This window comes from Camellia sinensis, chromosome 4 (assembly GCF_055761805.1).
Source record: "Camellia sinensis isolate YWXY chromosome 4, ASM5576180v1, whole genome shotgun sequence".
Classification (NCBI taxonomy): domain Eukaryota; kingdom Viridiplantae; phylum Streptophyta; class Magnoliopsida; order Ericales; family Theaceae; genus Camellia; species Camellia sinensis.
The window spans coordinates 163,473,115-163,545,203 of record NC_138964.1 but is presented as its reverse complement, the minus strand read 5'-3'; the positions used below and the strand labels follow the sequence as shown (position 1 = coordinate 163,545,203).

Below are 72,089 nucleotides of genomic sequence, written 5' to 3'. Positions count from 1 at the left end.
GAGCCTTTTGAGATCGGCACTTGGGAAGAATGATTGGCGAAAATCCTCTGAGGGTTAAGGAAAAACTACAAAAGATAAGAAGAAAACATTAGCACAAGCAAGGTAAATGAATTTACAAATCTTGAATGGAATTACAGGGCGACTAGGTCCTTACCCTCATCTTCCCTAAAGACTCCTCAGCGCAGTGGGAAGAGATGAAGATCGTCATCTGGTGCAAACTCCCTGTTGCCCGAGACAATCAGATAGTCATCTCCTGTAACCTTGTTTGAATCTGGGAGATCGGCTATAAGTTTGAAGGCGGTGGATCTGGGTTTGAGGTAATATATGTAGCCTTTGTCAAACTAAAGGCAACACATAGCGTAACAATACTGGATGTCAGCTAATGTGATCTTAGCCTTTTCTCAGCGTGCTAGTTCGATTATGCCATTGATAACCCTATATGAGTTAATGGGAAGCTGCATAGGGTTAAGCTTGTAATAGTGAAGGATTTCTCGAAAGAGAGTGTCTAGTGGAAGCCGAAGTCCATATTTTATGATTGCGACTACAGGAAAAGGCATGGAATCTCCATTAGGCATGATAGAGTCCTCCTCCCTAGCCAACCTGATTTAAATGTCGGCTGGGATGGAGAACTCTTGTTGAAAATACTCTAGTTTGGCTGGGAAGTCTACCATCTACCTAAACATGCCCATTATATCGGCTTGAGAAAATTGGTATTGGATTCAGGCGAAGGAAATTGGTGTAAGCCTGAAGACCTCGGCTAAACCCTAGGGAGCACTAGGGTAAGGATTTTGGAAGATCTAAAGGGAATTTGCTTCAGTTTCTCTAAAAGATATGAGTTCTAAGGCAAATCCCAAACCTAAACCTACAAAGATGAACAAGAAGCAGAGGCAAAAATCTGGAAACAAGCAAGAAAAGCAAAAAAAAAAAAAAAAGAAGAAGAAGAAGCATGATTTAGAATCAAGAAAGCAACAGAGATTCAAGAATATGAAAAATTACACAAAACACTGAGTGAATGTGTGCAAGGCAGTATGCAAGAACCATAAGCAATAAGGTGCATATAATAGATTCAAGAACAAGAAATGATGACCAAAACATGAAGCTAGACACAAAATACAACAATAAAACAAATTCAATGGCCACAGATGCAGAACAAACATATGGCAAATTCATGAAAATAGAACAATGGATGACTGGAATTGAAAGAAATTATGAACTCACATATTGGGGCCGAGATTACGGGCACCGATGTGAGGTTCGCCGGACTCAAATGACTTAAATGATTGAAAATGAACAAATGAGGAGCTCGCCGAAAGAGGTGAACGGAACAGTTATAGAGCTTGAAGAAACAACAATGACGGATTATGAAGCTTTAGAGAGAGAAAGTCTGAGAGTCGAGAGAAAATGTGGACGGCAAAAGTGAAAAGACGGAAAGAGAAGAAAGAGTTTTGTCAAATATACGAAAAGGCAGCAAAACATAATGAGGTGTGTTGGACGATGTGCCTGTCAGGCGACATGAGTAGATGCGACATAACCTGATAGCGCGTGTCAAGTACGAACTAGTAAGTAGGGGACGCGTGGAGGAAATTGTTGAAAAAACCATGCGTGACAGCTCATGCGCAATTAGAACTCTTAAAATTCTTGAAGTAAAGAGGCCATAACCTCGACTAGAGAAGCGACGGTTGAAGATGCTTAAAGAACTTGATTCTTGGTTCTTGACCCTTGGTAAAGTAGACATTTGAGTCCTGGGTACTTGAAGCCGACAAAATGATTTCGGTCGTGAAAAAGAAATGAAATGTTAGCCGACATGCTATATGGGCAAACGATGTAGGTTCCATTACCTCAGGTTGCCAAGATAATAAAACCTAGGAGGCAGTTATGGGGACGTATTTTGTGAATGACAACATGTGGCTAAGGTGACACCGAAGTATTAGCCGAGGTGCCACGTGGCTTGGTCATGCGCCGAGGTGATCTCGACTAGGCCGAGTTATCTGTGGAGATACCGGAATCCAAGATTAGTGGATAAGGGACAAGAGTCCTAGAACAAGGAAGGATCTCAATCTGGATAAAGATAAGACTCAAGAGGAGTTTATCTCTATCTAGATAAAAGTCCAAGATGAGCATTAAGCTTGAGTCCATTAAAGTGAGGCTTCCAATAGAATCAGATCACTGTTGGTTATAAAAGCAAGGCACCCTCGTGGGTTTGAGGTAAGCTCTTTTCTTGTGAGTTTAAGCACAATTTGCTATCTTTGAGAGATATTGATTACTGACTTGATCATTGGAATGCCCCCTGGTGAACGAACCACCGCCGGATTCTCATCTTCTTGTGCAGGTTGTTAGGCTTAATCTATTCTGCCGGTGCTCTCCAGCTGAGTTTCCCTTTTGGTTATGTGGTCGAAAATCAACACCCACAGGCAATATGACTTGCAACATTAGAAACCAACCAACCAACACAAGTATTTTGTTTTCTTTCCAAATAAAAGTCATTAACAGATAAACCCTTAAAAAAAAGCTTTTAAAAAAAACAAATATACCTTAGAAGCTCCAATTTATAAATTTCTGTCATCTGTATTTTAAACACCATCTAACAAACCTTAAAATTCAAACCAAATTTCTATTTCTACAGTTAAAAAGCAACAAATGCAACACCATGTTCTGAAGCTCCAATCTATAACCCCTTTATTGCTTTAGTAGAAACCCATTAGCACCAAGTTCCAACACCAACTTAGCCTTAAAACCAGCCATTATATTTCACAAATTTCTTTGATGATAAATGAACAACATTTGAAGATTGTAATCCTCTCTATTGCAAATTTGTAATGGAGAGATTCCATTAAATCAATGATTTGCAATTAAATATACATGAACTTACCTTACACCAAGAGTTCTTTTGCCTTCTCAACCAAGTAATATCTACATGAACCACAAAAAATAAAAATAGAAATGCTAAGAATCATGGTTATCACAAAATTAATCCATAAACCACAAAAAAATAGGGTGGAAAAAAAAAAGAAGAAGAAGAAGAAGAAGAAGAAGAAGAAGAAGAAGGAAGACTTTCAATTACAAGGTACACATTGCATATAAGAAACCAATGCCAGATTATTAACATCATCGATTTAAAATTCGAATCTTACCAAATATAACATTGAACAATTCGAGCCTTACCAAAACTACCATTGAAACCTTCAAATATTGTTAGATATACCATTGAATACTACAAATCTATCAGATCTATCGATTAAAAAAAAAAAGTTCATGCTAAAGTTCCCCATCAATTCAACACCGACACATGGCATTTAATACTAATCCAGTTGAATAAAGTTCATGTTAAATTCTAATACACAATCATCATTTCCTCATATTTGGTCTTAGTTTTTTATTGTCAATAAACTACTTCCTTTGATTTTCAAATCAAATAAGCATCGAAGTCCCAATACAAATTTTAAATAACAAATAAATCTAAAATTCCATCATTAAATAACTGACCTTCTATTTTTTGGCATCGATGTAATTCCTCACGCCAGGTACCAACCTGTTGTTCGAAATCAAAATCATCAAAAATGCACAAGATGAATTTTACTTTTTAATAAATACCAAAAACACACAACAAATAGGTGTAAAACCAAGTACTAAGAAGAAATCAATTCCTTGCCCTATCAAACAATACTTAGTTGACTTCTTTGCCATCTAGAATGACTCCTAAGCAATCTATACAGGGTCTAAACCAGATGCAATTTAATTAAATCCTTTGCATCCCAAACATGCAATTTAATTTATTATTCATGAGAAATGTAAAAACAAGAGAACCCAGGAGCTTCATGGATTCACATTATCTCCCCTACAATGAAACTTCAATAGCTTGCTTGCTCTCTACTGTAATTGGAAGCTAAAATAATAGCATATAATGAACAATCAAAATTCTGAAACTAACACAAATTATATTAATATTTGATAACTAACACTAATTTAACTAATGAATTATTTTTTTAAATTCAATAATTATCTTTTAAAACAATGATTACATTACAAACATGCAATTTAATTTATTAATCATGAGAAATGTAACAAGAAGAGAGCCCAGGAGCTTCATGGATTCACATTATCTCCCCTACAATGAAACTTCAATAGCTCGCTCGCACTCTACTGTAATTGGAAGCTAAAATAATAGCATATAATGAACAACCAAAATTCTCAAACTAACACAAATTATATTAATATTTGATAACTAACACTAATTTAACCATTGAATTATTTCCTAATAGTTTATATTTAACAATTAATGCTTATTACATTTAAGACAAATCAATAATTAAACAACATTAACACTTGGGTAATTAGTAAATTGTGATTAACAATTTTCATAAAAATCTGCTTGAAAGGCATAATATATACCTTAGTTAAGTAATGATACATGAATTGGAGATGATGCATAGGTTCTAATCAATCGATTGGATGGATTGGACAACACTAATTAATTGTTCAATAAACATTATAAACATTCATGCTATCATGCCTTCCAATGTTCTAAAACCAGGAAAAAATCAACTCACTATTTTCCTTTATCCATTATCTTAGAGAGAAAAATATTCATTAAACAAACAATAGCTACTAATGAAAAATAAATAAATAAAGAGACTCAATTTTCTAAAGTATAATCAGTTATATTCTGTTACCAACATTCCACGACTAGTCTTCATGTGGTTTCAAACCAGAAAACACTTCCCTTAAATAAAATAAATGAATATAAATCCCATATTTAGGTAGACTATGACAAATAAAGCTAAAAGTAACAGCAAGGCCTAGAAGACATTCACCATATTGCAGAAACAAATTGTGAACAACAAAAATAAATAAATAATAGAATCAAAATCATAGTATTGACAATTTACCAAAATACATATACCATCATAGTTTTGTAGCAAACACATAATCTATCCCCAACTTAAACTCAATACCCGATCCAATCACTGAACCCCCGAAGTTTAAGCAATGTGAAAACTTCAATATGGTAATCTAGTGTCAATACTCATTTTCAAATGTCAACAAAATATACAAAAATGAAGGTTTAAACAATAAAATTAGGTAAAAAAAAAATACTACTTCAAGAACTTTAAAAAATCAAAGGGATATGAAGAATGCCCAAGATCCTTTGCACGAAAAATCTAAAAAATAAAAAATAAAACAAAGTACATGGAAACTGTCAAGGTTGTTGATCTTTGTTTTTGAGAACTACCTTGATTTTTGTTACTATCAATAAAACATCAACATTTCAGACCATTAGTTTCTGTAAACCGATTCATTCATGTTAATGTCGACAAATTGATTCATCAACATTCAGCTATTTGAATTGGGTTTGCTATGTTTTAACTTCAATTCTATCAATTATGCATCAACTTCAGCACTCAAAGAAATCATTTGTTTCTAAACATAAGTTCAAACATTTTAAAGACATTGATTACTATAGCTTTTAAAACAAAATTTAAGCTTTCAAACTTCAATTCAAGCACCAGAAAGCAAGAACAATTAGTACTGTTAAGATTTATGCTTCAATTAGTATGTGATGCTCCTAATGAACGACATAACAAAATATTTTACATGTGGGATAATGTTGGCCCACATTTGTTGGTTAAAAAAAAAAAGACAGCACACCCGCAAGTATTCTACTATCAATTAAAATAAACAAATAAATAAAAAAGTAAGCTCACCAGTGCCCTGCTATCAATTAAAATAAACAAATAAAAAAAAAACACACCCGCCAATGCCCTGCTATTAATTGCAAAAAAAAAAAAAAAGACAGCACACCCACAAATATCTTACTATCAATTAAAATAAACAAATAAATAAAATGGCACACCCACCAGTGCCCTGCTATTAATTCAAAAACAAAAAAAAAAAGATAGTACACTTGCAAGTATCCTACTATAAATTAAAATAAAAAAATAAAAAAAAATTACACACCCGCCAGTGCCCTGCTATTAATTAAAAGCAAATAAATTAAAAAAACACACCTCCTAATGCAACCACTAAGGAGGAGACAATACTTAAGGAAATTAATGATTATGAGGGAGAAAAGAAAGAATCTATCTACGAAAAATATTATTTTGCACATCTTTTGACATTAACAAACTGCATAAGCAATAACAGAGATGAAAGTCTACTACCTTTGTTCAAAGTCTCAATAATCATTACATAAATAAACACTTAAACAAATATACCACAGCCAACCATTTGACCACTTCAACAAAAAATTAAATAAAAATATATACAAAAAAAAAAGGTTATTTGATTGGATGAACTATTGGATTATTTGATAGATCACAACTTGGTTAATTTCCTAGTAGTTTCCTATGTCAAAGGGGAAGCTGAGTAGCTTCTAAATGGATGGATTATTGCATTATTTTTTCTGAAAACTTCGTATCCAGCCTATTGAACTATTGGACTATTGGATTTGGATCATTTTTATTGGATTATCTGATCTTGATAGAACCTTTATGTTGTGTTTGGATCATGGATATGAGTAGAGATTTGAAAAGGAAATGGAAAAATGTAGGTGAAATGTCAATGAACTATAATTACATTTGACACACCTTTTCCCTTTTCTTTTCCAAATCCCTAGCTAAATCCATGATCCAAACATAACATTAAGGAAATATGATGGTTTCAGAATCATAGAAAGCGAAGCACATTCACATAATTTTCTTCTTCTTTTGTGCTAGTTTATTATTTTCCAAAAAAAATTAAAATAAAATAAAAATGTGGGAGTGTATTTTCCAAATGATTTGAGCCAACATCAGTCCATATGTCATAGTTACATGAAGTTATATATCATAAAGTGAGTAATTATAAATGACAGCAACTATGGCTTTGGTTATAATTCTTGCTTAACATAAATTACTTGTATATAGAAAATTTCCTAGAATTTGAATGCTTGGTATAGATTTAACTTGATGTGATGTGGACCACACCCTATATCAATCTGATCCACCCATTTAAAATTCTATACATTTTTCTAAGTATTTTTTCTGGTTATGTAGAATTGTTGTTTACTTAAAAAGCATGACTTAGTTTCATTCTTAGTAATTTTCTATGTCAAAGAGGAAGATGAGTTGCTTTTAATTAGGTTGACTATGTGATTGTTGTTATTGGATTTTTTGATCTTCATAAAGACTTTTTGGAAATCGGATATTTTGATTTGAGCATCATAGAAATCATATTCTTATAAAATTCCAGAATCTTATTATGAAGATCATTGATGATGCTAATAATGATAACTACTAAAATTGTTAAATTCTAATATTTTGCAAAATATATTTTGAAACTATTTTTTGTTGTTATGTATTCAATTTTCTCTTCTTCGGTAATGTGATTTACATTTTATCACTATTCTATAATTTTTTCATCTCTTACTCTTCATTTGGGACAATAGAAAGCCATTGGATTTTTTTATATTATACATTGGGTGTGTTGCGCAGGTTGGTATAATAAATAATTTTTTTTTTCTAAATTTATATAGAAAGTCATTGGTTTTCCCATTCATTATGTATTACATTGAGTTGAATGTTAAGCAGACCCCTACTCAATCTGATGGAATTCCAAACAAATATAAAATTAGTATTAAAATAATATGTGCATAGATAATGCACCAACAACATCCAATCATGAGAAGAATTGTATATCAATCAAATAAAAATCTTCAAATGCAGAGGTAAAATATGCGACTATTAATCCAGAGGGGGAATATTACATTCAACCATAACCCAAAAGCACCAATATTAGAAGCATAACATAACAAGAAATGAAAAATTATAAACATAAACAGATTTCAACAAATAAATAAGAAATTGCAATCTCATATCAGTTACATGAGTACAAAATTCAATTAACCACACATCAGATTTCACAAACCCAAGCCAAATTTCAAGTATATGTATCTATATATATATGGAATCAAAACAACTATCAAATGAAACAAACATGAAAAACAAAAGCTATTCATATCATATTTTCCTAAATCTAGAAACCAACCACTCCAAGTGAGGCAGTTTTGAAGAAGGGGAAACAAGAATCGGGAAAGGAAATAGGGTTAACAAAAGGGGATTTTGGACTAGGGTTTCATAGAATACGGTTGAAGAAAGGCAAGAGAAACCAGTTGCAAAGAGAGACATAGTGAGAGATTCATATCTTTAGGCAAAGTTTTTACATACAGAAAATAGATATGGAACAATTAGTAAAAAAAAGATGCACTTCGGAGGATGGTCTTCTAGGGCGGACAAGATTGCCGAAGTTGTGTTAGAAAACGGAAGGGTTTCAGACCAAATAACATGAGGGTTTTGGCAAAACAACATGAGCCTTTGTGGGGAGAGGGGAAGCACAATCAGTAAAAAGGAAAGAAAAAAAGAAGTATCCAGTTGAGAAGCTATTCAATTTTTTTTAATTAAATTATGGTTCAGATTAATTTATAGATATCTAATGGTTTGAAAGTAAGGTGTACATGATATGTACATTTAATGAGGTGCACATTAGCTAATGAGAAAAGAATTGTACTTCTCAATTTACAATTACATTCTTCTGAGAAAATCAAGTGAGAAAAGAATGGCCTATCAGATTGGATTGGTCTAAAGTTATTGCACATTAACAAGTCGGAATTCACTTCACAACTTCTGTTTCTTTAATCTTTAAAAATATATATATTTTTTATTTTTTACTTTATGGAATTATTATGGCCAGAGGTAGAGCCAATCATCTTCAAGAATAGACACAAGAATTGAAGGAAATAATTTAAATTTATTTGGACCATCAATTTTATTTTATTTTTAATCTTTTTTAAGGTATTGATAGAAAATTTTTGATCTTTTTAGGAGTTTCAATTATTGAAGGCGATGCTAAGGGAATCACGATGGAATAAAAAAATGCAATGGGATGGAAACCCTAGTATCATACTTGATGTTAAAACTAGAGTCGGCATTGGATTACCTATACAAGTGATCTTCAACTTATTTCTCATATCAACAGAGCTTTTTCCTAGTAGCAAAACTATTACAAAACTACTCTGAATTTTATTTTATTTTCACTTTTTATTTTTTCTATTATTTATTTATTTATTTATTTATTTATTTTATGTATAGTACTTTTAATACTTATTTTATAGATAATCAATGTGTTCTTTTTCACTTTCTCTAAAGAATAATAGGTGACTGAAAATTTGGACATCATGATATAAAGTAAAAAATGTTCGGTTATTGGAATTTTACCATAAGATGCCACTTTAATATTTTTTCTTATATATTTTCATCTAGGTCAAAAATATTTTATTCACGGGAGTTTTCAGATTAATTTTCAAACCACTAGTTGACGAGTTTCCATGTTTTGGGGCTGTTTGTTATTCTTTGATGGAAAAGGTGAGTACTTTGTATCTTTGTCACTCTTTTAACTTATTAGTCTAGTTTCCAACATTTTGGAAGTCATCTTCATGATAAATGACGCAAATTTGTGCAAATATTCATATATTTATCATGTCATCATAAAAAGAATTATATAAAATTTTGAAAAATTACTATTCACTTGATTTTTGAAACTACAATTCCCCCTATGATTCTGCCACAGAAAAACATGGACTTTACACTCAAAGCTGTAGGTGTGGAATTATCAGCAATTCCCAGAAGTTCTGATACTATTAAGGTTTGAGAAATTTTATATTTTTGTTTATTTATTATTTCTTTCACACTCATGTGTAACTGAATAACTTATCTTTAGACGGGTTATGTATTCTTTACAATTATGGATGTAGGGTTTTTGGATTCTTCGGTGTGTCGTAACATGAAGCTGTCGTTTTTATTTATGTAGGACACGATACGAAATGCTATTGAAGATTCTATTACTTGGCCAGTTCAGAAAATTATACCCATCTTACTAGGGGATTACAGGTATACTACTATTGCCAATATCTGTTGTTTGATCGACTAAGGTTGTGTTTGGATCTAGTATTTTAGGAGGGATTTAGGAAAGGAAATGTGACAAAGAATTATCAATGCATCTTCATGAACTTACAATATCCAATTGTTTGTCTATACGCTTGTGAACTATAAAACCTTAATGGGCTTATACAGTAACATCAAAATATCCATTTGTTTATCAGTTTATACAATTCCCAGAAAATTGCTAAAGGTAATACATCCCAAATCACTTTAATTTTCTTTCTCATACGAAATCAAGCCACCACAAGAGTAATTGTTAGAAACATAAACAGATTTCAATCAGCTAATAAAAAATTACAGTCTCATATCAGTTACATGAGTACAAAATTCAATTACCCACACATCATATTTCACACACATACCAAATTTCAAGTGTATATATATATGGAATCAACACAACTAACAAACATAAAAAACCTAAACCTATTCAAATCATATTTTCCTAATTTTATAAACCAACCCAATGAGTTCACAAAGGTGAAAGGGGCAGCTTCGAAGAAGGGGATTTCGGTCTAGGGTTTCATAGAATGGAGATGGAGAAAGGAAGAGAAACAAGTTGCAGAGAGAGAGAGAGAGAGAGACATACATTAAGGCATGTAGCTTGCCAAAACGAGGAGGAAAAGAAAAGGGCAGAGGAATAAACTCACTCTTCGGTGCTTGGCGCGGAGGAGCTCCGGCGAGATCCTGCAAAGATCCTCATCAACAACTTTGGAAACTTTTCTCCGTGGCGGAGGATACGGCAGCGAAAGCAGAATAGGTCTCAGCAGTGGCAAGGGCGGCGGTGATGACCGACAGAGAGAGAGAGAGAGAGAGAGTAGCGTTTGGGATGAAGAAAGGGTCTAGGGATTTGCCAAAAACAATTAAGGAAGGAATTTTGATTTTGACAAAATTTGGGTGTTTGTTCCAAAATTTTGGAGAAAATTGTTTGGGGGGAATTATGTAATAATCATTATAAAAAAATTAAAACATTTAGAGTCTTATAATAAAATAAATTATTAATATATTATTTTCTCAATTTATACTCAATTTTTTTTTTAATTTAAATCCTTCATCTATTTTTATTAAGTAAAATTAATAAAAAATAGTATTTTACTCATCAACTACAAAATGTATAATCACACCATTAATTGGCGTAATAAAAATATTTAAAATTTTAGAAACTACAAATATCGTAATTAAGTCACAAAGTTTTATAATATAAAATACAAAATACATAACTGCATCACTAATTGGTGTAACAAAATTGTTTAAAATTATAGAAAATCACAAATGTCGTAAATAATTCCCAAAATTTCGTAACATTAACCAAAAATTATGTAACTATCCACTAATTGGTGTAACAAAAACATCTAAAATTTTTAAAAACCACAAATGTCATAACTCACAAAATTTAATAACATCAACTACAAAATACGTAATTGCACCACTAATTGGCATAATAAAAATAATCAAAATTTTTACAAATCACCAATGTCATAACCAACCAATAAAATTTCATAACATCAATTACAAAATGCATAACAACACAACTAATTGATGTAGCAAAAATATCCAAATTTTTTATAAACCACAAATATCGTAATCAAGCAACAAAGTTTCATAAAATTATCATAAAATGAGTAACAAATCACTAAAAATCGTAGAATCACCTATCAGAATCTCTAATGATACAGAGAAAACAAAATGTAATGACAATCATTAAATAATTTAATCAACAACTTAAAGCCATGGAACAGAAAATGAGAGTTAGTGAAGATTAACCAGTAGAGCGAGAGGAAAAGGAATATGAGAAAGAGAGACTGAACGAACTTATCGCCTGTGAAAATGACGTCAAGGGTGGTGTCATTTTCGATAAGGAACATCGGAGATATTGTGGGCTCGCCTTTTTTCGCACCCCTGCCTTTCGAAAAAGGGTTTGAAAAGAAAGCCTCACAGTTCGGACTCTACCTGTGGTTCTGAATCTAGTCGCACAAGTGTAATGTGAAACTGATAAACACTAAAGAGTCCAATCCGGCAAATCATTTTGGAAAATTGATTATAGATCAAATAATGCCAAAACTGGACTGCTTTGCCAGATTACAGAGTCGCCACCTAAATATTTTATTTTGGAAAAATTTAGGAAACCCTGACTCGTGCCAAAGGCCACATGTCCGTCATCACCAAAGTTGCCTCGGCTCGGAAACTTGGGTACGAGAAGGGAAAGTCCTGAAATGAGCACCCCCGCTCGCCCGATCAAAGATCGGCCTCTACTAATCATGATACGTTGTTTTATAAACCTCATGTGTTCTTATTCCGGTTATTAGCTAACTTTACTATGCGGGGCACACAAGCAAGTATAGACTAAAATCGCAAGAATTGGAACATTTCAAGTCATGCCTGTTTTAAAAATGGTTTGAATTTGCCACCCTCAAATGGGCTTAAAAATGCAGATTTGCCACCTCAAGTGGGCTTAAAACACGATTTGCCACTTCGCAAAGTGGGCTTAAAACTCACACTCGTTGAATTGTTCCAATTCGAGCAACAAGCCTTTATCCACAGGCATTCATACAGCTTAGCATTTAAGCAAACAGCCTCATGGCAAGCATGTTAAACATGGTAATATGACAATCGCACTGATGCAAGTATGCTAAAGCATAAAACTCACCAAGTACTCCAAGCCAAAATAAAAACTAGTTAGAAAAATGCATGATCCTAACTATACAAGATGCCTAATGCAACATATGCAATATGAAATTAATAGGCTCAGCTACTAATATGGCATTTGCAACACTTTGATAGCATGCTTTGAAACACGTATTCAAAAAGGTATTTGAAATAACAATGCCGTTTGAATGATGCGCCGAGCCTCGGTGCATGTAAGACAAATGAATGGATACAAGCATAAGGTATGCTAATCGAAACATGATCCTAATCTAACCATCAAAAGCAGATAAATAAAAAGGAGAAAGACGTGGGGTTGGAAGACATGCACGCACGCACGCAAGCACACTTATTACAACATTATGCCCTCGCGATGGAGGATCTGAATGAATAAAGCTAACTAACTAGCTACACTAATTAAGCTAACTATTATAACACAATTGAAACTAATTAACTAACTTATTCTAAGCTAATTAATTACAACAAATCAGAATTGAATAACTAGTTACACTAACTAATTAAGTACAACACTTGAATTGAATAATTAGCTACGCTAACTAATTAAAGCAATTAAATGGCCTCGAGGGCGAAAGACGCATGCATGCTTGGTTGATTTCCTTCCGAAAATGCACCGCCTTGCCTTTGTAGCCTCTGTTTGCACTTGCTTGAACACCAACAGTGCTGCCAACTTCCAGAACATCTCTGCTCCAACTCAGGAACACACTTGTGCAAAATTTCATTTCTGGCCGGTCAGCTACCAATGGTGGTTGTCTGCTACCATTGGTGGTCGGTCGGCTGCTACTAGTGGCCGGTCAGCCACTACTGGTGGCCGGTCAGCCACCCCTTCCCTGAACTTCCCTTTTTTGCTGCAACAGAGAGCAAACAGAGGCAGAGCATGTACTGCTACCCTCCTTATCATCACACAAGCTCAAAGGAGTGTGGCTCTTGGCTCTCAAGCCATTAACCAAGCATTTTCATGCATGATGGCCAAAGAACCAAGCTTGTACAAGCTTAATGAGTGCAAAACAAGACTCAATCAAAACCACAACCCTATCATGTATGATCAAGGGTGATGGTGACTAAGAAAAGTAGCACGTTTCATCACTTTGAGTATGAAACGTCCCATTCTTATCGCGTTCGAATTAACGTTCGATCCGAACACATGCAATACAACATGAAAAATGTTTATCTTGTCTCTTTTACTTGTTATGTTTTATTTACTCATTTTAGATTACCAATCCATTCTTTAATTGATTAGTCCAAAAGGTGAGTGTCCTCTAATGGAAAGAGGGCTTAAACCACAAGTGTCTTGAGCATGAAAGAGACCTCATGTCGTTGGTTAGTAGAAACCCTCAAAAGAGGACAAAAACCATTAAGCACAAGTGTCTCAATTTCACACTTAAGCCAACATGGGGTTCAAAGCCCTTTTCAAAATAAATGAAAGAGTGAAGCATAGAGGGAAATTGTAGAGACTTTAGTGCTGAAATGGAGTGCAAAATGACACTAAAACATGCAAGCAACTCATGCAATTCATGTTTAAAGGCCTAAAACACCAAACTAGTGAAGCCATTTGCACTACAACTATGCAAAACAAGACTCATATGACCAAAACAGCCCAAAAAAGAGCTAAAACAGTCCAAATTAGAGGCAAAAATATGCTGGAAATAAGCTAAGTTAAGCTACAAAAACATGCTACCATGTAAAGCTAACTAGGCATGCAAGTAAGACACAAGAAGGGGAGGCTAACCCCTCTAATTTTGAACTTCAAAACATGTTTTCCACTACTGAAATAACTCTGAATTTTGGTGGTTTAAAGGCCCAAAAGTTTGATTTGAGTATGCTAAAAGATGGAACAAAAGCTTACATAATTAAACAACAAGAATGGTGGACTATCCCTTAACACAAAATAGCCTTAAACCACCATTTTTAAACCATAAAAACAAAGTTTTTGGTAGTTGAAAACCAACTCAAAAATAGTGTAAAAAGATGGCAAAACAAGTAGTCAAAACAAAGCTTACAAGGTGAGTCTTATACCTCTTGAAACACAGCACTAAACAGCCACAATTTCAGGCTTAAACCTCCTTCCAAAGGTCAAATTAGACCCCAAAGAACCTCATCTCAAAGGTGAGAGTGTTTGATTAAGGTTTGATGTACAAAGGTGTAGAGAAACAAGGCTTTAAAGCACAAAACAAGAAGAGAGAGAGAGAATTCTAAAGAGAGAGAGAAAAATTTGATCCAAATTTTCTAACCCTCCAAAATGGGGGAGGACACCCCCTATATATAAAAAATCAAGATTAAAGCTTGAATTCATCCCTCCATACACGTGTATGGAGATGCACTTCAGTGAACAACAGTTGGCACAATTGGCAAACAAATATCTAAAAAAGGAAAAAAATGGCCGTCGGCCACCACTAGTGGCCGACCGGCCACCACTGATGGCCGGCAGGCACAAGCCATGGCTGATGGACTATGGGATGGCCGATAGGCCACCCTCTCCTCCAGACTTGAGACAAAAAGCTCTTGGTCCACAACCAAGCACAAAACAGACAAGTTTGAAGGTTCAAAGGCAAGGCGCTTGGCCGAGAACTTCAGGCACCCAAAATGAACACGAGCATACAAAACCATTGAGTGTTCAAATGATGACGTCCAAGTCTTGAGGATGGCCAAAAATAGGGTGTCTACAGATATCTACAGTGACAGTAAGGAATAAAAGAGATGCTTGATGGAGGAAGAGGATTGAGATGGCAAAACAGTACAACAAAATATGTAATATTCATTTTTCAACAGTTCTATAACACATGTAAAAATTGATAATAACAGAACCTTTCAAATCATAACTACGGCCAAAGGTTTGTATATGTATGACATATTAATGTGAAAGAGCTAGAGTTTCGAGATAAATGCATTTACTAGATAGAGAAATATCACCAGAATGAATAGTGTTGAAATATACAGAGAGAGCAGTGACGAGTCCAAGGATCTATTGCAAAGACACAGAAGTAGAGATAAAAAGAATCCAGTGAGGAAGAACTATCAACAATGGTCGTTCGATGATTTGAGCGAAATAGAAAAGTCTGATTAAGAAATAGAGAGTGCTCAGGCACAACAAGGACAAATCAAGGGAAAGAAAATTGAGTGGAGAAAAAAATGAAGAAAAGTTAGGAAAAGAATTTAGGAGAAAAATTATTTAGTAGAACAAAATAAATCACGTCATAGATAATTTTTTTCAACATATTTTTTATTAAAATTTAGTTAAATTATATATATGTGTGTGTGTGTGCGTGTGTGTGTGTGTGTGTGTGTCTATAAGTGTATATAGATATTTTAAAAAGTATATCGTTTGTATATTATTTCTATTATATTTAATGAAGATACTATGACTAAAAATAAATTTAAAATATAGATAGGTGATCAATTGTAATTGTCACTTAGGGATGACACTTCAAAATTAATTGAGAGAGTTAAGAGTTCAGAGTGAATGAGAGTTTGAGAGACAGATTTGTTTGTGAGAAATAAAATGTGAGAGGGGTGGTATTTATAGGACTTAGGAGGGAGAGGTTAATTTATATATATATATATATATAATTGGTTGTTGGTGGAATTAATGGTTATATGGCTGTTTTAAATTTTTTTTTGTTTTAAATTTTTGACCATTGCACTGACAGGGAGAACAGGGAGCCGTTGGGGTCAGGTCGAACCAAATGGGGAAGAAAATTTTGTGCCGAGCTCACAGGATGAGTCACACTCCATAGCACACCAAGACCGGGCTGGGCTCTAGAACACATGGTCCAGGGTCTTAGGTTGGGCTTAGGCTCGGGCCTGGTTAGGCCTACGCAGGGCGTGAGCAGACTTGGGTATGTCGCAAGCTTGTGGGCCAAATTTACACCCCTATATATGGGTAGTGGTTATGAGATATGTGATTAGTGGTTATGATATATGTGATGTTGGTTATGAAACAAAGGGTGTTGGTTATGAGATGTGATTATGACATATGTAGGTAAAGGTAATGAGATATATGATTAGTGATTATGAAATATGTGATTTTGGTTATGAGTAGAGTGGTGTAGTTATAAGTCAAAGGGTGTTTGGTTATGAGATATATGATTAGTAGTTAGGAGATATGTAATGTTGGTTATGATCAAAGTGGTGTGGTTATGAGATATGTGATTAGTGGTTATGATCTATGTAACGGCCCAAAACACATGTCAGAATTATCCGTAATTAATTATGCGCTAATATGAATTAATTGGGGACTATCTGTTTGAATTGAAAAAATATCTGTTGAGGCTACAACTTCGGGGCTGAAATTGACGACCATAATGGGTTCGGAAAACGAAATTGAACACGCCTATATGTTACCGGGAATTTTTAGAGCCATTTGGGAAATTTAATTGAGAACTAATTTTCGTCTGTTTCGCTAAGCCATGTTTGGCTCAAGTTTTTGGCACAATTATATATATGATGTATAGATAAAGATAAGGACCCTTGTTTGACTTAACAAAAGTGGAAAATATCTGAGAAAGAGAGAGAGAGGTCGTGAGAAAGGGGGAACCAAAGGGAAGAAGAGGAAAGAAAGGGGAATCAAGCCTAAACTTCTCCAATTAATTAATTAAGGTAAGAATCTCTTTCTAATTTATTGAAATAAGGTTGATTCACCCATGATCTTATGGTAAGTAAATGGAATGAATGGGAAATTATGTATAATTTATAGTATTGTGTTGCATTTAACCTAGGATGCATTTTTTAGCATACATGGCATATTATTATGATTCATGTTTATACTTGTCATATTTGGGGAGGAAACTCCATGGACTTAAGAAATGATGCATTTGGGTTTTGTTTAGAAGTTTTGATGTTTAAGTTGAGTTGTTTTCAAGTGCTTGGGCCTTGTTTTCATAAATTTGATGTTGTTTTTGCAAAGGAGGGAGACCCACGGATTAGCAAAAAATGGGACTGGTTTTTCACCCAGACCGCTCGAGCGGCCTGGGCTATCGCTCGAGCGGCCAAACAGTGTTTTGGCTACTGTAGTTCCACCGCTCGTGCGGCCTGGGCCACCGCACGTGCGGCCAAACAGTGTTTTTTCCAATTTTGCTCTTTTGACGTTTTCTGATTTCCGAGCCTTCATTTACCTGATTTTCACAGGTCATTTGCATCATTTAGCATCTCAAGCATGAAATAAAGTAAAGAAAGAATAGAATGGCATTAACTAATTGATTCGATGGCAATATGTGTTAAGGAAGTGTTATAATGTCGGTATTTGTAGGTCAAACCTCGAAGACCGCGCAACCGGTTTTGGAAACCCACGGTAAGTAACATTTCTGTAAAGATATGTTAATATGAACTATGTTCCAAATGTGATACGTTAAGTTATGTTTTTGAAATGTGATTTTGATTCTATGAACGAATGTCCTATTTGTGAATCTAGTATGGCATCCACAGATAGTCCCAAGTCATGGGGGACGGCATAAAAATGCGGGCCCATGACAAATATGTGATATGAGATCTCGTTAGCCACTTCATTGTGGTGATATGTGTTAATCGGTATCCGGAACCGATGCTCTAGTCGGAAGACGACATGTGTTATATTCTGTGAGATGTACCATTATGTTATGTTCTGATATGAATGATTTGTTTTATGAATACGTTATATGTGGAATTCCACTACCCCTTTACTTTAATGTTATTCACTAGGCTTTAGCTCACTGTTTTTATATATGTATTTATAGGTGAGCGTTCTGGGAGTCAAGCCTAGGCGGAGTCTTGAACCGAGCCGCCGTTTTGGAAGCCTACCAAATGTTTTGGGTGCCTCCGAGTTAGGGTTAGGCTTGGAAGGCCGTTAGCAAGCTTTGTTTTGTGTTTGATATTTCGTTATGTGTTATGTAATGTAAGTGGGTAAATTAACATTTTTGGCATGTAAATATTTGTTCATATATATGCACAGCTCTTTGGACTTATCGTATTTTGTCTTTGCTTCCGCTAGCCCCGATTATTTACGTTTTGTACAGGAAGGCCTGTGGTAATCTTGGATTACTGGCCGGTTACAATGCCAAACTTTTAAGGGCGGGTTTGGATCGTGACAATCTATGTGATGTTGGTTACGAGATATGTGGGTAATGGTTATGAGCAAAGTGGTGTCAAAGGGTGTTTGGTTATGCTATATGTGTTAGTGGTTATTAGATATGTGGGTAATGGTTATGAGATATGAGATATTGGTTATATGACTAGTGATTATGAGATATGTGATGTTGGTTATGACTTAAAGGAGTTGGTTATGAGATGTGGTTATGATTCATGTGGGTAGTAGTTATGAAATATGTGATCACTAGTTATGAGATATGTGATATTGGTTATGATCAAAGTGGTGTAGTTATGAGTAGAAAGGTGTTAGTTATGAGATATGTGACTAGTGGTTATGAGATATGTGATGTTGGTTATGACAAAAAGGTGTTGGTTATAAAATATGTGACTCGTGGTTATGAGATATCTGATGTTGGTTATGACTCAAAGGAGTTGGTTATGCGATGTGGTTATGATTCATGTGGGTAGTAGTTATGAGATATGTGATCAATGGTTATGAGATATGTGATATTTGTTATGATCAAAGTGGTGTTGGTTATGAAATATGTGATATTAATTATGAACAAAATAGTGTTGGTTATGAGATGTGGTTATGACTAAGTTATGATCAATTTGATTATAGTTATGAAGATATATGATTTTGGCTCATAACAATAAAAAGGGACCTGTTTAACAGGTCACTTTTTATGACATGGCTCAATCTTAGCCATTGATTTTCTATATACCGTACATTTTTTGAACAAAATGTACTATAGACTTTCCCTTGCGGATTTTTTAAGTGCAACTAATAATATAATAAAAAATAATGATCTTAATAATAATGGTATGTTTTGGTGGAGTGGATTGAAATTTTGGAGTGAAAAAGAAGAAGAGAAAAAAATAAAATAATTAAAACTTGGAGGAGAAGATTAAGAGATTTGAATAAAAAGACATATAATTGACTAGGGTGTACCATGAGAAAAAAAATATATTTTATATTAATATTTAATATGCAATATCTTTATTAGTAAATTCATATTAAGTATAATAGGAATTAAAAATTAAAAATTTAAATTGGCGTAATGAGATGATTTTTGGATTCAAATAATATAATGGACCACGCTGGTAAGAGCTTGGGCTAGCTGGATCGTAGGGCCTTGGATTAGGAATACCGTTTGTCGATCGGTCGTAGTCTGGATTTCACGCCCACCGCCAACTAACCCGTAATCGTAATCTATGTTTCTGTATCAAACCAAGAAAATTTTATTAAACACCCCCACATATTACATGCATCTTTAATTATATTAATAATTTTTTTTTAATTATGATATTGTTGACACCGTAAATAGTAATATTATTATTATTACTACTATTATTATTATTACAGGACACGTGGCACTTTCTTCATTAATCATGAGTTAAGAGAAGTTACAAATAGGAATGGCAACGGAGCAGGGTGGGGCCGGGGACAATACTCCCCGTCCCCGATCCCCGATAGTGAGAAATTCCCCGTCCCCGTCGCCGATCCCCGACGGGGACCCCATATCCCCCCCGTCCCCGCTCCCGATCGGGGATCGGGTATCCCCGACCCCGCAAATTCCCCGATTATTTTTTTTTTTTTCGAAAAACAATTTTAAACATCCTATTAAGAATCTGTACATGTTTTAAAATTAAAAGAACTTTCATCCTATCACAAAGAACTTAAAAAATTCAACATAATCTGTACATGTTTAAAAAAATCCTATCACACACAACTTTCATCCTATCACAAAGAACTTAAAAAATTCAACATAATCTGTCAAAATACACAATCTGTCCAGCAGCATCTGCCAATATATACAATCTACCAATATATACAATCTGCCAAAAATTCAACATAATCTACCAATATATAATCTACCAATATATGTCAACAAATTCAATAAATCTGCCCAGTTAAAAAAATCCTATCACACACAACTTTCATGCTATCACAAAGAACTTAAAAAATTCAATATAATCTGCCAATATATACAATCTGCCAAAAATTCAACATAATCTGCCAATATATGTCAACAAATTCAATAAATCTATCTAGCAGCATCTGTCAAATATAACATCTGTCAAATACACAACCCAAACACAAAACATCCTGTAGCAACAAAATAACAAACAAAACATCTGTCCAGCAGCCCACACACACAAGAAAATTCAACAAGTAGCAAAGATAATAATTAATCCCAAGCACAACCCGTAAGGGATAGGTTACCCAAAAATTGAAATTAAAAATAAAAAAAAAATATCCATTACAACATAAAAAATCAAATCCATTGTTTGTCCAATACCCATACAAACCACACAACTTCCATCATCTCCTTTAACTTGAATTCCTGTTAAATAACAAAAGGAAAAAAACAAATAATTAATACTAATAATAAAATGTAAAAAATGTTAACAATTAAAACAAAAAAGATGACAACTAACACAAAAGTGGCACATGACTGATCCAACTCGATCTCATCATCATTATATATAGTTGCATAGCCCACCGATTCCAATGTTGAATTTCCTAAAAAGTAAAGAATATAAATTCAGTATTGAAATTATTCCATGGTAATATAAATAATAAAATTTGAAATAATAATATGTAGACTAGATGAAATAATACGTTTCATCTCTGCACCCCACAACCAACTTTGTGCACACATTAATGCTTCTAATGTGTTTGGATGAAGTCTACTACGATGTGGACTCACCAACCTTCCACTAGTACTAAATGCTGACTCAGAAGCAACAGTGGATACAGGAATAGCTAAAATGTCCCTAGCTATTGCCTGTAAGATCGGATACTTTGGTCCACTAGCTTTCCACCAATTCAAAACATCAAAACCTGAAGTTTTTGGCAAAACATCATCTTCTAGATAATGGTCCAACTCTGATCTTACATTCTTCATTTTTTTACTTCTCTTTCTACTAATAAACAAATCAAATTCTGAAAGGGTCTTTGTAACAATTTCTGGATGACTAGAAGAGTCACCAACAACATCGGTCTCCATATTAACTCGGTGCTGATAATCTTGCAACAAATCATAACAAATATGACGAACCCTATCAACTTCATCTTCAGCTTTGTCTCCATAAAGTTTTTCAAAATAAAACTCCAATACACTCATCTTATACCTAGGATCAAGTACAACTACAACTCCAATAACACCATGTATCACTAACCAATATTTATCAAATTTTTCCACCATTTTTGATGCCATTGTTCTGATCACTTCAATTTCACAAGAGAGCCATTGAGACAATGTCATCTTAATCTCACATAAAACTAGGAAACAAACATTGGCTATGGGATACTTTGTACCAGAAAACAACTCAGTGATAGCAAAAAAAATCTTAAACCTCCCACTAATCTCTCTAGCAAACTCCCATTCTTGCTCAGTTGGCACAGTCTTATATTAGGGCTCTCTAATTTTCAACCTAGAAAAGACATCCTTATACAATAAGGCTGTCTGAAGCATCAAGTAGGTTGAACTCCACCTAGTTGCACAATCAAGTCCTAATTTCTTAGTATGTGGAATACGCAATTGGTTGACTGTTTCTTCAAATTTTTCTAGTCTTTTTGGTGTTGCTGTCTAATAAACTACACTCTCTCGAATTTTCTCCAAACCAACTCGTATGACATCCAATCCATCTTTCATTATCAAATTCAAAATATGCACACAGCAATGCATATGAAACAACGTACCACCCAACAAAAGCGATGAATTACTTAACTTGTCCATCAACATGGTAATCATGGCATCATTTGTGGAGCAATTATCAACAGTAACAGTCGAGATTTTCCTATCAATATTCCAGTCCATCATACACTCAAGCAAAGTATCACAAAGAACTTCTTTTGTGTGTGGACATGGAACATAAATAAATCTAAAATATGATATTCATAAACAAGTATAGTAACATGCAAATTGAATTGAATAAGATACAATTTTTAAATGATTTGCAAATTTACAAAAATATACCTCAAAATGTGACTTTGCAATGTCCATGAATCATCAATAAAGTGTGCGGTGACAGTCATGAATCCTTTCTTTTGATTGCTAGCAGTCCACATATCAGTTGTGATTGCCACCTTACTTTTATTATGCTCCACCAAACTCAATGTCTTCACCCTCTCATAATCATAAATCTTTAAAATATCACTCTTTATCGTATTTCGAGAAGGCACTTTAAACAATGGTTGAAGTGCTGCTGAATATCGTTTAAAACCAACATGGTCTACGATAGAGAGGGGATATTCATGCAAGATTATGGCATGTGACAACTCTTTCCTAGCAAAATCTTGATCAAAAATATAAGAATTCATTTTTGGACTCTCTCTACTAAAGTTGTTAGTTAACACTTTTTGCCTCATGTCCATCACTTTTTTCCTAGTACAACTCTTATGGTGATCATGCAAATGCCTAGTTCCATTTTTTGAATCACCTCCAAGATGCTTATTACAATAATTACATATTGCTTTCCACACCCCATTGACTTGTTGTTTTTTAAAATGTTCCCACACAACACTAGGTTTTCTTTTAGTTCCTCCACAAGTAGTATTAGACTCTTCTTCTAAATCAATAACATGTTGATTAGAGAGGGGAGACGGTGAGTGAGTAGGTGCGTTTGTTGCTGGCGATGAATGTTGTGACGCGTCACTCTCAAATGGTACTTGAGAGTTAACAGGTACTTCAGAGTTAACTGGTGCTTCAGAGTTAACATCTGACATTTTAAACCTTTATAAAAATAATATGGATTGAATTAATATTAACAGAGGTAACATAAAAGTAGATTATTGAAACTAAGAAACAAATTAATAATAACTAATAACACGGGTTGAATTAATGGAACTGAGAAACAAATTAACTAAACATCAAGTGAGAGCAAAGTGTTTCTGTTCCATAGATTATTTTGCTTTTAGAATGTTAAAGATGAACTTGCTGAAAATGATGAATGTAAAAGATGAACTTGCTGAAAAGGTGGTTTAAGTGGATTACTATTATCTCTTCAGCCTTCTAATTTCATAAGTGATTGTTTAAATTTTTGCCTTTTGCTTTGTGTTTTTGTAGATTGCAAATCAACTTAACCGTGTGGTGGCAAACATAGAAAGAAATCCTTTGAAAGTCTTTGTCCAAGTAAACACCAGTGGAGAAGAATGTGAGTGAGTGATGTATTTTAACAGGTTTAAACTTAGTAGTTTTGTCTAACCACTAACCCATTAAACAAGAAATGAAGCATTTTGATTTTTTTAACTTGTTGCAGCAAATTATTTGAATGGAGTTAGACAATTATCAGTTTGAAGTTAGAGAATGAAGTTTGAGAATTATTTGAATGAAATTAACAAATTAACAAATTTCAACTTTGAAATTTATTTCTTAAAAGAAGTGAATGATGTAAATTTAAAATTGAAAAAAAATCTCATAAACAAATTAACAAATTAATCTTCAAAATTAATTTCAAAATTAACAAATTAACAAATTAATCTTCAAAATTAACAAATTAACAAATTTCAACAAATTAATCTTCAAAATTATGACTAACAGATTATGACTAACAAATTAATTTCAACAAATTTCAACAAATGACTAACAGGTTATGACTAACAAATTATGGCTAACAGGTTATGACTAACAAATTTCAACTTTCAACAAATTTGGATAAACTCGGAGTAACAAGTATGAACCAAGCAGATGTAGTATAATTAACATAAAATCCACAAACAAACTGTCATAAACTATCAAGAATTTCATATCACAAGCTCCAAGTAACAAGTATGAACCATATATAATACAATATACATGCAAGTAAATTACAATATAGAGATAAACACAATTAACCGAATTGCAAATTCCAATTTAACAATAAGACATTCAAATTAAACCACAAACAGAGACGAAGATGAAATCTCGCAATTCATCACATACATATATGAAGAGAGAGAGAGAGAGAGAGAGAGAGAGAGAGAAGGGGATTTGCAGTACCGGTGAAGTTGTTGAGCTTGTTATTGGCCTGAGCGCGGTTAGCGAAGAGATCAGCGCTTTTAGGGTCGAGATTAATCGCCTGCGCATAGAGAAAAAAAAATTTAGATATACTCAGTCTCAGATATACAGATCTAAAATAAACAGATCTATATACTCATATATATATATATATATATAATATACATATATGTAAACCCTAGATCCAAATCCCTAGAGAGAGAGAGATACCTAAACAGAGAGAGCAGCGACGGAGGAGCGTCGGTGATGGAGGATCGGAGGATCGCCGGTGAGGAGGGAGGCGCGGCGGTGGCAGATGAAAGAGAGAGGAAGAGACCAGTGGCAAGCGAGAGAGAGAGAGAAGCGTCGTGTGTGAGTGAGAGGCTCGGTGGTGACGGAGGATCGCCGGTGAGAAGGGAGGCGCGACGGTGACTGATGAAAGAGAGAGGGAGAGACCAGTGGCGAGAGAGAGAGAGAGGAGCGCCGTGTGAGTGAGAGGCAGAGGCTGAGTGTGTGTGTGTTTGTGTCTCTGTGTCAAACCCTAAACAAAACAAGCATATATATAACCAGGGATAAAACGGTAATTTCACCTCGGGGATTAAGCGAGGCGGGCCGGGGTCGAGGGTTGGGGTCGGGGCCGGGCTGGGGCCGGGTCTGAAACACCTATCCCCGTCCCCGGCCCGGATATCATCGGGGATGAATTTTTGAATACCATCCCCGGCCCGTAAGGGATATTTTTCGATGAATAACCACTGAATTCGGGGTCGGGGAGTCGGGTCACCGTCGGGCCGGTTTCAGATTACCATCCCTAGTTACAAAGTTAGTGGTCTTGCATGGTGGAACATGGAAGACAAAGTGGAAAAAGTTAAAGCACATGTGAAGAATATGATGGACAAAGTGACTTGGCGGAAGACATGAAGGGATATGTGGCATTGTGGGGATAAAGGTGGAAAGGGGGTAGTTTTAGGTGGTTATTGGATAGTTATTGCTGGAAGTTTTTCCCTATAAATAGCTATTGATGGCTACATTTACAGGACCAAAACCAGATCCCGAAACCAGTTTATTTTACTTTACTTTTCCAGTCATTTACTTTCCAGTTCTTTACTTTCCCGCACTGCAGTTCAGTTTCTTAGGAGTAATTCTAGGTTAGTCTGTTCTTTGCTGTAATCCCCTTCGAAGTTATGGAATTGTGAAGGTACTATTGTAAACATTTGTTTCCTTAATGAAATATAAATTATGGCATTGTTCTCTCCCTCATTTTTTTACTTTTTTATTAATGCTTCTAAATTTTCTCCTAAAACAAGTCACCTGTAAAAGTCCTATTCATTGAGGCTAAAAGAATTTCGAAGCAATTGTCTGATTAATTGGTTGGAATCTACTATTTCTGTAAGGACTTATTGAGCCTTGCTAGCACACTCTAATTACATTTTTAACCTTCGAAAGCCAAAAAAGTCAACATATAATTTTGGCATGCCCGGTGGGACGTCAAGTGTAAAAAATGAAAAATAAATTGGATTCGTCCATTCCATATAGCTTAGATGAAATCTTTTGGCATAAACAAAAAATTTTGGATCTTCAAGAAGAGATCCATTTTTTTGATAAAACAAACTTCCATCTATTAAGAAAAAAGACGCGATTTAATTGGATAAATTCATGAACTTGATAAGAAAATTCACCAATGGAATAATGAGTTGTCAACTCTCACTACCGAGTCTTTAACCGAGACTTTAATGGCTAGAATTAGTGAATTTTTTCGGAAGTTTCATTGTTGAAAATGGGAAAAGGAAAGAGTTGATTTCATCAATGGCTCAGGAGTTAAAAAAACCCATTTTTGAAGAGCCAACTTATGAAATTAAAATAATGAAAGAGCATGTTCTTGAGTCAAACATTGCTAAGAATGATGTTCCATATATGGCTTGGGGGGTTCATACATCCATTTGTAGAGAGCCAAGTCATGAAAAGCTTGCTAGGAGGCATGTTTTTAAACCAAGTTTGGTTAAAAATGATGAGCAACCCACAGTTAATGGATTTAAAATTTTTAATGATGTGAAAAATCTCAAAATATTTGAATTTCCAAAACCACCATATACCACTATCTTCATTGTTCAAAATCCATTTTGGATTTGTGGTTCACATCAAAATTTAATTTTGATGAAATGGTTAACAAAATATCAAAATCTAGAAAATATATTTGTTGAGTTTTTTCTTATATTTTCACAATGGGTAGCATGGAAATGACCAATAATATTGGTCTTGGCTATTTTCATGGGTATATATGAAATAGTGGCTAATACAAATTTACAGTTGGTTAAGGAAGAAGAAGCTATGTAGAAAACACAATAAGTTCACATGTTTGTTGTTTTCTACCATGCAATGTGAAAACCATCATTCTTGACAAAAGCTGGTTTTTGCTATGTATTAGACATGACATTTTTATACTCCAGATTGTCTTCGAAGTGGATATGTAAACAACTATCATTTTGGCTTTGTTGTTGGTCAACGTGTGTGCTTCGAAAGCCCTTTTTGCCATAATTTTTTAGTTTCGAAACACTCCATCTTGCATCAACAACTTCAAAGAAAAAAATAATGGTGGTTGTGAACTTCCGAAGTTTTGCCGAGTATTTCTAAGAATGTAATTAGTCAATTGTCGATCCCTTTAACCTTCGAAGAATGATTTTGGCCCTCTAGTAATACCTTTACACGATGGCTTTCATCATTTGAATTACAACTCTTCAAGAATTCGAGATGTCTTATAATTTTTTACCATGATATTGGCTACTGTCAAGTGAGACATTTGCTACTTTTACATGGCGGTAAACTTTGAATCATTTCGGAGTGGCTTCCAAGCATTTTGAATTAGTTTCGAAGTAGCTCTAATGAGGCTTTAATATGTCATTCTTTATAATGAACCTTCAAGTAAGCTTCGAATGGTGCTAGAGAAGCTTTGAAGGATTCCGAAAGAGTTTCAAATAAGTTTTTTTTATAATGAACATAGTAGTTTTACCATGTCATTGAAATATTAGTCATGATTTTTGGACACCGTATACATTGAGTGCATACATTCATTGATTACAAATTAGTGTGTTGAAATTTTGAACTTGCCACCTAAGAAAGTACAAAACTTCTACTTATGACTCATACCAAACATGATTAGCATGTATTGTGTCCAAATCAACTTAGCACTTCTTGATTCGAATTAATCACTTTGAAGCACTCATATTGACTTCGAAGCATATGCTTTTAGTGTGATGTCCCTTCAAAGCATTTCTTTGGTGCTATTGTGGTATTCAAAGCACTTTATTACTCATATCAGTTCTGTGCTTAGTTCAGCTTTTCAAAAATTCAAATAAACATTATTTTTAAAGAGCCGTGGGAGGTAATGTTGACACCATAAATAATAATATTATTAGTATTACTATTATTATTATTGTAAGACACGTGGCATTTTCTTGATTCATCAGGAGTTAAGAAAAGTTACAAAGTTAATGGTCTTGCATGGTGAAACATGGAAGACAAGGTGGAAAAAGTTAAAGCACATGTGAAGAATATGATGGACAAAGTGACTTAATGGAAGATATGGAAGGATATGTGGCATTATAAGAATGAAGGTGGAAGAGTGGGTAATTTTAGGTGGTTGTTGGGTAGTTATTGCTGGAAGTTTTTTTCCTTATAAATAACCATTGATGACTACATTTATAGGACCGAAACCACATCTAGAAACCAGTTTATTTTACTTTACTCTTCCAATTCTTTATTTTCCCAGTTATTTACTTTTCCAGTTATTTACTTTCCAGTTCTTACTTTCCCCCACTACATTTTAGTTTCTTAAAAGTAGCTCTAAGTTAGTCTGGTCATTGTTGTAATCCCTTTTGAAACTGTGGAAGTGTGAAGATACTATTATAAACATTTATTTATTTAATGAAATTGAATTCTGATACTGTTCTCTCCTTCCATCTTGTACTTTTTGATTAATGCTTTTGAATTTTCTTCTAAAATAAGTCACTAGTAAAAATTCTTTTCATTGAGGCTAAAAGAACTTCGAAACAATTGCTTGATTAATTGGTTGGCATTTACTATTTCTGTAAGAACTTATTGATCCTTACTGGCACACTCTAATTACATTTTTAACCTTCGAAAGTCAAAAAATTCAGCATATATTATTTTAAGATATTTAGTTATAATTTTTTTATGTTTGACTATAATTTTTTTTTAATTATGATTCAAAAAATATAAAATTATATTGTATATATATATTAGTTATAAGATGTATATATTACATACTTCGAGAGGGGTGATCATTCACTATTTCCAGAGTATGGACACATGGTATTTCATAAGGTTTTGATTGGTAGAGAGAGGTAAGAGTTCACGATTTATATTGAAAGTAGAGAACAACATGAAAATTAAGTAATTGATAATTAACTTAAAGTATGACGACGTAGTATTCCAGAATTATTAAATAATTTCCCCTTCGAGAGCGTGTACTAGGGGGGTGCAACTCAAGCAGGTTTGGTTCAGTTAGGAGGTTGTCCAAGCCTAACCCAAGTTATGCTGAGATTTGCCCAAGCCCGCCTAAGTCCGAATTGTAACCTGAGGATGTCTGTCCAAGTCCGATCCAAGTTAAACCTGAATTGCCCGAATTGTAAATGAATTTCATTTTTTTTTTTTTTTGCAGCTACATTATTAAATTATTAAAATTTGACTCTATTTACAATTTTTTTTTATTTTATAAAAAATTATTAATACCATCAAAACAAATAATTTATATAATGTAAGAGAGATACCACTATAGTAGTCCTTACAATTTATGAGTAAAAATAAAAAGAAAAAATAGTAAGATTTTATATTATTTGTATATATAATATATATTTAAAATAATTTAATAATATAAATTACTTTAATATCATAAAATGACTAAATAATTTATATGTATATTTAATATTTTTATATATCTATATGTATAATTCAAATTTCAAATTATTCGAATTATTTGATATCTTTGTCTAAATCCATCCAAATTGAACTTCTAAATTTTTATTTAAATTTATACTAAATTTAAAAATATTTTATCCAGACTCTAAAAAATTCGACCTGAACTCGGATTAGACAGGTTGGGCCCGCTCAACTTGTAACCGAGGGTCTACCCAACAAACAAACACGGTCTTTAAACCGTCTGTAATAACCAATCTCCACTCCTCTCCCTGTTACTTTAGCATTTCAGTTCTCAATTCTCTCCTCCTCTCCATCTACATTTCTATTCCCCCCCCCCCCTCTTCTCTCTCTCTCTCGCTCACCTGCAAAACTGAAGAATTCATTCGAAACCAACAACGAGCATTCCGCTAGAATGCGCCACTGATCCCGATCAAAACGCACCTCAATCGTACAGCCATGGCCGGTTGGATCTCCTCCAAACTCAAAGTCGCTGAAACCCTCCTCCAACAGGCAAGTCATGCTCCGTTTGGTTGCCCAGAAAACTTTAATGTTTTTTTTTTCCTCGGCAACCAATCAGAGCGCATCTCTTCTCTCTGCTCGTTCAATTTAACGTTGCTTGTTATTATGATTTAGAATAGATTCTTATTTTATTTTTATTTTTTTAAGATCTTGAAACAAGTTTTTTCGATTATTATATTATTTAGATCGATCATCAAGCGGCGGAGTCATTAGGGAAAAACGACAAGCCGCGATCTGATGATTTGAGTATTGAGACCTCACGGAAAAGCACTGAAGTAGTGCCATTGAAGGATCAGCTGAAGAAGAAGAAGAATAAGGATAAAACTACACAAACGAATGATTTAATTGGCAAATCTCGTAATGATCGTAATTCAATTGAAATTAGTAGTAATAAAATTAGTGTTAATCGAGATAGGGTTGAGGAAGTTGGGGCATTGGCTGTAAACCCTCCTCCTAAGTCTGGGCTTACCGACAGTGATTGGACCCAGCTACTTAGTGCACCGAGCCAGCCAACATCTCCGGTTGTGACTAGCGGCAATGGAGTGACTGGGATTCACGGGTTGCGGAAAGATGGTCAGACGCAGGGCAGGTCGGGTTCGAATTTGTCAGCATTGGAGGGGAAGAGGAACCAGAAGGGCAAGAATAGTGGTTTGAGGACGTTGAAAAAACCAGGTGTTTTGTCTGAAAATAAAGTAAATGGTGGGAGGCGGAGAGATGGAGAAGATTCTAGGATTGTTCAGGGAATTTCTAGAGCTGAATTGGGAAGTGGTGGTAATGAATCGGAAGTAAGAGAATCGGATCGGAAGGATGCAAGTCCGAGCCTTGTTGTGGAGAATAAGTACAAGGCAAATGAAGAAAGAAATGGTGTGTCAGAAGAAACACATGGGGATATGGGTCATTTGCACTCAAAGGAGGTTACTTCTGTGGACACAGTTCCACAGTCTACGGATAGGGACTCTCTGGTGGAAATGGCATCAGAGACTGCTGATGGGGTTTCTGATTTGAAGATGGGAAATGGCAATGATGATCACAACAGATTCAGGAGTTCTATTGGGGGAATTAATGAACGCAGTGCAGGGCCGAGGAGGTCGCCTACTCTGAAGAGGGATTCTCCTTCAATAAGCAATAGAGGGTCTGATTCAGAGACAGAGTCAACATCCACGTCTGATTCAGAAAGTGAACGCGAAAGGGAAGAAAGGAAAAGGAGGGCAGCGCAGATCCTAGTTGAGAAAGCAGCAGCAAGGGCCATAGAGGCTATCAAAGAGCGAGAAAATATGGTTGCTAGATTGGAGGGGGAGAAACAGAGCTTAGAGAAAATACTTGAAGAACGGGCCAAACAGCAAGCACAAGAGGTAGGTAGTACTTTACAGTTTTTGCTGATATCATCATCTTTTCATTGTCATTATTTTGGTCAGTAACAGCGTTGATGGAACCATGTCTTCTTTGCTCTAATAACTCTTTGTAACATTGAGCTTCTGCAGAAAAAAAAAAAAAAAAAAAAAAGCCACTAAATCCATGGAAATATCTGAGTAAACAACATTGACAAACATCTAATTACAGTTTACAATATTTAATAATGTAATTTGTGGTCCTGGGTCCTTATGGGTTCTATAACACAAACATATTTCATATTACATTTACATGAATGTCATGGTATTCATCCCTATGCTAATTAACCTATGAAATAAGGGATGAATACTTACAAAAATTGTTTTGCTTGATTATGACCCTTCACGCATACAATCCAACACCAACTCTTCAATGGTGAAACTACTAAAACCTCACTTTGCACCTAAATGGTGGCCTTAGAAAGAGACCAAGAGGGAGAAGTACACTAGGGTAAGGATCTTACTTTTCCTAGCTAAACTCTCTTCTTCCTACATACATCTCTCTTGCACACTTTCCATTCACCTTTCTTCGTGTACAGGTAAAAGACCTCATTGTCTCTAAAAGGCTAATATAATAAGACAAAAACATCATGCAAGGATGATGGCATTTGACCCAAAAAGAGAAGAGACATGCAAATAGTTGAGATGGGACTAAAGGCTCTTGAAATGGAGTGTAGGTAAAGTAGGATAGTTTTCTGCCATATGGGTGTCTAACTAACATCTCCCACTTGCAAGAGATGAGTGATCTGGTATTGTCAAACATATAGAACTATTATCTTAAGGTACACGCTCTATTTTCTGTATGATGAGAATGCAAGATTGAGAGGAGACTAGTTTGTGGCCCTACCTAACATGTGTGAGTGGGAGATGCTTGTCAAACACCTGTGGTAGGTGACCACAATTTTGCCCACTTCATTTCATGAGACTTTTGTTTTTGGCTTTGAAAATCGTGTTGAAGCATATAAAATTTATATATTCATATCTTAACTCATGTATTCATAATTCTAGTTGAAGTATAAAGTGAATTATACTTGTGTGGCTTCGGTTGCATACCAAATTGCAATATAGTTTCAAACTTGCAATTGAACGATGAAGGCTTGCACATATTTACTTCAAAATTTAAGGATTTGATATTCTAAAACACTTGAATATGATAAACTAGAAGAAGCTTTGAATTTTCTTGTATTTTGTGTAGGACACTTCAATCCACTATCCTTTGGGATTTTGAGCCAAAGGAGGATAGTGGCATCCTATTATCTTTTCCTACTCTCAAAATGGTTGAAGAATCAGTATGAGTATGTCACCCCCACCTTGGCTAGCTGGCCTAGCGCTTCTATAAGCACTTGACCTTTTCCCATGTAGGCTTGTTGGGCCTCTATAAGGTGTATTCAATTGCTTCCTTATTCCTTATCTTGCAAGGATCGAGACTTCCAGTTAATTACAATTGAATCACTAAATAATTGTAATTGCACTATGGCCCTCAAAGAGTTAATTAATAATAATAATAATAATAATAATAATAATAATAAAACCCATGTTTTTCGTTGATGTTTCCGCTTGCCACTCAAAAGGATGCGGAGGTGGCTTCTTACTTGACTTTGATAGATGGAAGGGTGGTGTGGGATGTTAGGTTTTGTAGGGTGGTGTTTGATTGGGAGGTTGGCCAGTTGGTAGATCTTATGGCTTTGTTGTATGGTCTTCAGGGGCTTGGGTTGGGGGAGGGTGGGTTGGTGTGGTGTTGTAAGGGGGCTAAAGGGATTTTCTCGGTGCCATCTTTTTATCGGGCCCAGGTGGGACTCTGGGATGTTTCTTTTCCTTAGTATGGTGTGTGGGTTGCTACTGTGCTATCCAATGTGGCATTTTTGTGTGGACGGCTGTGCATGATCGGATTTGGACTTTGGATAATCTGATTCATCGTGGTCAGATCCTGGTCAATTGATGTTGTTTGAGTTGTCAGGATGCGATCTTCTTCTTCATTGTTGTGTTACATTTCAGATTTGGGGTTTGATTTTTGTGATGCTTGGTCTGAATTGGGTGCGGCAAAGGACTGCGAAGGTGGTGTTGTGTAGTTGGAGGGGGGGTCGGGTGGTGAAGATGCATCGGAAGGCTTGGCTCTTGGTGCCTTTGTGCTTAATGTGGATGGTTTGGTTAGAGTGTAATCAGCGGACTTTCTAAGGGTTAACGATTTTGGTGCCTTGTTTGAAGAATAAGTTTTTGGTAGTTTTGTCTAGTTGGGTTTTGGAGATAGTGGATCTGGATTTGTTTTCTTTTGTGGATTTGATTGATTCTTTATATGTTTAGGTATAGTTGTGGTGCTGGTTGTATTTGTTAGCATCATCTTGATGCTTTCTGTAATAAAACTTTTTACTCTTTAGTTATCAAAAAAAAAAATCTAGCGAGTTGAGCCCAAAATCTAGGATGGCCTACAATGATAAATTTTTTTGTAACCACCTCTAAAAGTCCACTAGGCTATAAGTTCTCCCATGCTACGCAATTTTCTTTGATTCATAGTAACACTAGTGAACCAGAACAAAGATGAACTAGATTTTAATTGTATATTACTAGAAATTCACTTATTCACTAGTTAATAGTGAAAGTGTGTTTCTTTGTTTTTTTATTTCCCATATCTGATACTGAGACTTCCTGTTTGCAGACACTACCTCTGTTTCAATATTACTGAGTACTGATATAGTATCTGATATTGATTATATGGTAACTTCAAAAAAAAAATAAAAAATTGGCTTCAGGCTTCAGAGCTGCAGAACACTATGATGGAAACGATGGAGGCTGTCGATTTGGAGAAGCAAAAACATAATAATACTAGAATGGAAGCCCTTGGCAGACTGGCTAAACTTGAGGTATTCCTGCTGCGATTAGAGCGCCTGCTTTGATTTTCAGTATTCTTATCCCTTCACTAGTTTTCTCTTTTTATCTTGTTGGGGTTGTGCAGTGGCACGAATTTTAATCTATTTATACTATTTTGCAGACTACAAATGCTGATCTTGCACGATCGCTTGCTGCTGCACAATGGAATCTTGAAGTAGAGGTATGATGAGATTCTAATTTTAAGAGTTGGATCAATTGTATGATTATTCACAAATTTTTTTTTTTTCTAGTTTCTGTTGTGAACCAAATTTTCCTCTAATTTCAACTTTTGCCTTCTCGGATGTGAAATTTGTAGAGTGAAAGATGATTGAGCTTTGAAAAATGTTATAGTTGTTAAACCGCCTTTGGCAAATAACTTGTTTGTTATTTTTATTTTAATTCTAGTTGGCCTTGTCCATCCTAGCCCAAACCCAAAAATCTCGACTTTGTTCTATGAGCTTATGAAATTTCTTCATCACATCAATTAGATTCTTATTTTTTTTTTTCCTGCTTTTGTGGACTAGGTTAATCGTGTGGCAGAACTTCGACAACAAATTGATTTGAAAGAAGCAAACCATGAAGGTATGCCAATGGATCTTTAGAAGTTTAAATTTTTTCAAAAAACCCTTTTCTTTTCCCCTTTTTAACCATTCTTCCCTTTTTGGTTGTTGTTGATAGTTTCTAGATTTATATGTTTCAACAAATATTCTTCTCAGAGATCTAGGTGTTCAATAAAGAAATTTTAACAGAACCCACATGTGAAAATGTAAATGCCATGCCGCGCACTCCCATTTAATGATTCCAGTTGTTGTTCCTTAGAAAGTTGATCCCACTTGGATTGATGCATCTTGTATTAAATGTCATTGTAAACTTTCAATTGAGAGTACATACAGAGCATAAAATTTTCAGTGTGAGGATACTAACTACTTATCAGCTTATTTTAGGTTGTCAATATAAATTACTAAAAACTCTTTTTTTTGCTTCTTGCAGAACTCAGGAGGAAGATCTCCACTATTCATGATACTGGAAACCAAGTGAGTAATCTTTTGTGATTATGAGGATTGCAGTGCATAACCATGTGTTATGAAGGGTGCTGCTTGTCATTCATAGCTATAGTCTGATCCATATTTGATTAACTGGATCTTCCTATCCAGCTTGTTGACTAATTATTTGTTCTGTTGGAAATTTTTTAGTTCGTTGCTCCAAAAGGAGTTGAATTGGAGCGTGAGATACTTGAGGCAGAGTATTCTTTTGTAACTGAGAAAATCGGACGATTAGAAGAGAAGGTGAGCTTCCTTCTTCTTCCAACTTAATGATATTATGTCACAGTAGTTATTGTTGGCATATTATAATCACCGAAAGTCACTTAGCATATTATATTAGCCGAAAGAGTCTGTAATCATTTTTTTTAAGCACTCAGGGATTGTAATTGTCTACCTTGTAAACCCTAATCTTTATTTATAAATAAGGGATGATAGCTCATCATACCCTAAGCTGTTACTCAAGCTTCATGGTATCAGAGCCGAACCTATAGGGTTTCGGTTCACCCTCGTTGGTAGACCTTCTTCACCAACAACACTCTAGGGTTCGAAGCTTACCTGGGTGGATCGTCTTCCTCAGCCGTCTTCCTCAGTCGACCTCCTCGCCTTCCTCTGTCGATCATCACTCAGCCGTCATCTCCTCCAGCCATCTCGGCGATCTCCTCCAGCCATTTCGTCCCTCGCCTCAGTCGATCTCGTCTCAGTCGATCTCCTCCGCAACTCAGTCGATCTCCTCCGCAACTCAGTCTTCTTCGTCACTCACTGTGGTATATATAAATATATATATATATACATATATATCCTAATATTTATATAAATATAGCCTGATATAGAGATATTTATATATATACAGACATGTATCCATAAATAACTCAATTTAAAAAAAAAAAAAATAATAATAATTAATTAATTAATTAATTAATTAATTCAAAAAAAAAAAACAAAAAAAAAACAAAAAAAAAAAAAAAACAAAAAAAAAAAAAAAACAAAAATAAAATAAAATAAAATGGTTTCGTAATTTTGTTATGTCTTTATAGTGGTCATTGTACCTGATATCTCACTTCCACCTTCTGGGTTTGTGATTTCCACTAGTTTGTTGCGGGTTTGGTAGTATTGTATCCATGACAGATTCCACTAGTGTGTCCTCTTCGTCTCAAACACCAAAAAGTGAGAGTCTCATTCTACCTACTACCATGACTGAGAACTCCAACCCTAGTCTGAAATTCACCACCTCTCTATTTAATGGTCAGAACTACCTAGCATGGTCTCAAAGTTTGACTTTATTTTTGAAAAGCAGAGGGAAGATGGGGTATGTTGATGGCAGGATACAGGCACCTAGTACCACTGACTCAGGTTATGACCAATGGGAGATTACTAACTCTTTGATTATGAGTTGGCTTATCCATTCGATGGTTCCAGAACTTGGTGAGGGCTACTTGTCTATGGAGACTGCCCAGGACATTTGGGAGGCTGTGGCTGTTACCTATTCCTGCAAAGGAAATTTTTCACAGGCATTTGAGTTGCGTCGCTCTATTGAAAGCACACTTCAGGGGGAGCAGACTGTTCTTCAGTACTTCACTTTCCTCACCAACGGCTGGAAACGCCTTGACCACCTGGAAGACTATAAGCCCGTTTGCCCTACTGATTCTGTCGGGTACAAGAAGTTCATCGCACGGGAACGGGTCTTTAAATTTTTGGCCGGCCTAAATATGGAGTATGATCCAGTTAGGGGTCGAGTTCTGAGTATGGACACTCTTCCTTCACTACAGGAGGCATTTGCTTATGTACAAAATGAGGAGAGTCGTCGGTCTGCTATGATGTCCCCTGTCTCTACTGACCGTTCCGCATTACTGTCTACTCCTCGAGATGGTCTCAGCCTGCCTCCTCCATCTGCTGCTAAGGAGTCTGTATTCTGTGATTATTGCAAGAAGCCGCGGCATACTCGTGAGACATGTTGGAAGCTTCATGGGACCCCATCTGGGAGTCGAGGTGATCGGTCTGGTTCGCGAGGAGGTCGGTCAGGCCACTCTCGAGGACGTGGTTCCTATTCCCGGGCTCATCAGTCTAGTGCCGTTGATACCCTTGATTCTAATTCCACTTCTGTTACCCAGGCTTCTGATACTGAGCTGGAGGATGCTTTGCGCCAATTGTTGGACCGTCGATCTTCTACTACTCTCAGTACCGCTTCCTCGTCCTTTGCCCGCTCAGGTAACTTAGCATCTTCTCCTTGTACTTTCCTGTGTCATACATCTTTGCCTTGGATTATTGATTCTGGTGCCTCAGATCATATGTCTGGCTCCTCTGATCTTTTCTCTGCCTATAAGCCCTCTTCAGGTCAGGACAAAGTTAGGATTGCCGATGGAACTGTTTCTTCCATTTCTGGAAAAGGTTTAGTCCAAGTCACTCCTACCATGCATCTATCTTCTGTTCTCCATGTTCCCAAGTTTTCTGTTAATCTGTTATCCTTAAGTCGTCTTACCCAGGATTTGAATTGTTGTGTGACGTTTTTTCCTGATCATTGTCTTTTTCAGGACCTTGTCACGGGGAGGACGATTGGCAGTGGTAGTGCAGAAAATGGTCTCTACTTCCTAGATCAACCGGACAAACTTGCTTATTCTTCCACCACGTCTTCTACTACTCCCGCTGATGTATGGCTGTGGCATCGGCGTCTTGGGCATCCCTCATTTCATTTACTTAAGCATTTATTTCCTTCTAGTTTTGCAAATCATCATGTGTCTGACTTTCTTTGTGAGTCTTGTCAACTTGGAAAACAACATAGAGCTTCTTTTGCTCCCAGTTTGAATAAAAGCTTAGTTCCTTTTTCATTAATACATTCTGATGTTTGGGGTCCCTCTCGTGTTCTGTCTGTGAAAGGTCATCGCTGGTTTGTTACATTTATTGATGATTTTTCTCGTGCTACTTGGGTGTATCTCATGAAAGATAAGAGTGAAGTTTTCTCTGTGTTTCGCACTTTTCATAAGATGATTTGTACTCAGTTTGGGGCCACTATCAAAATATTTCGTTCTGATAATGGCGGGGAATACATAGATTCTGGGTTAGGGCAATATTTCTCTACTCATGGCATTATCCATCAGACCTCTTGTACCAATACCCCTCAACAAAATGGGGTGGCTGAACGCAAGAATCGGCATCTTCTTGACATAGCTCGGTGCATGTGTTTTTTTATGAACGTGCCTCGACCCTATTGGGGCGATGCCGTTCTCACCGCTGCCCATCTTATTAATCGTCTCCCTACCCAGGTCTTGGACAAACAGGCTCCACTTCACGTCCTCCTCGGTTCTCAGTCCTTGTTTTCTATTCCTCCCAAAATATTTGGTTGTGTCTGTTTTGTCCATAATCACTCTCCCTCTCGTGGTAAGTTGGACCCTCGCTCCCTCAAGTGTGTTTTCCTTGGTTATTCTCCTACTCAAAAGGGGTATAAATGTTACCACCCTCCTTCTCGTAAGTGGTTTGTGTCCATGGATGTCACTTTCTTTGAGTCCCAGTCCTATTTCTTGTCTTCTCCGGTGTCACCGTCCTCATTTCCGGGGGAGCCTTGGTGTGAAGTGAGTCCTGTGCCTCCTATGGTAGAAGTAAGTCCTGTGCCTCCTATGATAGAACCAGTTGTTCTTGCACCCCCATCTTCTACTGGAACTCCCTCTTCTACTGGAACTATAGAACCCACTGTCACCAAGAATAAGGATGGCCATGTTTATGTCCGGGACATCGACAGAAAACAAGTTAATTGGATACACGGGACCATTTCTGCTACTCCACTGCCATCTCCTGCTTCTGATGAGAGTCTAGGTAACTTTGAATCTCGTGAGTCCATTGACCTTGATGTTCCTATTGCCAAAAGGAAGGGTGTGAGATCTTGTACTCAACATCCTATCTCCCAGTTTGTATCATACTCTCATTTGTCATCCTCATATAGAGCGTTTGTGTCCAATATTTCCTCTGTTAGCATTCCTAACCATTTTCAGGATGCTCTTGCTATCTCTGAGTGGAAACTAGCCATGATTGAGGAAATGAAAGCACTTAGGAAGAATGGCACTTGGGAATTGACTGAGTTACCTACGGGCAAACGACCTGTGGGCTGTAAATGGGTATATACTGTGAAACACAAAGCAGATGGGTCTATTGAGCGTTACAAGGCAAGACTTGTGGCAAAAGGGTTTACTCAGACATATGGCATTGATTATCAGGAGACCTTCGCACCCGTGGCTAAAATGAATTCAGTCAGAGTACTTCTCTCTCTAGCAGCTAATCTAGATTGGCCACTTTATCAGTTTGATGTCAAGAATGCTTTTCTCCATGGTGACCTCGAAGAAGAAGTATATATGGACATTCCTCCGGGTTTTGAGGATCATCAAACAGAAGGGAAAGTATGCAAACTTCGGAAGTCATTATATGGTCTCAAACAGTCTCCAAGGGCTTGGTTCGAGAGATTCACTCAGGCTATGTTTAAATATGGCTTCAAACAAAGTCAGGCAGATCACACATTATTTGTGAAACATTCCTCATGCGGTAAGACTACAGCACTTATTGTATATGTAGATGACATAGTTCTTACAGGCAATGATAGTTGGGAAATACCTCTGTTGAAGAAATATTTAGCCAAAGAATTTGAAATCAAAGACTTGGGAAGCTTGAAGTATTTTCTGGGAATTGAAGTTGAGCGCTCTAAGGATGGGATATTTATCTCACAGAGAAAATATGTGCTTGACCTGTTGAAGGAAACTGGGATGCTTGGCTGCAAGGCATGTGCCACCCCACTGGAACCTAATCAGAAATTGGGGGATGATGAAGGAGGCGAAGTTGTAGATAGGGGGAGCTATCAACGTTTAGTGGGTAAGCTCATTTACCTATCTCACACCCGTCCTGATATTGCTGTTTCTGTCAGTGTAGTTAGTCAGTTTATGCATGCTCCTCATCAGATTCACCTTGAGGCTGTCATGAGAATCTTGAGGTATTTGAAGTCTGCTCCTGGTAAGGGTCTGTATTTTTCAAAGTATGATCATCTTCGTGTAGAAGCCTATACAGATGCTGACTGGGCTGGGTCAGTAACTGATAGGAGATCAACTTCAGGGTATTGTACATTTGTCGGCGGCAACCTAGTTACTTGGAGGAGTAAGAAACAGAATGTGGTTGCCAGGTCAAGTGCAGAAGCTGAGTTTAGAGCTATGGCACAAGGTGTGTGTGAACTTTTATGGATCAAATTATTGTTGAGTGATCTAGGTATTGCTCAGACGGACTCCATGCGGTTATACTGTGATAATAAGGCCGCCATCAACATTGCTCACAATCCAGTTCAACATGACAGGACAAAACATGTTGAGATTGATCGCCACTTCATTAAGGAGAAACTCACTAGTGGTACCATTTGTACTCCTTTTGTTCAGTCTGGTGACCAACTTGCTGACATTCTCACCAAGGGAGTTGGGAATAAACCGTTTCACGACATATTAGGCAAGCTGGGCATGAGAGATATCTTCGCACCAGCTTGAGGGGGAGTGTTGGCATATTATAATCACCGAAAGTCACTTAGCATATTATATTAGCCGAAAGAGTCTGTAATCATTTTTTTTAAGCACTCAGGGATTGTAATTGTCTACCTTGTAAACCCTAATCTTTATTTATAAATAAGGGATGATAGCTCATCATACCCTAAGCTGTTACTCAAGCTTCAGTTATATATTTGAGTAGGTATGTATGAGATGGATGGAAGTAGTTATGTATACGAATTGTATAAATGTTTCTATAGATGTTTGCGTATTTTACTGTTGTGAGGTTGGAAAGGTGTGATGGCAGCATGGGATGGCGGACATATTGGTGTTGGTGGTGTAGTTATGGGTGTTGCCATGGACCATGGTGTTGTGCAATAGAGAAAGACAGGAATAATGGGATTTTTTTAAATGCATTGTTATTTGAGTCAATGACATACATAGGTTTAAATTACATACCTTTCAGATGAAGTTTGGCTATATTAAACTTACTCGTGGATGTTGTGATGGTAAAATGAACAAAATGATGTATCATCCTATAATTGGTGTACCAAATTATATGAGCCCTTTGATTTATCATCCCACCGCAGCCCCGTTAGTTCCATATGGGGTCACTGTCTCATTTACAATAATTTACCATTAGTTTCGCATTTGTTTAGTAACAGATATTCACATTTATTTGATCTCTGAAACCTCATTTTCTTGTTTGACACAGGCAAAGACTCTGGAAACAAATATTGAAATGACCCGAAAAGATATAGAGAATCCAACTGAAGTGGAAGTTGAGCTAAAACGGAGGCTTGGTCAGTTGACTGACCATTTGATTCAGAAACAAGCCCAGGTTTGTTTTTCATGCACCGACTTGATTTGAAAGTTGAATTCCAGTTGTAAGGAAGCTTAAAATTGTTTGCTTTTAAAGGTCAAATTCACTTGCTTTGAATATTATGCATACAAGGATGTGCAAGCATAGTTTTGCGTGACAGTAAGTCAGGAAATTATTAATCAAGGTTTAAAAGGATCTGAATAGTACATGAAGGTGGAAAAGTACTTAAAAGGGTACAAAGACTGTAGATATGTTAGGGCCACTCACCAACGTATGACATAAGTGAAATTTAGAGGAAGAATCATAATTTATGGAGACTTCAAAAATGACAAGGAGAAATGTGATTTTACTACTCTAAGTCTCTTGCAAGGAGAAGGGCATTTATCTTCTTAGGGTTCAAGAGAAAGCTTATTTCCAACAGTAAGCGTTGGAAACTCGTCATTTATTCTCAATGAAAGATGTTATAATATTTGTATGGGATTCAGTGTAACTAAACACTGCTAACGTGTAGCCTTGACCCTCAATTAAGTCTTGTTAATTCCAACCCCTTTTATTCCTTTTCTCCTCAGCCATGGTTCTTAAATATTAAACAGATATTCTATATCATTTCCTGTAATAATGAATTCAGAGTTTTAACTGCTAAATCTTAGTTTTGTGTAATTACAAGAATTGAATGGTTGGCTGATTACAAATGAAGTACACCCCCGTTCTAACTCCGTTTGTTCTATCAGGTTGAGGCGTTGTCTTCTGAGAAAGCCACACATTTGCTTAGAATTGAGGTGCATCATCTTTACTTGTACTATTGCTAACTATATTTATAAATTGGATTTTGTTACATGTTAAGAGGCTTAAAAAAAATTGTACATTCTACATGAAAGTAAGTGTAATAAATAATGTACAATCTTTTACTCATTCTTAACATGTGCCCCTAGGGCATATAATAACAAGACCTTTGTAAATTTTTGTCTCCATTATTTTTGCAGGCAGTTTCAAGGTTATTGGACGAAAACAAATCAAAGCTGAATGCCACAGATATTGAATCGGGGATTTGGGAGTTCTCCAACTCAAAGCTGAGGCCGTTGTTCAAAGAGAGAATGCAATCTGGCCGGCAACATCTAGGATCATTGGTTCGGCAGTTGGACTCTATCTTTTGCGCGGGTGCGGTGTTTCTAAGAAGAAATTCCACTGCAAGGCTGTGGTCTTTTGTTTACCTTGTATGCCTTCATTTCTGGGTGGTATACATTCTAATGTCGCACTCTCCGGTATCAGATGAGGCCAGGTCAGGTGCTGTTATTTCCTTGGAGAATATCAATAACACTGGAGGTGTCTGATTTATTTTTATGATTTGTTTGTGTTGTTGCCTATTGGTTTTACCAAGTATATATATATATTGTTTTATGGGGTACTTAAATGTTACCTGGGGGGTGTAATTACGCAGTTTTTTTCCCAGTCCAATAACAACACAATGGATGATGATGCACAGAAATGTATTATTTACTTATCAATGCTAACGAGGGAATAAGTCATAATACAACTATTTTAGTTAAGAATGCATTTTCATATTCAAATTGGTAGTTAAGAATGCATTTTCATATTCAAATTGGTAGTGTTCTTTCTCTGCCTGGGCCATCAGGAGAATTTGATTAGTCTGACCGTTTGCTTTTGTTTCGCCTGCCTAGTTTAAATGCAAATATTTATTTTTAAAAAGCAAGAAATTATCACATATATACCCAATAAGTAATTGAAAGCTGGCCTTTGGGAGCTTAATATTGGTCATCGGTATAGATAGGAGTGCCCCTTCCCACCTATGGGATTGAGTTGCTTCCATTGACGTTAATGACTAGTGAAATTTTCATATTTGAAGGAAGAAGAAAAAAAAATAGGAAACAATTTGTCCTTATAATATGGTCTCGAAATACTTTACATGAATTATAAAATTAATAAACTACTCGTATGATTTTGGATTAAATTATTATTGTCATATTATGAGAGACAAGTTTGGCACCAAAATGAGTATTTCTTTTTTCCTCTAGTAGTGTTAGAAGGGACAATAATACAGTTTTGGTCATTACAGAAACAAATGTAACAATATTACTCTTTTACATTGTAGCTAAGTTCCTTTTTCATGTGGAGATTTTTTTATTTTCTTCTTTCTTTTTCTAAATTAATTGATTTACTTGCAAAGTTTGTTTGGTATTATCTTGTACATGTAACCCAGTGTGCTGGCTTTTCTAAACGAATGGAATTCTTAATTTTTGCTTTTGGCCACAAAAAAGGAAAAAATAAAATATCATATACATGAAAATTGGAAAAACTAATTGCATATCAATTGAAACTTTGCAATTAGTCGAACCGGGCACAAGGCATAATTATCAATTGCATTTAGTTTTTCCAATTTTGATTTATCAAATATGTCCTAGAATCTAAACACTAATGCACTCCATTACAACAAAATTGCAGTGTCAGCAGTAGCACATCTTGCATGACCATATGCTCTACAATTATTGTTTCACCCTTTCAATTTATGCTGTCCCCTAAAATGACTCGAAGATAATAAAAAAATAAAAGAAATATAAAAAATTAGACCTTAATTACAACAAATTTAACGAAAATTTACAACACATGCACAAGTGCGAGGACGGCTGCTTTGCCAAGCCCAAAATACAACCAAATAAAAAAAAAAAGAAGGGGGGGGAAGCAAACGTGGCAAAAGAATTGCGTTTATCTCAAATTGGAAGTATATATTGGGTGTCAGGAACTTATAGCTGATCTCTCTTCTTACATGACCCTGTAAGAGCAATCCAGGACCTGCCTCTAATTATTAGGTGTTTCCAAGAGTCTTGATTAGGCTTTGCTTCTTCATTGACTCTTTCTCGGCCTGTTGGGTCTTCTTTCTAAGGCGTGTGTGATGGGGTCGACTTCTGGCGGCTACTCATTGGCCCACGTGATTTTGGCACTTGTGCAGTGGTTAAAGTCTTTTGTAGAGGCTTCAGAGCAGCCATTATCTCAGCAAATGAAGGCCTCAATTTTGGATCTCTAAAATGTAAAAAGAGAGAAAACATTAGATGCATGTCCATGTTAGTAGGCCAATTGCACTTGCAAATGCATTTCTAGTAAACCTTAATTCACCAAATCAAAGTTGAGTAGAGCGAGGCAACTCACTGCAACATGTAAAAACAAAGACATGTGATGGAGAGAGAGATGTCCCAAATATAATGTGGGCCTACTCATTTGTAATTGAGGAAAGGAAAACAACTATACCAATGAAACTGCACATCATCATATATGTCTTTTTTTCTTTTATTTTCTGTTCTTTTTTTTTGTACTGATATATGCCCTCTTCTACTACTTTGTCTGCTTCCTACTCAAAGATCTCTCACGGAAGCTTAGATCTCAATAGAAAGATGAAGATCTCCCTCAAGTCTAGGTTTGTTTCAAGACATAAAGACAGTTTTGGTATCGTTTTCAAAGTTTTTGTTTTACTTTTTTGGACTTTCGAAAACAAAAACAACGAAAAGTTCACAAACACCCATACAAGCAATTGAGTTCCCCCAAATATAGTGTGGTCATTTTGTAATTGAGAAAGGAAACTACTACTTCAATGAAAGACAACTACTACTACTCTAATTAGTAATGAAGCCGAGCAAAATTGCAAGAAGCGTGAAATTCTCTAAGCCAATGAATGGGTACATAAGCAAAAACAAAATTTCACAAGACACGTAAGAACAGTGACAGGAAGGCTGAAAATCAGAATATACTCACGTTTGCCAGCATTTCTGAATAATATCTGCAATAGCAGGATCCATGTCATCTGGTATGTCAAGACGGCGATGCTGAAAACCAACAGCACCAACAACTTGCATTGGGTTCATTCCCCCCCATGGCTGCTGCGAAGTACAGAGCTCCCATAATATGACGCCAAAGCTATAAACATCACATCTTCATTGCATCAAGTAATAAGTAGACATCAGTGCACGATTCACAAAGATAAATAACAATAATAAGAAGAAGAAGAAGAAAATAACTAAAAACTAGGAATGATTCATGCAGAAAAAAGACAAAAGAAAAACATACTTTTCATCTGAAGGTTCATTTCTCAGAACTTCCGGCGCCATCCACTCTGCCTGAAGAAGAGTACAGCACCATAGCATAAAATACAACAAAGTAATTATCTAATGCCAAATAATTCATTCCAATCATGAATAAACACATGCATAAGAAGGGAACGTAACTAGAACACTCGAAATAAACAAAAGAAAGGGGAAAAAAGAAAAGTAAAGAGATTGGAGGATGCAACAATAGTATTTGATGTGCCCCAAATGTTCTGTTATTTAAGTTTCTTACGTAAAAACTCAACATTTAATGAAGTTAATTAATGAAACCAAACCGCTACTCCAAAATAATTACAGTGAAAGCTTCCATTCCTTCAGAGTATCCAATTAGTTAATGTTGCATAGAAACATCATATCATATTACTGTAAAGTCACCAATTGTCCCATAGAGAGAAGAAAGAATGTCAATGAAGAGACAAAGAATGCAAATGAGGACCAAATGCAAACAGAGCGACTTGAACCCAAGACGTTCCACTACTCGAGCTCTGATACCAACTTAACTCACCAATTGACCCAAAAGCTTAAGCTATAAGAAAATGAGCCCAAAAATATATATAAAGCTATACACCATTTACCACGCCATTCTCCCACCAAACTGCCTCCAAATGCTTTGCATCCCAACAAGAAGCTCTAATCCTGGGTTAGGCATCCTAACAAATATCAAATGGCACTGAGTTTTTCCCCCTTGTAATGAAAGTCCATAAATATATAATTTACCAACCACCAGATTACACGTTCAAGTCAATTCAGTGTGTATGATCTTACAGGAGGGAGAAATTCCTGTTCTTCCAATTGACCGTCATTGATGCTGAAGCAACACATAGCAAGTCCATTGTATTGTTTTAAATTAATGTAGTGGGAGACCAAAGATAGATGCTACCTCTTTGAAATGCATACACATCCATGTATAGACAAATGTTGACCATATCATTTTTCTTATTTCAAAATAACATGGAGTTTTAGTATTACAATTTAGTCACACATTTCCGTAACAGTCATAAACCATCCGCTAATTTTTATCTTGCATGGATATGTTTTCATGTAAAGCCCCAATTCTGGGCATGTCAATTTTCATGAATTTTATGCTTCTTTCATTCTGCAGATTTCCAGACACAAAAAATACCTTGAACACCTAAAAATGTCTAACAAATTTTCTTTTCTTTCCAGTAAGTCTTTTTCCTACTAGACACTTGAATCACATGCATAGAAAATTTCACAGCAAAGAAAATGAAGCATGACAACGCAATTTCAAAGAGAAGGCACAAAAACTAGGCCAATGAGATATCAATCTCAACTGAATTTTCTCATAAGAACATATTGCAAATTTGATGGTATGTTTAACTATAGATCACAGCAACAACCTTTTTTGAAGGAAAAAAGTTGGTAATCAAATCATCTCCAAAGGCCGGAGTACTAGGACCAACAGCACTGGGGTATCTTCACCAAAACGGCTGATAATAAAATGATGTAACAAAGATTTGCCGATTTCCAGTATCGCAGCATTACTGTATTCCATAAGGTAAGGCATCAAGATAATATGCAACCGAAAGACACTCGCACACAAGAAATCAACCAAACCAAATTAAATTTATATAAAGGTGAAACAAGAGAACCGAAGAAGCATGCCTAATGCCTATTGTTGGCGGTATATGAAAGATGGATTAGAAACTGGGAAAAATAAAATAGTAAAATAAATCTAGCAAGGCAGAGAAAACCATAGAACTAAAAGTAAGATCAAAATGTAAACATCCAGTACAAAAGTCAAACCAAATCATGTACAAATCAGTACGTTCTGCTTACCGTCCCCGCAGTTGACCTTGAGGAAAGAAATGTGCTATGTTTCATTCGGGATAACCCAAAATCGCAAACCTAATGAAGGCAGAAAATTCAAGCAAGGATGGATTAGCTTTAGAAGATTGTAATATTTCACCAAACTTCTCAGCCATGAGATAAAGAAGCCACCTTCACAACCCAATTCCTATCAACGAGAAGATTTGGAGATTTCAAATCGCGATGAACTATCACTGGTGTGCAGTTGTGCAAATAATTCATTCCGCGAGCCTGAAAGTGCAATTATTTAAGCAAGACAAATTATTCCCAGTGAAGTCACCAGTAAACTAAAAAAATCACTGATTTATATTCAAATGAAAGGTAAATATCATACAGCATCAAGGGCCATCCTCAAACGCCTCCGTTCATCTAATTGATTGTTAGGCCGGTGAATCAACCTATACAAACTTCCTCTGCAAACCATAAAGTATACTTCTAAATTCTAAATTAAAAGCAGGAATGATTCACAAAAAAAACTGAATTATCCTAATAAAATCAAAATTGAATTTGGGAGTTCTTTAATGACTATGGCCATTCGTGAATTGAGATTTCATAATAACACAACATATCTTCAAACATACAAAGAATAATTTCTCCCTGAGAATGCAACCTAGAATCTTAATACGGAAAAAAGGAGTCAACGAAGAAAATTTGAGGGGTTTAATGTTATGGTGCAGGAAATTGTGCTGAGATCGGGGGGAAAAAAACATTGGTTAACAGTCGATGGCAGGTAACAAAAGCAACCCTATTGATCATTTAGTTTAATCTCATGAAACTAATGAACAAAGCCCCTACAATTCCCCTAGACTGATAAATAGTTTAGACAGAGATAAACAATATAGAAAAGAAGTACATAAATAGTTAACATTAAACACTGTAAAATTCATTTTTTTCAGAAATCTTTATTCTATTGTTAAAAATTTAATAAAGATATATGGTTTCAACATACCTTGGAAGAAATTCAGTAATAATTGAGAGATTTGGAGCACGAGTAACGGCTCCCATGAAAAGAACAACATTAGGATGCCTGAGCCTTTTCATGATTCGGACCTGGCAGAGCCAAACCACAAGCTAAATCATTTATGCAAATTCATATCCAACACACTAAAATTAGTTAATGAAAGTAGCATCAACATAGAAATCTATAGGATGGTGAGGGTTATTCAGTGGGTTGTAGGATGGAAAAAAGTCGGTATTCAACTTAAAGTCGTCGTCTAAATTTCTCAGGAAACACTTTGCTCTTAAAAATTCTAACACCCGTGTCTATTTAATAATGTAGAAACTAGTAGAATAATAACTCCACATGAGCATTTCAATAAATCAAACAGTTTTGTGCACTGGAAAAATTGAACTAGGTGCAAACTGCTTAAGTTAACCCCGTCCACACACCCAAATATAGATATATTAGGCTTTGGTCAAGAGGCTTTTGACGGTGACAATACGTCACAAGAGAGTGCTTGTACCTCACTTTTGATTTCTTGAAGGGATTCACCACATATAGATTGGTCGAGGAATTTCTTGACAGCAACCTCCTAAAAAATCAGAGAGTGGAAATAAGGTTAAATAATTACTTTCCAAAGAATGCAAAGTTGAGACAGTAATAAGAACTCATAGAGCAAACAAAAATTACCAAAAGACTCAGAAGAAGGGGGGAGAAAGAAAAAAAAAAAAACTAAAGTTGGAAGCATCAAGGTTTCCATGAGAAACTCACAGTTCCATGCCAATCTCCACGATATACCTCTCCATATGATCCTGCAAACATAAAAAAGGCAAAACAATTTATATTAAAAATGAAAACACTTAACAACACATAGTTAGGAATGGCTAGATGACATGAAGTACATATATTGACACAATATAGAGCACAGGTAAGTACCAAGTCCGATACGCTCACCCAAGGTGATATCCTCCCATGGAATCTCACAGTCTGCAACATTGTCAAGTGTGACATCAGATTTTGCTCTATCATTACCTTCTGATCTATCTGATACTCTCTCACCCTCCAAATTTGCCCCTGAAGAATCATGCTCCTTGTCACCACTACCTCGTGACTCATAAACTGCTGCATTTGCTTCTCCAGCACTTGTGCCATCCATTGGGCTAATGAACACAGCAGCTCCACTTGGCAAATGAGCACGAGTCTCCAAGTTTTCACACTGCTTACTGACAGCTGCAGTTGTTGCTACCACAGCTGCAGCTGTAGCAGTGGCAGCAGCTGCTACAGGAAGTTCAAGGCTTGAATCAGCATTATTCTTCGCCACAGCAACTACCATTGACGATGCAACAACTGCCGCTGCTGCAGCGGCAGCTGCAACAGGAACATTTTTTACATAATTTGGGGGAGTTACTTCATGTTGTGATGAAACAGGTTTTCCGGTTACTTCTCTTAAATCTAGCTGATGCTCCAGTTGACCACAAAGACTGCCTTTATAGTGCATACCATGATAAGGCAAAGGTGGCAAAAATTGAGGTTGATTAAGATCATCACGACCCGTAACTTTTTGGGTTTCATCATTCCTTCTGTTTTCCTCTTTACCTTCAGTTGGGGGCTTGGCCTCAACCATTGAGACATCTAACTGCTCAGAACAAATTTCACTAAACAAGTTTGGAGGAGCAACAACACCACTTTCAAGTAACACATCATGAAGTTTCTGAGCTAACTGTGGATTTTCTTTGGCGGCATCAATCATGTATTGTGAAACATCCTTCACCTTCATTCTGCGTACATCCGGGGAGCTAACACCTTCGGTCCAGGAAGGAAATCTTGCATGCATGTAAGGATAAATAGGCCTGCTCAGAATTTCCCGAGCCAGCTCTTTCTTTACACTTAACAGATTTCTGAAATCATCTGACATCTCACATCCTCCCTCACCTTTAATTGGTATGATTAAATTTGCAGAAGGAAGGTATTCACCTCTGTCATCAGATTCATTTCCTGCCACGGTAAGATTTCTAGACTTGTATCTCCTCTCCAATGTCCCAGAGTCTGAATGGTCTTCAAATGAACTAGCAAACCCACTACTAGAGGAAGCTACATGAGATGAGTCAACATCTCTGGACAAAGGACTAGTGGAAAAGAAAGATCCGTCATATTCTACATGTGATTCTGCTGCATCAGATGGAATCAGCGTGCCAGGGTCCGCCATTAGATCAACAATGTACTCCCTGAAATTCCCATTATCATTTGTTTAAAATAACAGATTAATAATATACTCTGAAGACGCATTATCCACTTCAAGACCATTCAATAAAGATCTTCAGCAAATACACATCTGCAACAACTACATCGACAGTTAATAGAAAAGAAAATGTGTATCTTTGAATTCTAAATACCAGTACCCTTCCCTCCACAAAGACATTTATATAATCTGCTCACAGCAAAGCCCAAAGATTCATATTTTAGAGATATCATTGATGAAGTTCTTCAGTCACTTCATGTGTTAATGGCCTTACTACATAATAACACAAAAGGATTCTATATCCAGCTAAGCAAAATGAAATTGAAGAAATAAAACATTGCCCTTCAACGAGATGGTTACAACCTTACAGGCCTTAATCATCTTGTTGACTTGCTAGAAATTGGAAAAATAAAATAAAATAAAAATAGCAATAACCTTCCATCATCAATCTTTACAAAATTCATTGCTGCATCATCAGAACCAGTATATTGCTGTCCTTTCACTAACCGGCAAGGGATGCCCACACTGTCAGCCAAAACCTGCATTGCCATTCAAAATAACGTTCATGTCTACAACAAACACCCCAAAAACAAAAAGATACAACTAACAAAGATCGTTAAATGAGGAAATGCAGGATCTAAGAAACATACAAGAACATGTAGCAAGAAAAAGCTGTAAAATCGTGTGGAATGAAGTGCATCCATCAAGAAATCCACGACCACTGCATTACTGGTGAAAAAAAGGCAACTTTATTTTTTTGGTCATAGGAATTGGAAGTTTTTACGAAAAGGAATCTAATCCCAACCAAGGGTACGGATGGCAATTTGGCCCACCCCCGCCCCATCCCCATCCCCATCCTCGTCCCCACATCCCCTTACAAACCTGTAATGTCATTACATATTTCTAACCTTCTAATGTTCAAACCACCCTCTAACGCCAAAACAAGCTGGCCTTTGGGAAATTTTCATTTTATAAATGAGATGCGGAGAGCATCCAAAGAGGGAATTGTAAAGAAAGTGAGGAAGGTTTAGAGTAAGCAATGCATTGGGCTACTGTAAAAATTCCATTTCCTTCATCTGAAACTCCCAATTTATTGGTTTCAAAGGGCAGACAAAAATTACCACAAGCCCCTTCATGCTCCGGAGAGCTATGCATACCTCTATCTCTTGTCAGTAGAATACCTTTTTCTGTGTAAGGTGAATAGCAAATGCAGTTGGATTACCAATTGCAGATGCAAGGACAGTGAAGTGGATGTGATCTGCAATAGTCCAAAGAGAAAAGGGGAAGAGCTTTCTTGTATCACCTACTACTGAAATGAATTTCAAAATGAAGTATGATACAAGGAGGTTTAGTGAGGGTTTCATCTTAAACTATCAGGAAAAATTGGCGGGCCAATAACGAGCCATTGCAATGGTTAAAAGAACGAATTGGATAAAATAAAAGCTCACATTTACCAATAGGGAACTCAAGAAGTATGTAAGGTTCAATTTGAGGAGATCAAAATCCATTATAGTGTCAAAATAAAACTGAAGTTAAAATCTCATTGCAGAGAAAAAGAGCGATTAGAAAGGAGGAAATATTGCGATTTGTCTTGTGGGACTACAATATTCACCAACTTCCAATGTTAGCTTGGCTCTGTCGGCAAAAAGAGTAGGTTGATCGGAAGTTCACAGCTTAGAAAGACACTTAAATCTAAAAAGGAAGGACTTATCAGGAGCACAGTTTTTATTCACTGAAAGTCTTTATGCGCAATCATCTTTTGATTCTGCGAAGAAGATGAAAAAATTGTACAATTTTCTTATTGAGGGGCTGGAAGGAAGAGGTACAAGTATAGGGGTCAGATAACTAAATTACTTAAATCAGATGAACAAACATTTTAGACCCTTGACCCCTCAGATGGCAGAAGGTTGGTTTCTTCTCATCAAAAGAGGCATTGGAAAGAGTGAGGGTTCAGGAAGGAAACGTATTTATGCACTTGCTAAATTGTTTCTCAGGTTTTTCCCCACAATGGTCATCATAACTAATTGATTTAGAGAATTATCAAACAATTGTCAATTTCGAAAACAGTGAATGAAAAAAAGAAAATTGCAAATGTATAAATGCATAAGCAGGAAAGTGCAAGGACTATATCTCTCATACGAAACTATAAGATAACAATGTCTCTTGACAAATTTCTTACCATTCACTAGGAGATATAAATGATGCAGTAAATGGCTCACTAATAGCAAACAAAATATCAGATGCATGTTTTTTTAGTTATTTCTAAATACTTAAATAACTAAAAGAATGTGAAGTACCTTGAACAACAATGCACGATGACGGGGCAATCCAATTGTCAAAGAACCAAGAGGCAAAACCATGCTCCCAAGTGTTGCCTTCAAACTATAACTAAGACTTTTCCATGCTCTCAACATGGTGTCTGGATCCCCAACTGAACCCCCCATGTAGTCAGAAACCAAGGCAGCTAGCTTTCTTACCACATCACTGCCTACAACATTTAGAGATTCTGACCTTGATTTGACTGCCATCTCTAGTGCCTTCTGTTCAAGTTTTAATAGGTTAGCATCAGCAGCCCTATTGACCATAATTGCTTCCCAGCTGATGTTATCTGACATCGGCACTCCTTGCAGATCAACAAGGGATGGCATCCGTGATGAAGTGGACTCCGTCAAGATGCCATATAGGTCGTAAAACCCATCCAATATCTTGTCATCATAACCAAGAGCATTGTAATTCTGTGAAGCACACATAAATCTACGATATGAGATAGGTTAGAAAGGAATAAACATATGACAAAGAAATATTGTTACAAGAAAGCAAAGTATTGTAACTGAATCATATGACCTAGAAATGTCCAGGGTAATTTATGCAAACTGATTAATGAGCTATACAAACTCTATTTTATTCATTCAATGTAAAATGTTTCTTGGGAAGCAAAGCAAAGGGACAGAGAGAAATCAGCAGAGGAGAAAAAAATTTACTTCATTCAGTCCTTTCAAAAATAAATAATGGTTATATCCAATATAAAAGTACAATAAGATCACAAATATACAAACAAACCCAGTAGTAAAACATCAAAGAAGATCAGTGCAATTACTAATGAGAAGCAAGTAATGGAATACACATTGAGATGCAAGAACAATTTCCATTTTTGTGACTGTCTTTTACCATACGACTCCATATAGATTGACAGTTCATACATACTCCCAATGCAAGTGTTCCATGCACTTTCAACGACTCAATTCTGAAAAGTTCCATTCCCCTTGAAAAGTAAAATGACCTGAGTATATCATTATATCTAGATTTTGGGCATTGCAAGGATTAATAAGCAAAGTTTTTTTTCAGCCATCTGCTAGTGGGAAGAAGTCATACATAGTGATTCTCATGGGTACTCTAGACATTATTATACTATCAAATATGGTATTCAGGATAAAGAGTACTTTTTCATAGTTAGTATGATTTCCCATAACCTGAGAACCACTAACTCCTCCCGAGTCCTAAGCCTTTTTTTCTTTTTTTTTAAATTTCTTCAACCATATTTCTTTGTTGGTGTTACTACCATAGCTGAGCTGAAAAATCAGCACAAGCATAACCCAAACTTCGCCTTGGGAATGACATACATCCTTAAAAACTAGCCACTTAACTGACCTTGGAATTATGTCTGGTTTCTGAAGGTCGAAGCAATTAATTAAATTGAAGCTAATTCATGCATTAAAGTACACCTCTAAAAACCCTCCATCAAGAGGCACCACATTATTTGCGTCTCGTGACATTGAAGTTGACTCAATCACCACAATTAATTTAAACTTAATTTAATAATGTCATCCATTGGCATGGTAGCATGCAACCATGGAGAACCACTCATACAACCCTATCATGATTCTGAGCATGGAACAAATATCATCAATCAAGTCAACTAAACTGAACCCAACAAGGCAGCTGAGAATCACAAACTTACCCAGTATCGATATGCAACAACTTCTGCCGGAGTATTCTCAGGAGGACATGATCCCAAACTGATCTGCTTGACAGCTTCAATCTGAACTGCTTCAGGGTCCTCCTTTGCACTCAATTCCAAGGCCAATTGTATTTGATATTCCTCTATATCTGGATTATCCTTCGGGTTGTTAGAACCTGAATCACACCTTGCAGCTTCCAAAACAGCATCCAATCCACCACTACTAACTGAATCAAGGGTTTCCATTCTCTCCCCTCTCATCGCATTCGAAGATGATGGGGGACTAGTGCTAGGACTAGGATTAGGATTGTTTCTATTTGTAACTGAATTCAACCATCCTGAAACAGAAAAGGGTTTATGCTCAGAATTATGATGGGAACGAGACTGTGAAAACCTCTCAGGGTCGGGGGTTTTTAACCCATCATTCAATTTATTGCCCTTGGATGAAGCGGACCCTTGAGAATCTTTAGATTGGTTAGACATGATGTGAAGTTTCTTTAAAAGGTTCTTCATACTATTTTCAACAACCTAAAGTATTCAATGCTAAAGGAGAAAAAAAACTAGCCATAAACCTCTCCATTGCTTGAAATTGAAATCTCAATCACAGCAACAGAAAGTGCAAAGTTCAAGCAACCAAACACGACACATCAAAATCCAAGAACCACCACAACCATTTCAAAGCAATACCCAGTAAAGATTGTTTATATACAACAATATCCATATGCCCAACTTAAAAGAAGAAGAAAATACTCAGACCCAATCTTGAAGATGAACATAATAAAGAAAAATTCAAATGAGAGAACACAAGAATATACTATTAGATTAAGCAAATTGAGAACAACGAATCAATACACGAGTAAAAAGAAATGATACAGTATGGGATGGCGTGAAGAGAGAGAGAGAGAGAGAGAGAGATGGATCTTTGTAAGGAGGTAGGAAAGAATAGAGTCATTAAATTAGAAAAGAGAGGAGGGAGTAACAGGGGAAGAGCTTGGAAAAGGGTATAGGCAGAGAGAGCAAAGACCAGCAAGTGGGAGAGTGGGACCTTGACAAAGATGACCCTACTTCAAAGTTTTTTTTTTTTTTTTTTTGGATTTCATTTCAAGGTCTCAGAAAAAGAAAAAAGAAGGTTAAATTGGTGGGAAAAAACAGAACCAACTTGCACTGTCTGTCTCTCTCTCTCTCTCTCTCTCTCTCTCTCTATCCAAACTCACTTGCCAACTGGATGGCGACTGGGAGCCCAAAATCCAAAGTGTCAACTGAGTTGGAAAGTTGTGGGGGCTATTGATGAATTAACAAGTTGGGGTAACGCTACTTCCAGCTCTACTTTTGCTATTTTAATTGAATCAGTTTTGTCGTATCCATTTACGTCACTAGAAGACAGAGGAAGTGGTGTATTAGGAAGTAGTGAAATTCAGGCGCCGTTTGGTGGAGTTTTAAAACGTTAGTTTCAGAATTTGATTTGAATATAATGTTTATTTAAGATTTTTAAAAATTAATTTTACATTGACTTTTAAAAATGCGGTTGAAGGCGAGAGAATTTATGCTAATCGATCGTTCCACCGGATGTCTAGCCACCCGTCGTCTGGCCTATTGATCGGGATAGTGTAATTTTTTTTTTTTTTTTTTGGTAATTGACACATGTTAATTTTTATATATTCAATAAAAAAAATATTTTTCGAATTTTTTAAAATTTTTTATGAGATTTAATAGAATTTTGGGTTGTGTTTTTGGTTATAAGTTGTAAGTTTTTATATCAAATATCATATGTCACATCAAAAATTTCCCACTCAATTTAAAACTCTTTTCAAAACTCATTCACCAAACAAATTTTTTATACTCAAATCATAATTTCAAAACTCACAAATTTAAAATACAACTCTATTCTCAAATCATATTTAGAAAATTCTATCAAACGCAATATATTCTTCTACAGTTAGATTTGATTAGCAATGTCTAAGATAACATGTATTTATAAAATTCAAGGTAGTTTTATTTGTATCCATAATTTCTCTCAGTTCACACTATATTTTTAATTTTTTTTTCACTTACACCTCTATCTCCCAAGCAAATTATTATTCAAGACAAAATGTACAAATATTCTTCCTAATTCCACCATTGTCGATTACGATCTTCTGTTATTGCGAAACTCGAATTGTTGCTACTGTCACCGCCATCTCATTAAGCCTCAATATCACGAATCCCGTCCCAATATTGGGGGTGTTTGTTTTAACTTTTCAGTACAAACTTATGACTTTTAGTTTTGAAAAAAGTTATTTTAGACTGTTTGGTTAAACTTATTTCAAACAACTTCTGATTCTAACAGCTTATTTTAACTCAAAAAAACTGATTCTGAGAAGCTGCTCGCCCCTTGCTTCTGATTATCAGCTTCTGCTATGGACATGTTAATTTATGGTTATACTCTTAATTTTTTTTATTTTTTATTTTTTTAAAAATAAAAAAAGACTCAAATAGACTATAGATTATTATTTTTTTTTTTATGAGAAATATAGACAAATAAAAAATAAAAATTAATTGAAAAAGCTATTTCACAGCTTATTTAACAAACACTACTCAGCAACTTAAATCTATAATCCAACAGTTACACCAAACAGATTAACAACTTCTGATTAAAGTCATAATCTATAATCTGTTAAGCTATAATCTATAAGCTGTTTTAACAGCTACACTAAACGGGGCCACTGTGGCCCTCATCAAGAAAAAGAAGATAAGAGATGAATACATCAGTGTGTTTGATTTGAATTTTTTAAATTAAATTTTTTGAAATTTGACTTTTTTGATTTTCATGTTTTTTTGTTTTTAGTGAATGTTTTTTAAATTTTAAATATTTTTTTACTTTTTTAGATGCATCTTACTTAAATGTATCTAAAAAGTAAAAAAATATTTTAAAAAATTAATAAATACATAAAAATACAAAAAATGTACTGAATTCTTGTATTTTTTTTATATTTTTGGTATTAAGTGAATTTTTAAAAGATTTTTTTTACAATTTTTTTCACTTTTTAAGTGCATTTATGTTAGGTGTGTAAAAAATAAAAAAAAAATTTACTTAAAATATTAAAAAAATTCAATAAAAACAAAAAAATACAGAAAATAAGAAAATAGAATTTTCCTAAAAGTATTTTTTTGAAAAGTAGAAACAAGCAATTAAGTCTTAAAAAAAAAAAAAAATTAACAAAGGCTGAAATGGTAGTTGCGAAGGAAGTGGGGAAAGGTGGCAAAATAATTTTATTTGAGTGAGAAGTTTTCTAAAATTATAACATAAGTGGAGGAGATCAAAATAACTAAACACATACGAAAATTATTTCGAATACAATTTTGCTCCTTTTCTCACTCATTTCTTTTCATCTTCTTGTCCTTTGTTGTAATTCCAGCAGTTATTTTCAGTCAACAACCACCTTATTTCCCACCATTTCCTCATTACAACCATCTTTCCACTATCATCTCCACTTTTGCCACCTCCTCCTACTAACCACAACACATTTACTATCACATGGCCACTACTATCATGTTGCTATCAACACAACAAAACAATATTGCCTTCTTTGACATATGTATATTTTAGTCTAAAAGTCAAAAAATTATTAAAAAAATCAAAAAATCTATAATTTATACTAAAAAATCAAAGATTCTTCTTTATCTTTATTTTTTGTATATCTTTTAGTAAAAAATCAAATAGTCATTCCAAATAAACTAATTTTTTTTATCTCATATTTTAGTTAAAAAATCAAAAAATTACTAAAATAACATGTTCCCAAACCAGGCCGAGTGAAAGAAAAATAAATAAATTTCAAACATCATCTTCTAATGCATAACAAATATCTTAATCAAAATTTAAAATTTTAAATGTTTTAACATATCAAACAACTTACATGATAAAAATTTTAACATTTAATTTTTAATTTATCAAACAATTCTTAATTTTAATTTCGACAATGCTACGTAGCTCAAATTTTGTGGCTCAAAAGTGGCTCAAATGGCCAAAACGACGTCGTTTTGAGTACAGAACAACATAAAAATGACCAAAACAACGTCGTTTTGGCCATTTAAACCACTTTTGAGCCACAAAATTTAAGTTACGAGACATTTTCTTTTTAATTTGGACACAACTTAAAGTCCACTTTTGCTTTATAAAAAACCTAGTAGAAGTTCCATCTACAAGTTAAAAAGTTACTCTACCAATCAATTACTTAAACAAAAGAAAAGGAAATTACTATAAATAAAAAAAATAAAATAAAAAAAGACAATCTTATCCATACTTTCTTTGCGGTGAAACTGATTCCCATGACTCAAGTTCACAACATTTTATTATAGATTTTATTGGAATTTAGTTAAGAAATTCCGTGCCACTTAACCATTTTCAAAACCTTTTAGTTAATTATTAATTCTGTAATGGAATTTTTGGTTTTAATTCAAAAACTTTTTATTTTTGCTTTTGTTTTTGTTTTTGGTGGGGCCAACTTTGTTGAGATGAAGATAAAATAGAGTATTAAAAATAGCTGTAACCTAAGTATTTTGGGATATTATATTATATTTAATTTTTTGGGTGGTCAAAAGAGAGGACTTCAATGAAAAGATACTTTATTTGGGCATGAGAAATGGGTTTTGGTGAACTAGCAAATGTATGGCTGGAAATGTCCAGCTGCCCTCATAAATTAGTGACAATGACTTAACCTTCACTTTTCAAAGGTTTGCTTCTTATGGTTCACAAAAAATGATAGAAATTTTCCGCAAACTTTCTTGTAATCAACAAAATAATAAAATTAGGGAGACACCATTATCTTTTTAAATAATATTTTATACCATTTACATTGTATACTCTAAGTCCATATTATAAACAAGTGGCATATGGCCAGGGGCGGCTCCAAGGCTTGGTCATGGGTGTCATCTGAACCTCCTGATTAAATTTTTTTATTTATTTATTATATAAATATTAGATTTTAGAAAAAAAAATTAGTAATTGAACCCACTAAAATATAATTTTGAACCCATAGTTTTAAGTCTTACTCTTTTGAACACACCAATAAAAAAAGTTTACTTTTTAACTCGTGTATTAGCATGTCTTTTTACTTAAACAATAGTATCAATATATTGAAATATTTTTGTTTGTAATTTTCGAATTTAAATTAATTTGTTGATTTTTTTCTCCATAGGTGATAAAATGATTAATGTGAATTTTCTGTAAGATATATGGTATTTAAGTTTTTAATTGACACCACTAACAAAAATTCCTAGAGTCGCCACTGCATATAGCATAATAAGAGAAAATATTTTATATAAGTTTAACATATAAAAGCACTAACATGATGTGCGTTACTCATTATTAATTGTTTATCTTAAAAAATGAGATTGAAATTTAATGTGACCGACATCCAATAATTACTTTGAAACTAAACACAAAACTAGTTATTGAATTTCACTTTTTAACACGTGACTAACAATAAATAAAAAAATATGAATAATTATTCAGTAATTTCGAAATATGGGCACGTAATATTTATAGTATTATAATGGGTGAAAAAAGTGGATAGATAAGATATTATATTGAGTGATTCAAAAATATGATGAACATATTTAATGATAATTAAATAACAAATACAAACATGTAATATTTCGAGAATATTTAATAATTTTCCAAAGGATACACCATATCATATTGCGTAATATACCAATTACATAAAATATTTCTCACAAAATGGTATAAAAAATGGTGTGAACAGGACTTATCTAGAAAACCCATTTAGGTTAACGTTGATGTCATCTTTTTATCCAAAATTTGGGACCAAAATAAAAAAGGGTAACTCAGGCATGAGGATAATAACAACGGCAACAAGAGAGATTGATACTCTCTCTCTCTCTCTTGTCCTATTATGAAATGTGGTGAGTGACGTTGCAGACGTTGGATGCCCTGGCTGAAAGGGATGATGGAGGACTTTTTAGTCCAATCGAATTTTCTTTGTTATACTAGTCAGATAGATTGAACCAAATCTCCTTAAATAAAACTCAAGATTCTAACTAAGCTCAAACAAAACAAAGTTTTAACTCATCGACCTTGTAGTCCTAGATAAATATGCCTAGATATATATGTGTGTGTTGGAGAGTAAACAAGTGGCAACATAAGATAAAAGACAGCATTCAAATTTTGATGAGGCCATGTGTCAAGCGAGGATCAATTCATAGACAAATAATGAAAGTTAGTTCAAAATTAGTCTAAGCTGTGCGTAAATTGATTCCAACACTTTAATCATAAAAAAAATTAAAAAATTCTTAGACAAATGGTGAAATGTTTGATTATATCTCATATTCTAATACAGCCAAGCCAACCTATCCATAAGAAAATAAAAGAAGAAGGTATCCGCGTAGATGAGAAAGAGAGAGAGAGGGAGTGGTGGTGGACCATGGTGATGAACTTTAAGAAATAAGGGGAGAGAAGAGAGAAGAAATGTAATGAAAAGGGGGAGGTGAAAGAGAGAGTGAGGGGGAGGAGTGGTGACAAACAATGACAATGACAATGAATTTCAATAATGGGAAGACTGGAGAGAGAATAGCCATAATGAAAGGGGAAGTGAAAGGAGGAGAGCTTTCAGGAAGAACACTCGAAGCTCCCTTAATAAAGGTAAATTAAGTATTTTAAAGTAACTGACATTATGACCTAAGCCAAAATTATCACATCATGACATCGCTCTTTTAATAGTATAGACGTGGTACATGAATTAAAACTTAAAAGAAATACGATGTAGGAAAGTTAGTGTAATCTATCCAAAAAGCAGAGTATCAAATGAGTCGGGTATAAAAACATTGGCCAAAATGAAAAACTCAAGCATCACGCATAAGATTATTTGATAAAGAATACTGTGGTGGTAAGAGATTATTCAACAGATCCAAAATAAATGTGTAACATCTTGGTTTTCAAAACTACGAATCTAAGGCAATAGAACACAAATTTACCACCATTTTGTATGTAAATGTTGCACCAGATCTCTATTTGTAGAACAATAGCCTAGAGCAAAAGTACTGATCTGTCTAAGCCGATCTGTACAACAAAAGCATTTGAATTGCACCCAAAAATCTGATAGACAGTTCAACCCTGGAACTTTTCCATATCTCCAGCTAAAATTTCACCCAGATTCAGTTAAAAGTAATGAATTCAGCTGAAACTAATTTCCACATTTGAAAAGTATGGGTAAAACCCATATTAGCACAAACACGAAATATGATTCAAGGCTACTTCAAATGTATTCAAATATTCCTACTCAGATAAAAGCATAAAACTATAAATACAAATTACAAATTCTTGGCCGGCAGGAAAGTTGCACAAACACCACATTCAATTTTCACCTCCACCATCAATCAATCACATCTAGCTTTTCAACGCACTTTGTCGCTCCCTCCACAGATCCTTGCAAGCACTCCTCCTCCCAAATGTCAGTCCTCAAAACGAAACAAGCTGTGCAGTTATTGTCCTTGCTGCAATTGTTGTCAATACTGGTGAAGCGGTTCTTGCAGTTGAACTTGAACTTGAACATTCAGTGGTGCATTCATATCCATAGTTGCTAGTTCTTCCAACTCTTGCAATGCCGCGATTGCACTCACAGCAGTTTCATTGTTTAAGTGTGGCTTCACCATGCTGATGGCCTGCTTGACTCTCGATTGCTACAAGTAATACAAATACATATGACACGTTATCTACCTTTAAGTCATTTGGAAAGCATGGTGAAACTCAAAGATATTGTTACTAGCAACTACTATTTAACTTACAAAATGTGCAATTTTGTTCTTGAGATCTTCATATGCCACCGATTGTTGAATTGCAGTCATTGATCCATTCTAATATATCCCAAAATGAGGCTACTCAATAAGAATCAAATAATCCAGAAAAAAGGGATCTAAAGAGAAAAAAAATTAAGAAGAAGAAGAAATAGCAAGCATCTTTTTCAACAAAACCGAAGGCAATTTTTTTGTCAATTGTAATGAAGTAATTTACAAATATGAAGATAATTACATTAAACTAAAAAATCAACTATATAAAAAGGTCAAGACAAGTCCGCAAGCCCAATATCACATAAATACAATAAATAGCCATTTAATAGGGAAGAAATAAACAATTAAATACCTCCTAATTACAGGGGTCATGTTAGTATACACATCCCTTTTGGAGTGACCACAAATGTCACAAAATCTTTTTTAATCATAACTAAAAAAGAAGTCATAACCAACCATTACAAAAGGTATAATATAACAAATACTTTTTCTATCCCACAATAATTCATAACCAACATAAATCAAAACTAACCTACAATCACATAACCAACCATCACTTAAGGTATAATCAGGGCCGGCCCTGGGCTAAGGCGAGTAAGGCCTGTGCCTAGGGCCCCCAAAATTTGGCCCAAAGTAGGGCTCCAAATTTTGAAGATCCATTATACTATCAAGCTTTAAATAAAGTCCAATTATTGTTAGAAGCCCTCAAAAACAAAACAACCCACTAAAATAGAAGCCCTCCAAAATAAAACAGCCCACTATAAAAGGCCCAAATAAAAACATGTTGCAGGCCTATATTAAAAACAAATAAAAAAATTAGTCCAATTGAAAACAAAGGGCCCAAATTTACTCAAGCAAACTTGAATGGCCACTAGCAAATATATATTTTTTTGGGGGCGTATGTACAAGGGGCCCAAATTTATAAGCTCGCCTAGGGCCCTGGGTATAATATAACAAATATTTTTTCGATTATTGTAACCAAAATAATAATCACAATAAGTTATAACCAACATAATAATGAGTCATAACTAACCTACAATCAAGTCATAACCAAGTAATAATAAACACCACATTAGCTCATAACCAAATATTACATACTATAGAATTTCCCTAATTGCAGACCTCTCAGTTGAGAGTGTGCAGAGTGGCCAATAGAGCTAACCCGGTTGACAACTTCATGAGTTTAGTTCAAAAGTGGATTAAAATGGCTTTTAGAAGCAATTTGTGAACCCATCTCAAATTTATTTGCAAATTACAACATCAAATTATTGCATTTCTCCTACTGAAAGCTTTATTTGGCAAAAGGTGTTTAAAGATTTAACTTAATTCCTGTCATGCTATAACCAGTGTTAGAAAGATTGTTAATTTCTAGCAATAAAGCCAAAACCAAAACTGACAGTGCCTTGGAATATAGTAAAAAGTTGGCTTTGGCTTTTTTATAAAATATACTATATAAATTTGATTAGTATTCTCAATTTAATTTAATTTAATCTAATATTTACCTTCTTGGGCCGGCCCAAAGGTTTCCCAGAAAGTTTTCTGGGCTTCTTAACCGCACCACCAGCCTTAGGCGGTCGACCCCGCCGCTTCCCTGGCAACACTCCACCACCAACGGCGGCAACCAACGATCCACCACCACCCGCCGCACCAGCCACCGCGTTCTTCGGCGGCCGCCCACGTGGCCGGCCGGACGCCTTCATTCCGGAAACAGCCTTCTTCAGCCGTGGCAACCCAGCCGGCCCAATGGGCCGAGCTCTAGGTGGGCGCCCACGTCCCTTCTTCAGGCCATTCTGGCCCATCAAAACAGACATCGATTTGGGCCTCGGAGGCCGTCCACGGCCCCTCTTACCCACCACAGGCCCACCAAACTCCTCCACTCCACTATTCAGCCTAGGCGGCCTCCCTGGGCCCTTTTTAGGCCCATCAACAACCCCGGAAAACACCAACAGAGGTTCCGACCCAACAACAACAGGATTGGACTGGGCCAAAAACTTGGGCTTGGGAGGACGACCAGGCCCTCTTCTGGGCCCAGGAGAAGAGTCATTGCCGTTAGCAGTAACAGTGGTAGTAGTAGTAGCAGTAGTAGGAGGAGGAGGAGGGGGAGGAGGAGGAGATGATGAAATAGGAACAGATCTAGGAAGCATGTAAGAGTACTTGACCATAACTAGGTGTCCGTTGTTCTTCAATCGCTTGAGATGGTGAGTCAACAAGGCCGAGTGAGTCGATGGGAGGTTCGTGTAAGCCTTCTCGATGTACTTCGCTATGGCCTGCCTGCTCGACCCGTTCTTCTCCTTTAACGCCGTTATCGCAGCTGTTATCATCTGTAAATCACACAAAAATCAACCAATTTCATTTCTAAACACACAAACTATACACATACATAGATATATATATAAATTAAATTATTCTGTATACCTCGGCGTAAGGTGGGTGGCTATGGATGTTGTTTGGGGCAAGGGGGGGAGTGGGGTTGGCGGCGTGAGCTATGTGGACTGGTGGTTCTACCGCCAGCGGTAGCGGTGGCGGTGGCGGTGGCGGTGGCGGTGGATCGAACGACCAGGGTTCCATTGGGGGTAGAGAGAGAGAGAGGGGATTTTAGAGAGAGAAAAATAAGGGCTGAAATGAGAGAGAAAGAGAGGGGGTTGGGGATTCGGTAAAAGGGTTAGGTAGTCTTTACGCTTTATTGTATTGAAAACGAGATTAGGATGAGAGAGAAGCGCTGTGCTGTGGTTGTGTGGGTATATGTGTGATCGGACCGTTGAGGATGTAGATCTCAATTTTTCTTGTTTTTTTTCCTATTTTTTTATTTATTTAATTTATATATGTAGATAATTTATTGGTTTCACCCACTTTTCGCCCTTGTCTTTCTCCAAATTTTCATTTATATCCCTTATTTATTTTCACTTTTGCAATTATTGTTTCCACAAAATTAAAAAGATATATATTAAGAGATTGTTTGGGATGAGCTAAATAAGTACACTTTTAACTTTTTATGAAATATAGGTTGAATTTGGGTTGGGTTTGAAGTGATGTATTAGAGAGGTGATGTGACTTAAATAAGATGATGTGATTAAATTAGTATAGTGACTTTTTGGCTTTTTGAATTTTTTTGAGAATGCCAAACTTGGCCTAATTATACACAATGTTGAGGGACTGTTCTATAAAATTTAGAGAAAATTGTAAAAAAATTCGAAGTAAAAAAGGTATAAGATATTAAAAGGTTGTTTGGGATGTTCTAAATAAGTGTATTTTTTTACTTTTTATAAAAAGATGTGTAAAAAAGTAGAGAAGAGATATTAATTGATGTGACACAAAAAAGATAAAAAGATAAAAAGTGTGGACTTATTTAGTCTTTGCAAACCAGGCCTAAGTTTAGTGGTTATTTTTTTATTAATAAGAGGTTCACTTTTATGAAATAGTTTTGTAAGAAATCCTTTTATTGGTTTTGGAAGACATTTTATTTCTAATTTTACCGCTTAATTTATCTGTTGACTTTTTAACTATATGTTCAAATTTATATCTATTTGTTCAATTTTTTGACTATCTGTTCACATTTTTTTATCTGTTTAATCTTTATAACATATTTTTCCTATCTGTTCAAATTCACACAATTTTAAAACTTTTCTCTCTCTATTTGTTTCTCTCTCCACTTGTATTCTCTCTGTCTCTCTACTTCTCTTTTCTCTCTCTATCTATTGAAAATCTATCTGTTGAAAAAAAAATCTATATATTGCAATGGCAATCATCAGCACCATCATTAACAACAACAACAACATCTCTCTCTCTCTCTCTCTCTCTCTCTCTCTCTCTTTATCTGTAGGAATAAAAAAAAAAGAGTGAGAGAAACAGCAACCAACACTGGTCTGACCTCAAAACCCTAAACAACCAAACAAACACAACTTTACTATCTTTTATCTGAGAAAATATACAAATTTATATATATATATATATATATATACACACACACATATGTATCAGTAGAGAAGAGTGAGATTGACGAGTTCTTGAAGTGAATTTAAGAGTTGTACCTCATATACACAAATCTGTTGCAAACACACAAATCATCATTTTTGACCTCATATACACAAATTTGTTATTAATGGGACTAAGAACATAGTTAGGGTTACAAAAACCCAACAGATTTGCAATATGTTACTTGAGATAGACTTCGATAAGGCACATCTACCAGAGAATGAGCAAAAGACGTTGGACTTGTCATCGAAGCCACCGCTAATGGTGGCGACGAACAGTGAAAAGAATGTTATAGATGTAGATGCTTTGGAGGCTTATATAGACGACAACGGTAGTTGATGGGTGGTTGATCAGCTAGCTTGCGACGAAAGCTCGACGGAGGTGTGTAAGCTCTATGGCAAAACAACGATAGTGAGGCAAACCAGTGAAGCTAGCAAGGAGGCGACGTAAATAAAGTCGACGCCGGAGTTCTTTCGGTTAACTAAATCTGTTCGAAGAAAATGAAGACGAAGCCGTAACAAAAAATGTTAAAGTGATGGCGGCGGTGAAAAAATAATATCAAAGATGACGCGACGACGATGAATAGATGACGATGATGATGGAGGAATGATGACAATGAAAAGTAAATAGAGAGAGAGAGAGAGAGGAAAGCAAAGAAAGAGAGAGTGAAATGTTTTGATTTAGTTTGGTTAGGGTTTGGAAAAAATTTATATATATATGGATAGTTTGGTCATTTTGTAGGAACTTGTCCTTATAGACAAACTATTTTAGAGTGTAGATCTTTGAATAACAAAAATTCAAAATTGAATTATGGATAACGACTCTAGTTTAGACTTGGCCCGTTTATTGTTTTGGATTTGGAATTCCCTTGTTTTATTGGTTGTTCAACTCCTTTTCATTTTATTGTTTGTTGGGTTTGGTTATTCAAAGTTTTGGTTGAGTTTGAAATAGGTTTGGAGGTTAGTTTTTTGAAGTGTTGTTGCCTAGAAATTTGCTTGTTTGCTTGAGCGACCATTCATGCGCTCGAGCAGTCTTTTGCAATATGTAAAACTATTGGGAGTTTGAGTTCTTTGCTCAAGCAGTCATTCTTGCGCTTAAGCGAACTTTTACAGGTCTGAACTACTGGGAGGGGTGCATTGTGCGCTCGAGCGACCTTTTTTGCACTCGAGCGGTGTTTTCGTTGTGTCTGGTTGCTTGAGCGATCATTCTTACACTCGAGCGATCTGTGTATATATCAGTTCGAGGAAGTCACTTTTTGGATCACTTTTTCACTTCTCTCTCTCTCTCTCTCTCTCTCTCTCTAAATCTCATATATACAGACACACTCTCTCTCTAGACACCATTTATAAACTTCAAATATGTAAGGTCTCGGTGTCCCACATCGAGAATGAAAGGGGAGTTCCTGGGCTATAAAAGTAAAAAACTAGATCCTTATATAGTATCAAGGCCTTTTCCCAAGTGGTGAGATCCCTAGCAAAACTCTCCAGTTAAGCGTGCTTAGGCTGGAGTAGTTTTAGAATGGCTGACCCACTGGAAAGAACAAATCCATGCGGACGTGGCCTAAAGTGGACAATATCGATGATATATGAAGGGTTAGGGCATCACAGTTTGTATCAGAGCTTAGGTTTAGAAACCCTTGAGACCTTGGGTAAACTTAAGCACAAGTCTCTTAGTACGCTTTAATTAAAAACATTTTATAATCTAAAACCTTACCAATAGTATAATAGTACCGTATTTTCTCTGTAGGATGTCGAGTCCACCCCATAACGATGATTGGCACATGGATCCAGAATTTGAGCCAGAAAATAAGCCATTACTAAGCAATCCAGAAATAAGGGCGGAGACTTCAGAGTGTCTGAACTAGAGGAAGAGGATCCGGAAGAAGAAGTGATGGAAGAGGTGAACGAGGAGGTTGATGTGGAAATAAACTCTGTGGAACCCTTAGCCGTCCTTCCTCCTGAAGAGTCTGAAGGAGAAGAAAGCAACACAGAGTCAAACCTCATCTCCTCCATAGAATATGCCTTCGAAGAAGGCGATGCGGACTCGGGAAATGTGGCGTAGGAGGTGGCATTCCCATTTGGTCTAAGGGTGTATGTTAGGCTAGAACCAATAATGTCTTGTGAGTGGAAGCATCGAAGGGAGGACAACAAATACACAAGACCTGTAAGAGTCGTCCAGGAATTTGCTGGGACCATGTACGAGGTCGACCCTTTATCCCCAACCTTAGCCAACAATTACACCAACTCCTTCCACTAACAGGACATTTTCTTAGCGGCCCCACCGGCCGAAAAGATTATCCCTACGGATGGGATGGTAAACTTCCACGACCCACTCACTTACAAAGAGGTTCTTGTGAGGATTCTGGGCCAGCACGTAGGATTGAAAGGACCTAGGCTGTTAGTCCGTTAGAGGTGCTACGAACTTTACGATGAAAGATGGAAGTATGCCTGGAAAGTACATCAACACTATCCGTGGCTCTTCAATTAAGAGGGATTGAAGGAGGAGCAGACTAGGCTACTTAATAATTTTGTTGTGATCTCATTGTAAAAGCCTAGTCTTATAGTTATTAGTAATAGGGTGAGTGTAGACACCCCATTTTTTACCGACCTTAAGACTCAGACGTCATCGATTGAGCGCTCGGTGATGATGCATGTTGTGCTCATTCTGAGGTTACAGAGTCTCGGCTGATAGCCTTGCCTTCGGACTTCGGAACTCTTTTGTGCTTTGTCTCGGTTTGCGAATCAGGTTCTGTTTTCTCTTCCCGAAGGGAGGGAGAGGTCTCGTAGACCATCTCTCAGTGGCCGTAGGCTACTTTTCATGGTCGTAGACCACTGTTCCCGTTTGGAGACCAGTTTCTGGTTTTCGAAGCCGTCGGCCGTGCGCCTCGGCTCGGGAACGCTTAACTTTCTCCGTTTGCTCCGGTTTTTGGCACATACCTTGTTTCCTCTCTCTAGAGGGACACTGTGGCCCAGGAGACCACCTTCGTGGTCGCATGTCACTTTCGATGCTTAACAGTAAGTTTTCGGGGCCTCCGGCCGCGCGTTTTGGCCTCCGAACTCTCGTTTTGCATCCGTCTTGGTTCATTTTTGGCATGGATCCTATTTTCATTGTTTTGGAAGGTGGTGCAAGGGTGGGAGACCATCTTTTCTTCTTGGAGACCACTTTTTCCCATCGCTCAATTTTTCTTGTCAGGTAGCTGGTCTCCCTGACTTTTGAGCCACAATTACTGGTCTCCCATCATACCACTAGCTTACTTTCACCTTGGAGACCACCCTAGGAGACCACCGACCAGCTAGCCCTTTTGAACCTGGTCGGTCGACCAGGGCAAGTGGTCGGCCGACCACCTGAACTGGTCGGCCAGCTCTCTGCAACTTTCTCTCACTGAGTTGCTTCCAGTTGTGCCAGTTGGGAGGCATTTGCTGCATCCTCCATACACGTATGGAGGATGTTTATTTTTGGTTTTTAGCTTCTAAGAGAAGTTTTGGCCTCTCTTCTCTATAAAGGAAGGGCCTCCCTTCCTTTCCACGGGTTCAAAAGTTGCTGGAGCATACATACACATATCTCCTTCTATATCTCTCTCTTTTAGAGTCAATAGAGCCTTGTTCTTGGCCCTTCACAAACCATCTCACAACCACACACTTCCACCATTGCTTGGAGGTCCTTGGAGCTTGTTTGTAGAGCTTGAGAAGCTGGTTTCTTGGTCCAGAGCTTGCTGTCTTGCTGTGCTACAAGGGTAACACACTAGTTCCCTTTTTTGTTCTTTATTTTGTTTCATATCTGAGCTTTATTTGCAAGCATATTTGGGTTTTTTCATAAACTAAAAAAAATCTTATTTTGAGCTCCTCTTGAAGTTTGTTTAAGGTCATTTTTCTGTTGAGGGTCATCTACCCCCTTGCATGCTTGTTTTCACCTTGTTTTGAGCCATGCATCTAGGCCTTTGAAGTGAGCTTTGTTTGGCCCTCTAGCCATTGAAATCCAGTGGATTTTCAGTGGCTAGCATACTGTTTTGAGCCCCAAAATCAGAGAGGGGTGACCCTTTCACCCTTTGTCTTGTTTACTAGCATTGTTGGACTAACAAAGGGGCCTATATTTACACACTTCTTGAGCATGTTTCAGGCCATTTTTGGTAGGTTTTAGGACCTTCATGACCTCTTTCTAGAGGTGGTTTTTCTATATTAGGTGTCCCTCTTGCATGTGTAGGGTAACCATCTTCATGGCCTTTCAAAGGAGCCTATCATTCTTGCAAGCACAGACCATGTTTCAGTGGGTTTTTGGGGTTTATTTGGCATGTCATACCCCTAAATTTTTCTGGTTTGATGGCCTCTTTATTGCCTCACATACTTGTAGTGCAAATCCCCTTTACTAGCTTGTGTTGCATGCTATTTTGGTCCTTGATTCTAGCACTTTTTGACCATGCCTTAAACTGATTTTGTGCATGTTTTGGACTGCCTTAGCTCTATTTTTATACCTCATGGTCGAAAAATACTTTCCATGCATACTTGTTGTGTAATAGCTTCGACTAGCTTTGAGTTTTGAGCACTCTTGCATGCCTAACTTGAAGTATTTGCATGTATTGGCATCATTGAGCATGACATTTCAGAGCTTATAGGGTTACTATAATTCCATATTTTCCATGCTTTGAGTGCCCTTGAGAGGAGTGCTCGTATGCCCTATTCATGAGCCATTGCATGAGCTTCATCTTTGTGCATTCCGAGCCATCATTTTAGGCTATTTTGCTACTATCTTAGACCTGCCTAGAATCTGTTTGGGGCTAGTTTTTCTATTTGAGCATTGCTTTGTATACCTATAGTGAAGTGTGCTTCACTAGTTTCGGTATTTGAGCCTTCTAGCATGCATAGCATGAGTGTTTGCGGCTTCGGAGTCATTTTGGAATCATTTAGTATGCCATTTTAGAGCTGGAATGTATGCCATTGTATGTCATGTTTCATCCTTGCATTGCTCTTGGAGAGTTGCATTTTGTGCCTTAAGCTTGGAGCCCTCGCATTGTGCATGTTTGCATAAATCTTGGGCCTTGTTCTCATCTCATTTGGCCACTGATTTGGATGTGGCTAAGGTCCATCCATTTTGGTTTAAGTCCATGTTGCATTGCATATGCCATATTAGTCCATGTTGTTACATGATTGACCATTGCATCGTGTATGCCTTGATCATTTCATTATTAGTCTCCACATGTGCATTTCGTATGCCATAGTTTAGTCCATGTGCATTGAGTATGCCATGTGTAGTTCATAGCATTGTGTATGTCATTTGCATGCTTGCATGTCATTCCTTACATCTTTGTATCATTTAGTCGCATTACATTAGGATTGCATGCTAGAAGTTGCATTGAGCATGCCATTCTTGTTTCATCATGTTTGGGATAGGGGTTAGCCCAAACACGGGAAACGAAGAGCGTTTCATACTCCAAGTGATGAAACGTGCCTCGATTCCCGGTCGCCGACACTCTTGACTATCCATGATAGAGTTGTTGGCTTTAGATGTTTATTTATGC

General features: G+C 36.0%; 3 protein-coding genes across 6 annotated transcripts; 1 reads left to right on the top strand and 2 right to left on the bottom strand.

The window, feature by feature from the left end:
* Positions 1–29,781: 29,781 nt before the first annotated feature.
* On the top strand, positions 29,782–43,291 carry GC2 (golgin Putative 2). Its single transcript, XM_028228063.2, has 10 exons — positions 29,782–30,115; positions 30,310–31,476; positions 34,260–34,370; positions 34,499–34,558; positions 34,902–34,959; positions 35,368–35,411; positions 35,571–35,663; positions 41,637–41,762; positions 42,476–42,523; positions 42,728–43,291. The coding sequence occupies exons 1-10, from the start codon at positions 30,062–30,064 to the stop codon at positions 43,073–43,075; spliced, it is 2,109 nt and encodes a 702-aa protein (XP_028083864.1). The 5' UTR covers positions 29,782–30,061; the 3' UTR covers positions 43,076–43,291.
* A 1,024-nt stretch (positions 43,292–44,315) lies between these two features.
* Positions 44,316–56,077, bottom strand: LOC114285070 (putative serine/threonine-protein kinase SIS8). 3 transcript variants are annotated; one of them, XR_014327792.1, is made up of 14 exons: positions 54,824–56,077; positions 53,163–53,600; positions 51,301–51,404; positions 49,563–50,851; positions 49,398–49,438; positions 49,150–49,218; positions 48,636–48,736; positions 48,021–48,099; positions 47,819–47,917; positions 47,657–47,725; positions 47,218–47,361; positions 45,819–45,868; positions 45,507–45,683; positions 44,316–44,780 (listed from the first exon to the last, which is right to left on the bottom strand). XR_014327792.1 is itself a non-coding variant. In XM_028228060.2 (13 exons), exons 1-13 carry the CDS (start codon positions 55,334–55,336, stop codon positions 44,639–44,641), a joined length of 3,171 nt encoding a protein of 1,056 aa, XP_028083861.2. In that variant the 5' UTR covers positions 55,337–55,924; the 3' UTR covers positions 44,316–44,638. The 3 variants fall into 3 exon arrangements, 2 of the variants coding, with proteins under 2 accessions (XP_028083861.2, XP_028083863.2); XM_028228060.2 differs by lacking the exon at positions 47,218–47,361 and having other exon boundaries at positions 54,824–55,924; XM_028228062.2 differs by lacking the exon at positions 47,218–47,361 and having other exon boundaries at positions 53,163–53,619; positions 54,824–55,835.
* A 5,913-nt stretch (positions 56,078–61,990) lies between these two features.
* On the bottom strand, positions 61,991–65,357 carry LOC114285072 (uncharacterized). 2 transcript variants are annotated; one of them, XM_028228065.2, is made up of 4 exons: positions 65,021–65,357; positions 64,108–64,926; positions 62,603–62,671; positions 61,991–62,497 (listed from the first exon to the last, which is right to left on the bottom strand). In XM_028228065.2, exons 1-4 carry the CDS (start codon positions 65,171–65,173, stop codon positions 62,324–62,326), a joined length of 1,215 nt encoding a protein of 404 aa, XP_028083866.2. In that variant the 5' UTR covers positions 65,174–65,357; the 3' UTR covers positions 61,991–62,323. The 2 variants fall into 2 exon arrangements, with proteins under 2 accessions (XP_028083866.2, XP_028083867.2); XM_028228066.2 differs by lacking the exon at positions 62,603–62,671.
* Between the last annotated feature and the right edge of the window lie 6,732 nt (positions 65,358–72,089).

Coding starts and splice junctions, on each gene's coding strand:
- LOC114285072 (XM_028228065.2), bottom strand. CDS start 65,173: ATGGAACCCTGGTCGTTCGATCCACCGCCACCGCCACCGCCACCGCCA. Junction 64,927..65,020: donor GCCACCCACCTTACGCCGAG/GTATACAGAATA, acceptor TGTGATTTACAG/ATGATAACAGCTGCGATAAC. Junction 62,672..64,107: donor CTTTGGGCCGGCCCAAGAAG/GTAAATATTAGA, acceptor GGGATATATTAG/AATGGATCAATGACTGCAAT.
- GC2 (XM_028228063.2), top strand. CDS start 30,062: ATGGCCGGTTGGATCTCCTCCAAACTCAAAGTCGCTGAAACCCTCCTC. Junction 35,664..41,636: donor TCGGACGATTAGAAGAGAAG/GTGAGCTTCCTT, acceptor TGTTTGACACAG/GCAAAGACTCTGGAAACAAA. Junction 41,763..42,475: donor TGATTCAGAAACAAGCCCAG/GTTTGTTTTTCA, acceptor TTGTTCTATCAG/GTTGAGGCGTTGTCTTCTGA.
- LOC114285070 (XM_028228060.2), bottom strand. CDS start 55,336: ATGAAGAACCTTTTAAAGAAACTTCACATCATGTCTAACCAATCTAAA. Junction 48,737..49,149: donor TTCAAGAAATCAAAAGTGAG/GTACAAGCACTC, acceptor TGGCTCTGCCAG/GTCCGAATCATGAAAAGGCT. Junction 47,726..47,818: donor ATAGGAATTGGGTTGTGAAG/GTGGCTTCTTTA, acceptor TGCCTTCATTAG/GTTTGCGATTTTGGGTTATC.